Source organism: Macaca thibetana, chromosome 4 (assembly GCF_024542745.1).
Source record: "Macaca thibetana thibetana isolate TM-01 chromosome 4, ASM2454274v1, whole genome shotgun sequence".
NCBI classification, from domain to species: domain Eukaryota; kingdom Metazoa; phylum Chordata; class Mammalia; order Primates; family Cercopithecidae; genus Macaca; species Macaca thibetana.
The window spans coordinates 114,561,286-114,622,233 of NC_065581.1; the positions used below are offsets into that span (position 1 = coordinate 114,561,286).

At 43.8% G+C, this 60,948-nt stretch overlaps 1 protein-coding gene and 1 pseudogene across 1 annotated transcript; one reads left to right on the forward strand and one right to left on the reverse strand.

The window, feature by feature from the left end:
* Positions 1-1,421: 1,421 nt before the first annotated feature.
* On the reverse strand, positions 1,422-3,029 carry LOC126952493 (T-complex protein 1 subunit eta-like; annotated as a pseudogene).
* A 16,955-nt stretch (positions 3,030-19,984) lies between these two features.
* LRP11 (LDL receptor related protein 11) lies at positions 19,985-60,691 on the forward strand. The gene is made up of 7 exons (XM_050787156.1): positions 19,985-20,927; positions 25,646-25,803; positions 35,571-35,712; positions 41,254-41,379; positions 42,433-42,645; positions 53,107-53,202; positions 58,768-60,691. The coding sequence occupies exons 1-7, from the start codon at positions 20,315-20,317 to the stop codon at positions 58,920-58,922; spliced, it is 1,503 nt and encodes a 500-aa protein (XP_050643113.1). The 5' UTR covers positions 19,985-20,314; the 3' UTR covers positions 58,923-60,691.
* The last annotated feature ends 257 nt before the right edge of the window (positions 60,692-60,948 follow it).

A 60,948-nucleotide genomic window follows, 5' to 3' on the forward strand; every position in this document is an offset into this window, starting at 1 on the left:
GAGGTCAGGAGATCGAGACCATCCTGGCTAACACGGTGAAACCCTGTCTCTACTAAAAACACAAAAAAAACTAGCCGGGCGAGGTGGCGGGCGCCTGTAGTCCCAGCTACTCGGGAGGCTGAGGCAGGAGAATGGCGTAAACCCAGGAGGCAGAGCTTGCAGTGAGCCGAGATCGCGCCACTGCACTCCAGCCTGGGGGACAGAGCAAGACTCCGTCTCAAAAAAAAAAAAAAAAAAAAAAAAAAAAAAAATTCTAGTTATATTTAAAATAGGATTACAAGAGAAACATATGAATGCAATTGTGGTTTTCTCTTTTTTATAATTTTAACATTTTAGATTCCGGGAGTATATGTGCAGTTTGTTACATGGATATATTGTGTGACACTGAGGTTTGCGATGTGAATGATCCCAAGTAGCGAGCAGCAGCGCAGTACTCAATGGCAGTTTTTCAGTCCTCCCCTGTCTCCCCCTCTAATAGTCCCCAGTGTACCCAAAGCTCAGCTCCCACTTAAGAATGAGAACATGTGGTACTTGGTTTTCTGTTCCTATATTAATTCACTTAGGATAATGGCCTCCAGCTGCATCCATGTTGATACAAAGGACACAATTTTGTTCTTTTCTATGGCTGCATAGTATTCCATGGTGTATATGTGCCACATTTCCTTTACCCAATCCACAATTGATGGGCACCTAAGTTGATTCTACATCTGCTATTGTGAATAGTGCCGCAATGAACGCCTAAGCATGTGTCTTTTCGCTAGAACGATTTCTTTTCCTTTCGGTATATGCCCAGTAGTGAAATTGCTGGGTCAAATGGCAGTTCTGTTTTAAGCTCTTTGAGAAACCCCTGAACTGCTTTCTGCAGTGGCTAAACTATTTTACATTTTCACCAGCAGCGTAAAGCGTTCCCTTTTCTCTATAGCCTCATCACCCATATGCTATTTTTTGACTTTTCCCCCGCAAAGTCTCAAATTTTATTTAAATAGCCTCCAGTAAGAACAGAGTGGGCCAGTGACTACCCCTTCCTTGTAAAGTCAACTAACCAAACCATGGCCGGGCGCGGTGGCTCAAGCCTGTAATCCCAGCACTTTGGGAGGCCGAGACGGGCGGATCACGAGGTCAGGAGATCGAGACCATCCTGGCTAACACGGTGAAACCCCGTCTCTACTAAAAAAATACAAAAAACTAGCCGGGTGAGTTGGCGGGCGCCTGTAGACCCAGCTACTCGGGAGGCTGAGGCAGGAGAATGGCCTAAACCCGGGAGGCGGAGCTTGCAGTCAGCTGAGATCCGGCTACTGCACTCCAGCCCGGGCGACAGAGCGAGACTCCGTCTCAAAAAAAAAAAAAAAAACCAAACCAAGGAGAGTAAGTGCACCCTGCAGCCAGCCTGCCAGCCAGTCATGTGATAGGCGGGGTGCCTCTCAATGGGAGCAGCCGCGACCACGGCCCCAGCTAGCTGCTGGGGGAGCATCCACAGTCGATCGGGGTTCTTGATGGTTTCATCCACAGACACGATCAGGCACACAGCCTCAGAGGCCACTGCCAGGGCATTGATCCATACCAAAGCTGGCTCCCATGCGAAGGCCTCAAAGTTGTCAGCAATGTCCTCATTGTTGATGTCCACCTCATATCACATGCCCCTGGGTATAGCATGCTTGCAGCTTGTTGAGAATCTTTGTGGCCCCAAGGCCAGCATTGTTGTACAGCTGGAATGAGACAGTCTCCATGGCCTTGGCATATGCCCCAATCAACAGCTGTTGCTTTCGTGGAATAGTGCTTGAGGAATCCTGAAGGTACTTGGAGAGCGCCCTCTCAATAGCCCTGCCACCAGCCACCACTGACTCATTCCTGATGGCCCTCCTGATGATCATGATGACATCACGCAGGGACCACTCTGTCTCCTCCATAAACTGCTCACTACCGCCACGGAGGATGAAGGTGGATGTTGTGGCTTTGAGGCAGCCAGTAAAGAAGCTGTACCTCTCACCTTTAATCTGGGTCTCTTCAAACACCTGGCATCGATGCAGCACATCTGCTGAGAGAGCATTCGGACTGATCTGGATTGAGACTTCACAGGCCATCACCATCCTCTTCAGATTATCCTCAGGTACTTGGCCAGCACAGAACATGTCCCTGTCAGCAAAGTACTGGGTGGCCACGTCCCCAGTGGGGAGGTTGGACAAGACAACTTTGGCTCCAGAATGATGGATCCTTTCTAACTTGTCATAAAGAATGTTCTACTCAGCATCAACAATCACCTGATAATCCTCAACTGTGTGGACTTTTATCTCAGCATTATCTTTCTCAGCTTTCAACTCCAGCTCAACATTCAAAAGGGCAATCTAGGGATTTTGGTATTTTTTGGGGGGTTGCATTTCAAACCCAGCATAAGAGAAAGTCTTCTTAAATGCAACACCAGCTGGGCTCCACCCTGTACCTTCTTGATTCCAATCATTTTAATCTGCAGCAAATCATCACACATCATCACTGCATCCACCACCATCTTAGCAAAGAAAGCTTTCTGCTGCGAGATCAGTTGGAGCTCAGAGCGGTCCTGGCACACTACTCCAGCGGCCTCCTCTGCTCCACTTTATCTGCCTTCTTCACAGTTACAGCAATCTCTTTGATCATGTTAACTCCAACTGGGTGACTGTGCGGACAAGCTCGAATGTGAGCTGAGGGTGTAAACCTTCCTTCACCTACAGTTTCACCTGCTTCAGAAACTCTGCAGCCAGCAAGGTCACTGAGGTGGTGTCATCACCGACCTCAGTGTCTTGGGATTTGGCAATGTCCACTAAAGTCTTTGCTGCAGGATGGACAACATGAAGTTTCAGAATTCTGGCCACATCGTTAGAAATTGTTGCTTTGCCTCCGCCATCCACAATAAACTTGTCCATGCCACAGGCACCCAGGGTGGCTCTTACAGCCTTGGCAATCACCTGGCAGGGACTGATACTATTCGCAAGCTGGGAGATGCCTTGGGAGCTATCAGTTCCCTCTTTCAACAGGATAATTAGTGTGGGCATCATTTTGGAAGCTTATTCAGTGGTCCACTACTCTCCTCTCTTCTCTGTGACAGGTCCGCCCAGCAACCCACCAGATTTTTGATTTTTTAATAATCACCATTCTGGCTGCTGTGACATGGTATCTCACTACAGTTTTGATTTGCATTTCTCTGATGATTAGTGATGCTGAGAATTTTTTCACGTTTTTTGGCCACTTTGTATGTCTTCTTTTGAGAAGTGTCTGTTCCTGTTCTTTGCCCACTTTTTCTTTTTTTTCTTTTAATTTTTTTATTATTACACTTTAAGCTCTAGGGTACATGTGCACAATGTGCAGGTTTGTTACATATGTATACATGTGCTATGTTGGTGTGCTGCACCCATCAACTCGTCATTTACATTAGGTATATCTCCTAATGCTATCCCTCCCCTCTCCCCGCTCCCCACAATAGGCCCCGGTGTGCGATGTTCCCCCTGGTGGGTCCAAGTGAGCTCTTTGTTCAATTCCCACCTATGAGTGAGAACATGTGTTGTTTGTTTTTCTGTTCTTGCGATAGTTTGCTGAGAATGATGGTTTCCAGCTGCATCCATGTCCCTACAAAGGACACGAACTCATCGTTTTTTATGGCTACATAGTATTCCATGGTGTATATGTGCCACATTTTCTTAATCCAGTCTGTCACTGATGGACATTTGGGTTTGTTTCAAGTCTTTGCTATTGTGAATAGTGCTGCAATAAACATACATGTGCATGTGTCTTTATAGCAGCATGATTTATAATCCTTTGGGTATATACCCAGTAATGGGATAGCTGGGTCAAATGGTATTTCTAGTTCTAGATCCTTGAGGAATCACCACACTGTTTTCCACAATAGTTGAACTAGTTTATAGTCCCACCAACAGTGTAAAAGTGTTCCTATTTCTCCATATTCTCTCTAGCATCTGTTGTTTCCTGATTTTTTAATGATTGCCATTCTAACTGGTGTGAGATGGTATCTCATTGTGATTTTGGTTTGCATTTCTCTGATGCTTTGCCCACTTTTTCATGGGGGTTATTTGGTTTTTGCTTGTTGAATTGTTTAAGTTTCTTACAGATTCTGGATATTAGACCTTTGTTGACTGTATAGTTTGCAAATATGTTCTCCCATTCTGTAGGTTGTCTGTTTACTCTGTTGATAGTTTGTTTTTGTTTTTGTTTTTTTTTTTGCCCTGCAGAAGCTCTTTAGTTTAATTAGGTCTCACATTTCAACTTTTGGTTTTGTCGCAATTGCTTTTGAGGACTTGTTATAAATTATTTCCAAAGGTCAATGTCCAGAATGGTATTTCTGAAAATTTCTTCTAGGATTCTTATAGTTTGAGGTCATATATTTAAATCTTCAATCTAGCTGGGTGTGGTGACCCTCGCCTGTAATCCCAGCACTTTGGGAGGCTGAGGCACGTGGATAACCTGAGATCAGGTGTTTGAGATCAGCCTGGGCAACATAGTGAAACCCAGTTTCTACTAAAAATACAAAAATTAGTTGGGTGTGGTGGCAGGCACCTGCATCCCAGCTACTCGAGAGACTGAGGCAGGGGAACCACTTGAACCCAGGAGGCGGAGGTTGCAGTGAGCTGAGATCGTGCCACTGCACTCCAGCCTGGGTGACAAGAGCGAGACTCCTTCTCAAACAATAAAAAATAAGTAAATCTTCAATCCATCTTGAGTTGATTTTTGTATATGGTGAAAGTTAAGGGTCCAGTTTCATTTTCTGCATATAAATAGCCAACTATCCCAGCACCATTTATTGAATAGGGAGTACATTTAAATAGCCAACTATCCCAGCACCATTTATTGAATGGGGAGTACATTTTCCCATTGCTTATTTGTGTCAATTTTATCAAAGATCAGATGGTTGCAGATGCGCAGCTTTATTTCTGGGTTCTCTATTCTGTTCCAGCCATTATCCTAAGTGAATTATGCAGGAGGAGAAAACCAAATACTGCATATTCTCACTATGTACCAGTACCATGCTGTTTTGGTTACTGTAGCCTTATAGGATAGCTTGAAGTCAGGGGATGCTTCTCTTTTTTTTTTTTTTTTTTTTTTGGCTTAGGATTGCTTTGGCTAATGGGGCTGTTTTTCAGTTCCATATGAATTTTAGAATAGTTTTTTTCTAATTATGTGAAAAATAACATTGGAAGTTTGATAGGAATAGCATTGAATCTGTAGATTGCTTCGGGCAGTATGGCCGTTTTAACGGTACTGATTCTTCCAACCTATGAGCATGGAATGTTCTTCCATTTGCTTGTGTCACCTATGATTTCTTTCAGCAGGATTTTGTAGTTATCCCTGTAGAGATCTTTTATCTCCTTCGTTAGATGTACTTCTAGGGGTGTGTGTGTGTGTGTGTCTGTGTGTGTCTGTGTGTGTGTTGTAAATGGGATTGCATTCTTGATTTGGCTCTCAGCTTGAACATTATTGGTGTATGGAATAACTATTTTCATACATTGATTTTGTATCCTGAAGCTTTACTGAAATCATTTATCAGTTCTAGGAGCCTTGTGTCAGAGTCTTTAAGGTTTTCTAGTTATTATCATATCGACAGTGAAGAGAGACAGCTTGACTTCTTTTCCTATTTGGATGTCTTTTCTTTGTTTCTCTTGCCTGATTACTCTGGCTAGGACTGCCAGTGCTATGCTCAATAGAAGTGGTGAGAGTGGGCATCCTTGTCTTGTTGCTGTTCTTAAGAGGAATGTTCCAGCTCTTGCCCATTCAGTATGATGTTGGCTGTGGGCTTGTCATAGACAGCTCTTACTATTTTGAGGTATGCTCCTTCAGTGACTAGTTTGTTGAGAGTTTTTGCCATGAAGGTATTGTAAGCTTTTTGTTTTGGAAGCTTACAATACAAATTGTATTATTGTATTGGAAGCTTTTTCTGCATCTATTGAGATGATCATATGGTTTTTACTTTTAATTCTGCTTATGTGGTGAATCATATTTATTACTATGCATATGTTAAACCACCTCGCATCCCAGGAATAAAGAAAATAGGCAGCTGTTGTCAGGCAGTGGACAACAGAGAGTGCAAGACTGCTATCCTTGAGAGAAGGGAAATTCCCATGGTGAACCCTACAACTGTCTGCCTGGGGACAGTTCCCCATGGTGCAATGAGCTGAAGTCCAAGCAGAGCACAGGACTCTCACTAGGTGTAGAAGGGAGAGATCAGAGCTTGGGGCAGCTAAAGTGGCTGGAATTTGCAGGACAGGTCACCAAAGAGGGAATTGCCAAGTGGAGAGGAGGAGCAGAAGTCTGCGGGGAGAATCCTTGGCCAAGTAGTGCTTGCTCAGAGTGAGACCTCCTAAAGCCTGCCAGAGAACCACTGCTATGGGGTTGAAACAGAGACAGTAGAGGCAGAGCAGTGTTGCAGGACACTGGGGGAGGAGAGAGGAGAGATGTTGTTAATACTTTATTAACACCACGAACATCCTAAGGCCATAGCTTAGAAATAAGGGTCACGTCCCAGAGTGAGATCTACCCAACAAAGTTTAAAATCAATCCCTGTCAAGATGAGCAGGGGAGACAGAGTTTTGAGGTTGTATTTAGAAAGTCACAGGAACAGATCTAGCCACAGATCTACCTAATAGAGCATAAAACTAAGCCTTCTAAAGTTCAAGATGGTTAACAGATCATTGAATTGCCTACTGGAACAAAAATCAACACAGTTCAGAGGAAAATAACAGAATCCAGAGTTTCTACAATGTGTCATCAATAATAGCCAAGATAAAATAATGAAAAATCTCTGGATGGTATGGTGGTTTTGAAAAATGGCTGCCAATTCTTTGACACACTTCCCATCAAGAGGCAGAGTCTCTGTCTTTTCCCCTTGACTCTCGATGGGTGCTATAGTCTGGATGTGTCCCCCAAAATTCACATGTCAGAAACTTAATCCCCAGTGCAACAGTGTTGGGATGTGAGGCATTTTGGGAGATGTTTAGTCAGACCACTCAGGCCAATGGTGTGAGAAAGCCAAGCCACATGTTGGTAGTAAAGCCAGTGGGCCTAGATATCAAATCATCCTAACCCCGGCATCAGACATGCTAGTAAAGGAATGTCCATGTAATTCCACCAAGAATCGAGTCACCACTTTTGGGTCTTCCCAGCCACAGAACAGAGACAAATAATACTTATTGTGCCCTCTCCAAATTTCCTGACCCACAGAATCTATGAGAACCCACAAAACGGTTGTTGTTTTAAACCATTAAGCTTTGGAGTAGTTGTTTAGTTTTGTTTTCTTTTACAAAGCAAAAATAATCAGTGCAACCTGCAAAGTAGCAGGAAAATGTTACTCAAGAAAAAAGGCAGTCAATAAAAACAAACTGAATGAATCCAGATGTTGGATTTAGCAGACAAAGCTTTACTATGTACACAGTCATTCATGTCATCTGAAAAGAGAAACAGTTTTATGTCTTTGTCTCTAGTCCTCTCCAGTGTCTGGTCCCTACCCCTTTCCTATATTCAATCAGAAATACTGTCAGCTTCCAGTATTTTATAGGTGCCATGGAAACTTAGGTGCTTGGGCATTGAGTATTTCTTTTTTGGCAAAGGGAATGATCTTCAGACTAACCAGAGAGAACAAACACTAGTTAGGGGAGGAATGACCGTCAGGGAGTCCTAACTGCTCTCGGTGAGCCCAGGTTTCCTAATCTACATGAATGACAGCCCCAGATACCAATTTGCAAATGAGAGGACTGGACCATTGTTTGTGACCTTTGAGAGATGATGGACATTATCAAAGGTGTTTAGACTATAGAAATGGGCAAAAGTTATTCCAAACGTCAAGAGGGGAGTATAGTTTATTTTGCAAAGACTATACCAGTCCGCTATCAATCCTGTACAAAATTCTAGCAACAGTTTTTGAGGGCCTATTTGGAAAATTCTGACAAAAAAAAAAAAAAAAAAAAAAAAAAAAACTCTCATCAGAACCTTAAATTGCTTACTAAATTCCCCAGTATATTTTTATTTTTTAATTGCTGTTATAAATTGGCAAGTATGAGAACACAATAGCCTCAACTCCAAGATTTTTGACAATTTTGCACATGTTTATGGAGAAGATGGAAATATATGGGCTGGATAAGGGCAACTGGGTGGATAAATAAACTAATAATCGCCAGGCACGGTGGCTCATGCCTGTAATCCCAGCACTTTGGGAGGTCAAAACGGGTGGATCACCTGAGGTTGGGAGTTTGAGACTAGCCTGACCAACATGGAGTAGCCTGTCTCTACTAAAAATACAAAATTAGCCAGGCATGGTGGCACATGCCTGTAATCCCAGCTACTTGGGGGAGGCTAAGGCAGGAGAATTGCTTGAACCCGGGAGGCAGAGGTTGCTGTGAGATGAGATTACGCCATTGCACTCCAGCCTAGGTAACAAGAGCGAAACTCCATCTCAAAAAAAAAAAAAAAAAATTAAAAATAAAATAACCTAATAATCATAGTCAGAGGATTCAAATTAACGAATTGATATCAATGTTGGCATAAGTTTTTAATGAAGTGTCTCAAGGCTCTCCCCTTGGCCTTCTCATAGTCCATATTTTACATAGATTTCTTGGATGAAGACATAGAAGGCAGGATCATCAGTTTATAGAGGATACAAAGCCAGGTGAGCAAAAAGTATCTTGAGACAAACAAAATGGAACCACAACATGCGAACACTTATGTGATGCAGTAAAAGCAGTTCTAAGATGGATGTTGCTATTGTCTGGATGTGTTCCCTCTAAAATTCAGGTGTTACCAATGTGACAGTGTTAAGAGGTGGGCCTTTAAGAGTTGATTAGGTCATGAGGGTTCCTCCTTCCTTGATAGGATTACTACTCTTACAAAAGAGGTTTCACGTACCATTTGGCTAGCTTGCCCTTCTGCCTTCCACCATGTGGGCGTGCAGCAAGAAGGCCGTCACTAGACACCAAATGCCAGTGCCTTGATCTTAAACTTCTCAGTTTCCAGAACTGTGAGAAAATAAATTTATGGTATTTATAAATGACCCAATCTCAGGTATTTGTTATAGCAGCACAAAACAGACTAAGACAGGCGTTTATGGCAATAAATGCCTAGATTAAAAAAGATTCAGCAGAATATTAAGTCTAATAATTAAATACTAAAAAAAGAAAAAAGGAAGATCTCAAATAATGTAACTTTAAACCCCAAGGAACTAGGAAAAAAAAAGCAAACTAAGCCCAAAGTCAGCAAAAGGAAGGAAATAATAAAAATTAAAGCAGAAATCAATGAATTTGAGACTAGAAAAACAATAGAAGAGATAAACAAAACAAAGAGTTGGTTTTTTGAAAGATAAAATTGACAAACCTAGACTAGATTAATGAAAAAAAACAGAGAAGACTCAAATGATTAAAGTTATAAATGAAATAAAATTATGAATGAAAGACATTACAATTGATATCACAGAAGGACAAGATCATAAGAGACTACTATAAACAATTGTGTACCCACAAATTGGATAACCTAGAAGAAATGGATAAATTGCTAGAAACATAACCTATCAAGACTGCATCATAAAGATAGAAAATCAGAATAGAACATTAGTAAGTAAGGAGATTGCATCAACAATCAAAAATCTCCTCACGAAGAAAAGGCCATGCTCAGATAGCTTCATGAGTAAATTCTACACGACATTTAAAGAAGAAATAACATCTATTTTTCTCAAACTCTTCCAAAAAAATTGAAGGGCAGACAGCACTTCCAAACTCCTTTTACAAGGCCAGCATTACCCTCACACCAAAGCCAGATAAGAAGAATATAGGAAAAGAAAATTACAGGCAAATATCCCCAGTAATCACAGATGCAAACATTCTCAACAAAATACCAACAAACTGAATTCAACAGCACATTAAAAAGGTCATACACCATGATCAAGTGGGATTTATCCCTGGGATGCAAGGATGGTTCAACATGCAAAGCAATAAATGTGACATACCATATAAATATAATGAAGGATAAAAATTATACGATCATCTCAACAGACACAGAAAAAGCATTTGACAAAATTTAGCATCCTTTTATAATAAAAACTCTCAAAAAATTAGATATAGAAGGAATGTATCTCAACATAATAAAGACTGTATACAACAAGCCCACAGCTAACATCATACTCAAAAAGCTGAAAGCTTTCCCCCCAAAATCAGGAAAAAGACAAGAATGCCCACTCTTAGTACTTCTATTCAAGGAAGTATTACAAGTCCTAGCCAGAGCAATTAGGCAAGAGAAGAAAATATTCAGATGAGAAAGGAAGAAGTTAAATTGTCTCTGTTTGTATATGACATGATCTTATATATAGAAAACTCTAAAAACTACTCCCCCAAATCATTAGAACTAATAAATAAATTCAGTAGGCCAGGCATGGTGGCTCACAACTGTAATCCCAGTACTTTGGAGGGCTGAGGCAGGAGGATTGCTTCAGGCTAGAAGTTTGAGATCAGCCTGGGCAACAAGTGAGACCCTCATTCTCAGGAGGCTAAAAATGGGAGGATCACTTGAGCCCAGAAAGTCAAGGCTGCAGTGAGCCATGATTGTACCACCGCACTCCAGCCTGGGTGACAGAGTGACCCTGTCTCAAAAATAAATAAGTTAAGTTAATTAATACAGCAAAGTTGTAGAATACAAAATCAACATACAAAAATCAGTTGGATTTCAATACACTAACAATATATTATCTAAAAAATAAATTAAGACACATTTGTAATTGCATCAAAAAGCAAACAATACTTAGGAATAAATTTAACCAAGGAAGTAAAAGGTCTGTACACTGAAAAATACAGACATTGATGAAAGAAATTAAAGTAGACACAAATAAAAGGAAAGATATCCTGTGTTCATGGATTGGAAGAATTAATATTTTTACAATGTCCATACTACACAAAATGTTTTACAGGTTCAATACAATCCCTCTCAAAATTCCAATGATATTTTTCACAGAAATAGAAAATACAATCGTAAAATTCAAATGGAACCACAAGGCTGGGCACAGTAGCTCATCCCAGCACTTTGGGAGGCCGAGGTGGGCTGGTCACCTGAGGTCAGGAGTTCAAGACCAGCCTGGCCAACATGGTGAAACCCTGTCTTTACTAAAATACAAAAATTAGCCAGGTGTGGTGGTGCACGCCTGTAGTCCCAGATACTCAGGAGGCTGAGGGAGGAGGATCACTTGAACCCAGGAGGCAGAGGTTGCAATGACCTGAGATTACACCATGAACTCCAGCCTAGGTGATACAGTGCGAGTCCATCTCAAAAAAAAAAAAAAAAAAAAAAAAAAAAAATGGAACCACAGAAGAACTCAAATAGCCAAAGCAATTTGAGAAAGAAGAATAAAACTGGAGACATCACAATTCTTGATTTCAAATTATATTACAAAACTATAGTAATCAAAACAGTATGGTAGTGGCATCAAAGCAAACATATAGACCAATATGGGAACAGAACAGAGAGCCCAGAAATAACCCCACACATATATGGTCAACTAATCTTTGACAAGGGTGTCAGGAATATGCAATAGGGAAAGGATAGTCTCTTCGATCAATGGTATTGGGAATACTTGGTAACCATATTCAAAGAATGAAGTTGGACCTTTTTCTTACAACCTATACAAAAGTTAACCCAAAATGTATTAAGATTTAAATGTAAGACCTGAAACTGAAACTACTAGAAGAAAACATAGGGGAAAAGCTTCTTAACATTGGTCTTGGTAATAATTTTCTTGATATGACACCAAAAGCACACAAAAGCAAAAATAAGCAACTGGGACTGTAAAAACCTTCTGCACAACAAAGGAAACAATCAACAGAGTGAAAAGGCAACCCATAGAATGAGAGAAAATACTTGCAAACCATATATCTGATAAAGAATTAATATCCAATGTTGGTCTTTAACACAGAAAGAACTCATACAACTCAATACCAAAAACAAAAACAAAACCTGATTTTTAAAAACTGTCAAAGGACATGAATAGACATTTTATTCAAAGAAAACACGAGTGGGCAACAAATACATTAAACGGTACTCCACATTATTAATAATCAGGGAAATGCAAATCAAAATCACAATGAGACATCACCTTGCATCTGTTAAAGTGGTGTTATCATGTTAAAAAAAAAAAAACGCAAGAAATAACAAGTGTTGGTGAGTGTGTGGAGAAAAGAGAACCCTTGCACACTGTTAGTGGGAATGTAAATTGGTATAGCCATTATGGAAAACAGCACAAAAAAAAGTTCTATTAGAAACAGAGCTAACATATGACCCAGCAATCCCACGTCTAAGTATGTATCCAAAGGAAATGAAAGCAGTATCTCCAAGAGATATCTGTACACCCATGTTCATTGCAGCAATGTTCACAATAGCCAAGATATGGAAACAACCTAAGTGTTCATTGACAGGTCAATTAAGAAAATGTGATATAGATACATAGATAGATATAGATATAGATAGATATGCAATGGAGTATTATTCAGTCACCAAAAGGAGGAAATCCTGCCATTTGTCACAAGATGGGTGAATCAGGAGAACATTAGGACATTATGCTACTTAAGTAAGCTAGACATCAAAATAAAACATTATATGAGTTTTCTTGCATGTGGAATCTAAAAAGTCAAACTTAAAGAAGCAGAGAATAGGCCAGGCGCGGTGGCTCAAGCCTGTAATCCCAGCACTTTGGGAGGCCGAGACGGGCGGATCACGAGGTCAGGAGATCGAGACCATCCTGGTTAACACGGTGAAACCCCGTCTCTACCAAAAATACAAAAAATTAGCTGGGCGTGGTGGCGGGCACCTATAGTCCCAGCTGCTTGGGAGGCTGAGGCAGGAGAATGGCGTGAACCCGGGAGGCTGAGCTTGCAGTGAGCCGAGATCGTGCCACTGTACTCCAGCCTGGGTGACAGAGTGAAACTCCATCTCAAAAAAAAAAAAAAGCAGAGAATAGAACAGTCATTGTAAGGGGCTGGGGGAGACGTTGCTCAAAGGGTCAAACTTTCAATTATAAGATGTGTAAGTTGGATCTAATGTACAGAATGGTGACTATAGTTAATAGTACTGTATTGTTTACTTGAAATTTGCTAAAAGAGTAGACCTTAAGTACCCTCACCACACATACAACACACACAATGGTAACTGTGTATGGTGATGGATATGCTCATTAATGTGATCATGGTAATCATATACAATGTATATGTACGTAAAATGATCATGTCATATACATCGAATACATACCATTTTTTATTTTTTTTTGAGATGGAGTCTCACTCTGTTGCCCAGCTAGAGTGCAGTGGCACCATCTCGGCTCACTGCAACCTGGGCCTCCCAGGTTCAAGCGATTCTCCTGCCTCAGCCTCCCAAGTAGCTGGGATTACAGGTGCCAGCCATTATGCCCAGCTAATTTTTTTTTTTTTTTTTGTATTTTTAGTAGAGATGGGGTTTCACCACGTTGGCCAGGCTGGTCTTGAACTCCTGACCTTGTGATTTGCCCGCCTCAGCCTCCCAAAGTGCTGGAATTACAGGCGTGAGCCACTGCTCCAGCCTACAATTTTTATGTGTCAGTTATACCTCAGTAATGCTGAAAAATGCAAAAATAACAAAGCCAGGTGGGATAGAAAGCAGGTGAGATGACAGAACGGAGATCTGCAAGTCTCATGATGTGATGAATAGATGAGCTGAGAGAGGACGATCCCAGCCAACACTTACGAGCCTTTAGCGCACACTCGCCATTGTGCCAAGTGCTTTATGTGCTGTGTTTCACTTAATCCTCACCACACTTGTGGGAAGCAAGGTGAGGCAATTATTCCTATATTACAGAGGGGTGATCTGGTGCTTGAAGAGGGTAGGTGACTTGCCCAAAGTCACACAGCCAGCACGTGTTGGACACTGCTGTTATAAGCCACCCTCAACACTGGGCCGTACTAAGCAGGCTGAGTTGCCTGAGCTTCAATGGCATTTTAAAATTATTTAAAGGACCATCACTTGGGAGTAGGTATAGGTTGCTCTGAGTGGTCCCAAGAGAAGGAACTGGGACAGATACTTGGTAGCTACAAAACAGATTGTAACTGAATATAAGGAAAACATTCTAATGAATAGTAAGAGTTGCCCAAAGATGGAAGGAGTTTTGGTGTGTGAAGGCGAAACTAGCTCAATTTCCCCAGAGAACTGATGTTTGCCATTTTTTTCCTATTAAGCCTAGAAATGGACCCTGCTTTTCTTAATGCTTAAAACTTACATTTGTCTTATCTGAATTCCTTTTTCAGGAAAACTTTCGACTTCCAGATAATATGGAGGAAGTGAAACTCACATCACCATACCCAAATAATGAGACACCAGACTCTTCTCCTTACTCCTCCATAATTCCTGTTTTCCTAACCAACCATCTGCTTCCTGTTGACCAATTGTTCTTCCTTACCCCTCCTTATTTCCTGTTTTCCTGTGGGTAGCTACAGCCCTTCCCCACTATATACACACCCAATTTAAGTTGGTCGAAGATTTGAGACTTATCTCCACTTATCTTTATTTGGCAGCGCCAAAAAAAGCCTTCTTCCCCAAAAATACTTGATCCAGTGATTGGCTTTCTGTGTTGCAAGCGACGGGACCTAAACTGAACCCCTGGTGTTTCAGTAACAAAATATTGCATTCCCTACCTGTGAACTGGGGGTAATAGTAGCACGTGCTGCATAATTGTTGTTTTAAGTAAGTAAGTGACTTGCAGAACTCAGAACGGTTCCTGGTAGTCATAGCACAGTACTTTTTATAAGTGTTTCTTAAATTTAAAATGAAAATTAATGAACATGTCAAGCAGACATGGGGCACTGCCTTAGCCAATGCAGAAGACAACTTTTCAGGATTTTCCCCAGTTACTACCACGTCCTTCCTCTAAGAATGGCCTCTTGTTCCATCCTCAATGAGGAGAGGGAAGGCCGTGTTTGTAGCCCTGTTTGTGCCTCATGGTCTCTGTACACTAACCTCAGTTTAGGGTGGACACAGGACCAAGCTGGACTCATCAGAGTCTCTCTCTTGGTACGGATGGTCACTGTTCTGAGTTTCTGTTCATTGCTGCAGGTGAGGTGAGATAAACTTAGGCTCTGTACATGGAGGGCAAAAAACGTCAGACTCAGAGAAGCGTGAATCAGATGTGCAGAGAGAAGTGGAGACCTCAGACTACTTGGTCCCAGAAGAGAGAAGCAACAACTGGAAGACCAGCTGCCTGATTGCTGAGGGTTCTGCCGTGTCTGGTCCAGGCTCTCCTAAGGCGCAGCCTCATTTCCTCTCTGCCTGTGAGTGCATGTGTGTAGCTTTTATAAAAAGTACTGTGCTACGACTACCAGGAACCGTTCTGAGTTCTGCAAGTCACTTACTTACTTAAAACGACAATTATGCAGCACGTGCTACTCTTTACCCCCAGTTAACACGGTAGCTATTTTTTCTTTGAACCAATCTAAAATGAGTTTCTGTTGTTTGCAATCCACAGAGATTTAACTAGGACGAACCTAGAACACTGGGCTGCAAGGCAAGAACTCCATGAGAGGAATTCCAGGTAGAAGGACAAGTAGGTGCTCAGCGGAGAGATTTGAGATCAGAAAGTGTCAGGCAACTCCTGTCTTCACTCCCTCCCTTTCTCAGGGCTATGTTTGCACTGTTCTCTACTTCCTCTTTTCACTGTTCCATTTGTCCCCTTCTGCTGAACAGTTTCTCTCTGCTATGGTCCCCTTCCATGTCCCCTGGAGCTCACCTCGCTTCCCAGCTACACTTCCCTCCCTGACTCAGTTTGTTGAGTCAGTTTGTTGAGTCAATTTGCTGAGTCAGTTTGTTTCTCAATTCTGTTTTTACGTTCCTTAGGGAGAATATCTGATTGGCTCTGCTTGGGCCAGGTGTTCATTATAGATTCCATTCCTAGTGAACAGGGGGTGTGGTCACCTGGGGGTTGCGGCTGCCCCTTCCAGGGATGTGAGCAGAGCAGATCCCATGAAAGGGGTACTCCATGAAAGGGATATGGAGAAGGAAGAATCTTAGTGCAATGGCCACTCAGTTGGGATGCTGTAGAGGAGATTCAGGCTTCAAGTGGTTTCATGACTTCTAATCTTGGGAAAGGTCCTTCATTTCTGTTGCAATAACAACAACAACTAGCATTTATTGAGCTTCTACCATGTGTCAGATGCCCTTCTAAGCACTTCACATGCACTGATTTAACTTATTCGATGCCTGTAAAAGTATTTAAGATGGGCAGTAGTGGGGAGGGGAGGGCAACAAAAAACGATGGTCACTAGGGTGTTGCTATAGATTGGATGTTTGTAACTCCCCAAAATTCCTATGTTGAAATCTAATGTGATGACATTTGGAGGTGGAGACTTTGGGAGATGATTAGGATACGAAGGTGGAGCCCTCACGAATGGGATTAGTGTTCTTATAATAAAGATCCCAGGCCAGGTGTGGTGCCTCACGCCTGAAGTCCTAGCACTTTGGGAGGCTGAGGCAGCCAGATCATAAGGTCACAAGTTCAAGACCAGCCTGACCAACATGGTGAAACCCCATCTCTACTAAAAATACAAAAATTAGCTGGGCGTGGTGGCACACATGCCTGTAATCCCAGCCACTAAGGAGGGTGAGGCAGGAGAATCACTTGAACCCAGGAGGCGGAGGTTGCAGCAAGCAGAGATTGTGCCTCTGAACTCCAGCCAGGGTGACAGAGAAAGACTCTGTCTCAAAAAAAAAAAAAAAAAATCCCAGAGAGCTCCCTAACCCCTCCCACCAGGTGAGGACTCAGTGAGAAGATTGCTGTCTATGATCCAGGAAGTGGGCCCTCACCGTCTGGTGATGGTGTCTGCCAGTGTGGTCATCAGTGTCTGCCAGCACCATGATCTTGAACTTCTCAGCCTCTAGAATTGTGAGGAATAAATTTCTGTTGTTTATAAGCCTCCCAGTCTGTGGTATTCTGTTACAGCAGCCCAGCTAATATACCTGTCATCTCATTCCAACATTCAACAAACTGACCTACAAAGTCCAAATCTCAATTTGATCCACTCTTACTCTTAATGATCTGTCTTATAAAAGAGAAACATATCTTCCTGGCATTTTCATCCTCACATAAAAATTCTTCTATCCATTGATAAGGTTTTGATGTTTAGGCTTTTAAAACAAAGATAGTTTATTTCTGAAAAAAACAGAAAGGAGAACAAGAAGAAGAAGATAAATCATAATGCACAATGCAATGAAACTTGGTTTCTAAAAATAGCCTTATTAACATATAATTGACTATACCCACTTAAAATATACAATTTGATTAACTTTCATCTATGTATTCACCAGTGAAACTATCACCACAATCAAGATAATGAACACACCTATCACTGCAGAAGTTTTCATGTGCTTCTCTGTAATCCCTTCCCTTCCTACTCAAACTCATGCCTCTTCTATCACAAGCTCTCTCCACTCTGGCTGTTGAGAACATGAATATATTGCCTGGCCAGTGCAAGCTCAGAAGTTTTTCTGCCGGCTTTTTTCTAGCGGTTGCCTCTGTGTCTTGAGAAGTTTTCTCACATGCATGTACCTGGTCGAACTTCTGCTGAAGACTCAGAGGAACCCTGCGCAGATCTCCAGAACTCCCTCCTTCCGTTGCACTCTCTCCTCTCCAGTACTCTAGCCACCCTGGCCTCCCTGAATTCTCAGCTCTATTTTCCAACTCAGATGCTATTTCGGTTCCCCTGTCTGCATTGCAGCTTGGAAACCCTCGCCAGGCAGCAAGCTGGAGCAAGCAGCATGTTCACTTCCTTTGTCTCCCTTCTCTTGGGCCCTGCATTGCCTGTTGCTCAATGTCTGAAACCACTGTCTCATACATTTTTTCCCATATTTTTCATTTCAGGCTACAGAGTAAGTTCAGTCCCTGTTGCTCCCTCTTGGCTGAAGCAGATGTCAACACTTATTTTTAAAAAATAGAAAATAATTTACAACAAGCTCATTGTACAAAAAATTCAACAGCTATACAGTCTTATAAATTATAAAAGTCAATATTTCCCCTTCAGTACTCCCAACTTACAGCCCAGAAATAACCACTGCTCACAGTAAACACAACATTAAATAATGTTCACTTCTCCCAAAAAGGCCTACTGTGAAGTTGCAGATGCAGGAAAATCTTTGGTGGTGCTGGAGAGATTTAGAAATGAATGCACCTGAGAAATGCTGTCCTCTCCCCTGTCCACTTCCCTACCACGGAGTGTGTGAGCTAGGGCTCACTCTGTACTGACTTCTCTTTCACTGTCCCAGAGGCAGGAGTGAGGTGGTCAAAGTCTGTGAAGTCCACATAAAATCATGTATGTGAAAGTGTTTGGCCAACTTTGAAATCATATCCAATTCTTAGTTAATATTACATATTATCATATGTTATTTTTAATATTAATAATTTATATAACAACTAGTCCTTGGAGGGTCTGATGATACCCTCAGTCAGCATTTTCATCACTGGTGAAAGTTTCTCCTCATAACAATCCTGCTCAAGCTCTCCAGCTCAAGCTCTCCAAACGTTATGGCAAAAAATAAAAATAATAAATAAAAAGCATTATGTTGTTTCAAGGTCATCTTACAGTGACTGCAGTTGTATGGGACGAGTATCCCCTATGCGGAAGAATCTCCAGGTCAAAGTGGTACAGTCCAGACACAGCCTTTAGAGCTAACAGGCCATTTCTTTCAGCCTCAGAAATCACTCAAATATAGCCCTGCAAAAACTTTATAATTTCTCCCTTTCATGGAATGGCGAGTAACATTGAGCTTTTTTCTTTCTTTTCTATTTCTGCCTTTTAATTTCACCTCCCACTCTGGTCTGGACCTGCAAGCAATGGGTTCCTAAATGTCAGCTCTGGAGATAATAAAAACATAGCAGAGACTGATATTTTCCCATCCAATTATTTATTCTTTCCCTCCTACAATATAGACACTTAACAATGTTCTACTTACAAAGTGCGCATCCACGCAAAAATTTCCGGACAGGCTAAAAACCATAAAGATGTGATCCATAATCAGGAGAAAAATGAATCAACAGAAACTGATTCAGAAATAAACAAGAGGCAGACGCTGCTCACAGAAGTCTAGAACTCCAAGGTGAAGCCCCCACTGGGTTGGACATTTTCTTATTCCTTATGTCATTTAAAGCACAACTCCCGAGATTTTACGTGATCTAACAGCTAGACGCCTCTCCGTCACAGGTTGTAGAGATTACTCCCAGGTCCCCACGTTGGCTCTGTTCAGATTTTTAGTTATATTTGTGGAAATCTGAGTGCATGTTGTCACACACAACGACTGCTTTTTATGGGTTTTGTTTTTATTTTTAAAGACAGGGTCTTGTTCTGGCCCCCAGGCTGGAATGCAGTGGTGTGATCATAGTTCATGGCAGTCTCGAACTCCTGGGCCCAAGCGATCCTCCCAGCTCAGCCTCAGGACTTACAGGCGAGCACCAGCTCACCAGGCTTGATTTTTGTGTTTTTAAATAGACTGAATATCTTTCAGTACTTCCCACCCCCACCCCACCAGGCCCCGACTCCGCCACCCCTAACCCCGCCCCACTTTGTACTACCCAAGCACATCTTGGGAACCTGATGCGGAAAGTCAGGGACGCTTGAGGTGAAGGGCTCAGGAGGCTGTACGGTGGTCCTAGGTGCGCGTGCCCCCTCTCTGGAGTAGTCCCTGGGGTCACGAGGATTTGAAGAGACGCCCTCCCTTCCCACTGCCCCTGTTCTCCCGAGTGCCAGGCCCCTGTGGACAGGCGCCCTGGGCAGGTCTAGCTGGTTGCTAAAGCCTGCTGGGCCCAGACATGAACCCTGCCCTGGCTGGGAAGCGGCGCGGGAGTACAGCAGTTCAGAGGCTGCCCTCCCCCGAGCCTGCTCCCCCAGCCCTGGAGGAGCCGGCGCAAGACGCGCGGGGGCGGGGCCGCGCGGAGGGGCGGGGCTCACCAAGGCTCCACCTCGCCGCGGCCACTGTTCGCACACCTGGTGCTGATCAGCTCCGCAGCCGACTCGCCGCCACCCAGAGCGCCGCGGGCCGGGGCGGAGAGGCGCAGAGCGCCGCGCAGCCTCCGGCGAAGGCAAGGAGCGGTGCCCAGCTGGGCCGGCTATGCCTCCCGCTACTGCGGTTCACGCCGGCGCCCGCGCGCCCGCGGCCTCGGGGAAGCAGCCAGGTTCCGGGGGTGCCGCGCTGTGAGGCCGGGGCCTAGAGTCAGCCGCGGCCGCGCAGGAGGGGCACAGGGCCCGCGCTCGCGGGCGCCCGCGTCCCCGCCTCGGCTCGCTGCCCTCGGCTGCCGGCCGCCATGGCCTCCACCGCCCGGGAGAGCGCGGGCTCGCGGCGCCGGCGACCGCCGCGTCACGGGGCGCTGCGCGGGCTGCTGCTGCTCTGCCTGTGGCTGCCGAGCGGCCGCGCGGCCTTGCCGCCTGCGGCGCCGCTGTCCGAACTGCACGCGCAGCTGTCGGGCGTGGGGCAGCTGCTGGAGGAGTTCCGCCGGCAGCTGCAGCAGGAGCGGCCGCAGGAGGAGTTGGAGCTGGAGCTGCGCTCGGGCGGCGGCCCCCAAGAGGACTGCCCGGGTCCGGGCGGCGGCGGCTACAGCGCCATGCCGGACGCCATCATCCGCACCAAGGACTCCCTGGCGGCGGGTGCCAGCTTCCTGCGGGCGCCGGCGGCCGTGCGGGGCTGGCGGCAATGCGTGGCGGCCTGTTGCTCCGAGCCGCGCTGCTCCGTGGCCGTGGTGGAGCTCCCCCGGCGGCCCTCGCCCCCGGCCGCCGTGCTCGGCTGCTACCTCTTCAACTGCACGGCGCGCGGCCGCAACGTCTGCAAGTTCGCGCTGCACCGCGGCTACAGCAGCTACAGCCTCAGCCGCGCCCCGGACGGCGCCGCCCTGGCCACAGCGCGAGCCTCACCCCGGCTGGGTAAGCGCACGACTGAGGGGCTGGCCTTGGCCAGAGCGCTCGGGTCCCGCAGCGCCCTCGCCAAGTTGGAACGAAACACACTGGTGTCAAGTTATTTTAGCCGCGGGCACCCAGAGGAGTTTCCGGCATGGGTTTTTCTGTCTTAAGAGGAAGCCCAGTAGATTGGCAGAAGCGGGCGGGCGCGTTGAGGTGCTACTGGAATTTTTCTAGGCTTGAAGAGGAAGGCTGATCTGAGAGGATTCGTGGAAATATGGTTTAAAAGAGGAGAAAAACTCAGAGAAAAAAGTTTGTTTTAGTCTCATGGGTTGTATAAGGCATGGTTTCTGTTACGTAATTGCAAGAGCAAAATCTAATTAGATGCCGGGCTTCTTATAACACCCACTCCTGTTTCTTAACGTGGCTCTCCTGACTGCTTGCGGTGGCTTTCATCATACAAAAATGGGAGGAAAACTACTGCTCCCTTTTATAAAAAGTGAAAAGAAGGGACTTGATTTTCATTGAAAATAGGAAACTTTAAGGCCGGGCGTGGTGGCTCATGCCAATAATCCCAGCACTTTGGGAGGCCGAGGCGGGCGGATCACCTGAGGTCAGGAGTTTGAGACCAGCCTGACCAATGTGATGAAACCCCATCTCTACTAAAAATACAAAAATTAGCCAGACCTGGTGGCATGCGCCTGTAATCCCAGCTATTTGGGAGGCTGAGACGGGAGAATCGCATGAACCCAGGAGGCGGAGGTTGCAGTGAGCCAAGATCGGGCTATTGCACTCCAGCCTGGGCCACAAGAGCGAAACCTCGTCTTAAAAAAAAAAGAAAAAAGAAAAAGAAAATAGGAAACTTTAAAGCATGTTTCTTAAGGACTAAAAATGATGCTGACTCGACGGTTTGACTTTTTGTAGATGCTCTGAAGGAGAGAATCAGGACACATACAGAAGGCACAAAAATGGTTGTGGTTGGACATGAATGTCATGGAGGGAATAAGAGACCTTGATTGTGCCAACGTGTGGTCGTGCTCTGTGTGTTTAATCTTGCCCTGTTGCTGTTTGATTCGTAATAGCACGAATGATATCAGCAAGATGGGGGCAGAACTCAGCCCCTTTGGAAGTGTGCATTCTCCAAAACCTGTGGATCCATTAAAAGAGTCGGGAAATCTGTGTCCATCAAGTCTATCACATCCTGCCTCCCTCCCCACCTCTAGGTTAGATGAGGCTCAGAACCCTTGTCAGGGGAGCAGGTATTAAAGGGTCACCCTGTGACTGCTTGGCCTTGAGGCAAACACTGGGAAGGACTCCGTAGCTTTCCCGCTGAAGTGGGGGCAGGTGGCACTTTCACTTGGACCCCCACCAGCATCGCTGAGGCCCACGACGGCTGTTCCACACACATCCTCTCTGCCCAAACACAGACCAAAATATCCCGGCAGCAAAGAAACAAAGTCTCTTCTCTGTGTTCTCACTACTTACCTGGAAGAAACTGACACTGCCTACGTGAGCTTTCCTATAAACCCAGAGGAAACCTTTTAGAAGGAAAACAAACAAGGAAAGAATATGCCATAGAAAAAAAATTTAAAGTTTAGATTAAGAGGCTGGGCACGGTGGCTCATAACTAACCCCAGCACTTTGGGAGGCCAAGGCGGGTGAATCACTTGAGGCCAAGAGTTAGAGACCAGCCTGGGCAACATGCAAAACCCCGTGTCTCCTCAGAGGTGGAAAAAGGCAGAAGAACAAGTTTCTTCCTAGGTAGGGGGTTGTTTACTTGGCTTATTTAAATCACAGTTACTAGTCCTCACTCTTAAGTGACTGGAAAAATGGGACATGTCTTCTCCATAGTTAGCAATAGCATGTAAAAAGCAACTGTGCTTAATTCCTTGTAATATGCTTTAAAAAAAGAAAAAAAAAGGCATCTTCCCTTTGTGACTGGCAGCAGCATTCTCATTCAGAAAAGCCCCATCTCTAAGAGCCCCAGGCCCCTCACATAAATCTCCTTGTTCCTGGATGGACAAGATCTGGCTGCTTTTTCTCACAGTCTGATAATGAAATGCAGACAGACTGGGAAAGAAGGGAGTTTATTTCTGCAACTGGTGGCAGGAAGATGGTTGGAGTGACTCACCAGACCAACTCAAAGTTACAAGTTTTTCTTCAGTGTTTATTTACATTTGATTCCATCTCTGTGCCAGCGTGAGAGTGCGCACCTACAAGCAGGAGTGTTGCATTCACTCTAATCTTTAGGGTCTGGAGTCTGGAAAGTTTCCCTAGAGCCTTGGAAAGATTTCTTTAATTGTAGGTGGCCCTGATACAAGGTGTATGTGTAAGAATGCCTTCGATCAGACATTAGGGTCTGAGAAAGCCCAGGTGAGGTCTTAATGTATTTGTTTTCACATTCCAGGCCTTGTACTCAGGCACCAGTTTCTCCAGCTTGAGTGTTTAACTTATGCATTCATCAGAATTATGGGAAAGGATTAGTGGAAACTGGCTGCTCTGGCTGCTAATGGCGTTGGTGCTGGGCATTGAGGGAACCACTAGAAGAGAAGAGAATCCTGGAGGGTTAGGTCCTAAACATCTGAAAGGCAATGGTAACTTGCTGAAGGGTTTTTCCTGCTCACACAATGACCCAGTCAGATGAGCATTCCAGAAGAGTCATTTCAGTTGCACTGTATCAAGAGTCGTCACCCTTTGTTCTGTAATGAGAAACTGAGGTGGGATTCCAGTAAGCCCTGAAACTCAAGCACTGGGATGCCTGGCTTGGCCCTTTAGAAGTTTGTTTAGGTAGCAACATTGGCCCCTGTGGGGGAAAGTGATGGGCTCAAAAGCAGGAGGAGAGGCGGTGCTTTGCAGCACTGTGCAGGGTGAGCCAAAGAGGGGCAAGCCCAGCCAGCACTCGAACCAGAGCTTTGGCACTGAAGGAATGGGGAAGTGGATGCCAAAGAGGGTGTATTACACAAACCTGTAGAGTTTTTCCAGTTCTGTTGCTGCTGCTTTAAAATATGTGTGCATTTGGGTGAATTTACTAAGAAGCTTACATCAATTAAAATTTTGGTAACTATGCTCTTAGAAATGTTTTCTTTGTGTAACTTATCCTTTCAGTCATCTCTGTAGCAGCTGTCAGTCAAGCATTAATATTGAAATAAACGTAATTAACCTTATATTATTTAGTACCATTCTAGGTTAAAGGTAAATATAGGCTGGGTGCAGTGGCTCACACTTGTAATTCCAGCACTTTGGGAGGCTGAGGTGGGAGGATCACTTGAGGTCAGGAGTTCAAGACCAGCCTCGGCAACTCTCACTACAAAAGAGTGAAAATAGCTGGGTGTGGTGGCGCATACCTGTAGTCCTAAGTACTCCGGAGGCTGAGGCAGGAGGATCACTTGAGCCCAGGAGTTGGAGACTACAATGAGTAAGTTATGATTGTGCACCAGCCTGGGTGATAGAGACCCCATCTCAAAAGCAAAACAAAACAAAAACAAAGGTAAATACAGATTTGTTTTGCTGTTGTAGTCATCTGAGCATGCTGACTTCTGTTATAAAAATTAGTTATTAGAGGCCAGGCGTGGTGGCTCATGCCTGTAATCCCAGCACTTTGGGAGGCCGAGGCAGGTGGATCACGAGGTCAGGAGATCAAGACCATCCTGGCTAAAAAAAAAAAAAAAAAAAAAAAAATTAGCCGGGCATGGTGGCAGGTGCCTGTAATCCCAGCTACTTGGGAGGCTGAGGCAGGAGAATGGTGTGAACCCAGGAGGCAGAGCTTGCAATGAGCGGAGATAACGTCACTGCACTCCAACCTGGGCGACAGAGTGAGACTCTGTCTCAAAAAAAAATAAATAAATAAAAAATAAATTAGGTATTAGAAGCGGTGGACTTCTTCAATTTTCCTAGATGAAAAATTGGATTCCAGAGAATTTCGATGCAGGCTTTATTTTGTATGGCTCTAAGAATCTGGCTTAACTTTTCAAACTTAATATATTTTCCATTCATTGAATACTTTATATCACTCCTATTTTTAAAACTTAAGGATAAGAAAAAAAGAAAATCCATATTAGAGGTGAATTTGGTGTTTTTCAGGTTTGTTTTAATAAACTTTTCAAGGCCAGGCGCAGTAGCTCATGCCGGTAATCCCAGCACTTTGAGAGGCCGAGGCAGTTGGATCACCTGAGGCCAGGAGTTCGCGACCAGCCTGGTCAACATGGCAAAACCCTGTCTGTACTAAAAATACAAAAAATAATTAGCAGGATGTGGCGGCACACACTTGTAATCCCAGCTACTTGAGGCAGGAGAACCGCTTGGACCCGGGAGGCAGAGGCTGCAGTGAGCCGAGGTCGCGCCATTGTGCTCCAGCCTGGGGGATAAGAGCAAAACTCCATCTCAAAATAATAATCTTTTGAAATAAATTTTTTTAATAGTACTTTGAACTTAAGTGATTTTAAAATTAAGTGAAAAATCCACTCTAGAAAATAAAACTGCTTCTCCATATTTACACATTGGTGGGACCTAGTATGCTGCCTTGTCCCCAAAATTGCTACCAGCCAGCACTCCACACAGCCTCTCCTGCGCATATTATAGCGAAATTCCACAGTATTAAAATAAATAGAAAAACAATTTCCATTTAATATGCATTCTCTTAGCAGTTCTTTGCTGCATCATATCTATTCAGCAAACAAGATACCTCTCTTCATAAATTAGAAAAAATAAGAAATCATCTTTTATGAATTATTTATTTTCTTTCTTAGAAAAGGATGCGCCTCCACTTAGCAAGGCTGGGCAGGATGTGGTTCTGCATCTGCCCACAGACGGGGTGGTTCTAGACGGCCGCGAGAGCACAGATGACCACGCCATCGTCCAGTATGAGTGGGCGCTGCTGCAGGGGGACCCGTCAGTGGACATGAAGGTAACGCATGTTGTCACTGCTAACAAAAACGGGTATTTCAGTGAAGTGGTCTTTCGTAATGTCCTGCCACTTCATGCTCCCTAAATGTCTGTGTACGCTAGCAGAAGGCATAAAATGGAGAATGTGTAAAACGGATTGTGCCAAAATGGTTTATTATCTCAGTGTGCTTTTCTGCTGAGTGAGCAGCAGTCTCGATCATTTGTCTTGGAGCCTACCCTCCTTCTTGCTGCTGTTTGTGACTTGTCTAGAGGACAAAGACACTTCAAGGAAAAAGACTCATACTTTGTTTTAATGACTCAGATTACTTTTTTAAAGTTCTATTTCTTTTTCTTAGCTCAAGATCCAGGTAGAAAATTTGAAAACTACAAAAGAGTCTAAAGAGGACAATAACAATAGGATGAACTTATCCTTCACACGAGCCAGAAAGTAAACAGCTTACCTGGCAGCGAGGTCTGCTGGGGTGCACCAGGCCTGTGAGGGAGGGAGGCCAGCATGCGGTGCTCCTGCCCGGGGCTCCTGGGATCGCCTCCGATGGAAATCAGCCATGTGCCCGGTGGCTGCCTATGCTCAGGAAGTCTTGAGTGGTGAGACAAGCGGCTTTTTATTCACCCTGTCAGGGTGAATTCCTGGCTTAGGCAAATAAGCACTTCCTGACTTAGGCAGATAAGTGGCATCCAAACCACTTCAGTTAGGGAAAGTGGAAAAAGAGGGTGAGGTAAGGAGGCACTGATTTATATTCTACTGGAACCAAAACAAAAACAAATCAGGAAGTCCCTCACCACTGATGTAAGTAAGAGTGATTTTACTCCCCGATTATATTGTGTTAGAATTGGACTCACCCTTGTCCAGTATGGTTTGCCTTTGTCCCCACCCAAAAATCTCACCTTGCATTGTAATCCCCATAATCTCCATCTGTCAAGGGAGAGACCAGGTGGAGGTTATCGAATCATGGGGGTGGTCTCCCCCATGCTGTTCTCATGATAGTGAGTGAGTTCTCACGAGATCTGCTGGTTTTATAAGTGTTTGGTAATTTCTCCTGCCATCTTGTGAAGAAGGTGCCTTGCTTCCCCTTCGCCTTCTGCCACGATTGTTCTAGTAAGTTTCCTGAGGCCTCCCCAGCCATGCGGAACTGTGAGTCAATTAAACCTCTTTCCTTTGTAAATTACCCAGTCTTGGGCAGTTCTTTATAGCAGTATGAGAATGGACTAATACATCCAGCATCCTTCCCAGCCTCTCCTCCAAACAAGAGCGATTTCCACAACACCTCTTCCAAGGCTCATCTACCGTCTGCCTGACTTTTCCAAGGGCAGAAGCTCACTACTTCACATCATGTCCATGACATTGCTCATCACTGTATTGGGCAAGCAGGCTGCGCCTCCCCTTCCTTCTGTGCATTGGTGCTGGGTCTTCCCTTTGGAGAAACACTGAACTCATCTTTTTATCCTGCGTAAAAGTTTTGGAGGTCTTTGGAAAAAAAAAAAAAGAACATCACCACTTGGTATGCTGTTCTCAGAACTCAGCACCCCATGATTTGTCAGATGTTCCTCATATGAATTGATTTTCAGGCCCACCACTATCCTGCCTTGTCTGGATTTTCTCATATTAATCCATACCCTTCTTAACATCTAATACCCCTAATTGAACCCCATATTTAAACTTTGGTTTTCTGACTCATCCATTACCTCCTGTGATCCAGATATTGCCTCTGCTTCTATTAATGAGCTTCATTACATGAACCATGTTAGTAGCTACATCGCACAATAGGTTCGTGCTGCATTTTTCCAAGCATGTGTATAACAGCGACGCAGGTAGACCTCAAGTTATGAAGCCATCATCTAAATGACAGAGCCTACACTAGGGGAAGCATCTGTTACCAATTTGTGACTGTCTTAGAATGATATACATTCATGAATGTCCCCCAAAGGTAACACTCATCCTGCTGAGACTTCATCACAATCAAAACCCCCATGGGTTGAGCACCCACTGAGTGCCAGGAAGCTTAGAGAGCTCTGTAGTCCACTGGGACACCCTCACTTGTAGGCACATCCCCATTTGGTGGATGAAGACTGTCAGGAAACACTGTGGAAGACTTTGAGGTGGGCAAAAGATTACCAAGTACCTTTCAATGGAATGCTGGGGTTGGTTAGTGGATCCTTCAGGGTTAACATCTATAAGTTGCAGAAAACTGATAGTAACCAAATGATTCTTGTCCATAGAAATGCAAAAAAAAAAAAAAAAATTGGTATATAGGGGTAATTGGTATATAGGAGAAAATAAGATTTCAAACATGACATTTTAGTACATGTAGATACTAACCAATCTATTAATAGATTCATTTCAGTACTGATTAGCAAACCCATTTCAGTTTTGCATCTCCTAGCAACTTCTTTTTCGCATTCATGATTGACTGTATATATGTAGTCTTCAGATTCTTTAAATCAGTTGAACACCTTATTGATTCCCTCTTTAACTAATGTCTTTGAAAAATATTCATGCTATATTTGTGTGAGAGTCATAGCTTTACCATTTTGAGAATTTTCCTTTAACAGTAATTAACCTTCAGGAGCTATACCTCTGACCCCTTTAACTTGAGCAGCCTGATTTCACACCCCAACATTTCTGCCAGGAGAATTGGGCCTCTCAAATCAAATTCCTTTTTCTCTGAGAATGACTTCCTGCTGACTGGAACACTGATGCACTCTGCCCTCAAGCTGCAAAATGGGGCTAAGTTTGAAAGTTGTTGGGAATGGAGGGAGGGCAGTCACACAGCAGAACAGTTAAGTTGAAACCTGATGTTGGATGCCTTTGTTCCTAAGTCCCTTGACTGTCCCTAGCACCCAGGAGCATCCATTCATTGGGCTCTCCCCTGAGCGCCCACCTCCTCCTCTTCTTGAGCCATTCATCCCTCCTCTCATCTCCCCTGCTCTCCACCATCTGCATGGGCTCCTCATCCTTGTTCTCTCTTCTCAGGCAGAGTAGTGATCGCTCCCTTTGTCTCGCAATACTTTAAGATCAGGCTCTAGGGCCCATCTTTGCATGTCCAAGTGACCCAGACAGGTATTCAACCTGCAAGGAATTATGCTGTCAGATTAGTTATGAAACAATTAATAGCGAATTTTTAAGCATCTGGTATGTGTCCAGTACTGTACTAGACACTAAGCATACAGGAAAGCTCATGTTCCTGACTTATCTCATTCATTCGTTATTCATTCATTCATTCATTGACAGAGTCTCACTCTGTTGCCCAGGCTGGAGTGCAGTGGCACGATCAGAGCTCACTGTAGCCTCAAGCAGTCCTCTCACCTCGGCCTCCTGAATAGCTGGGACTATAGTCATGGCTAATTTTTTTTTTAAAACTTTTTGTAGAGATGAGGTCTCACTATGCTGCCCCGGCTGATCTCAAACTCCTGGGCTCAAGCAGTCCTCCCTCCTTGGCCTCCCCAAGTGCTGAAATTACAAGCATGAGCCACAGCACCTGATCTGTGCTTTTCATTTGTGAAGACAGACTAGGTGATTGGTCAGAACCAAGAGGCTATCCACTGGATTTAAAGTTATATATTTTCTGCCCTTACATCCACTTAACTGAATATTTACAAAACATCAAAATGCAAGATGACACATATTTTTCAGGCAGCCCATTAAATGACACTGACTTTCATGAGTATTATACATAATACATTTAAATCTGAAGTCAGAATGTAAAATATGACATTTGGGAACATGATACAAAGTAGGACATTCAAGGAGATTTGGAATTCATAAATCAGTACGTTGACTTACATTCATCAGTTGCTTAAAAGTTTCTAACTAAATGATTATCTTAGTCCATTTGGTCTGCTGTAATAAAACACTGTAACTCAGTGGCTTCTAAAGAGCAGAAATGAATTTCTTTCAGTTCTGGATGCTGGGAAGTCCAAAATCAAGATACAATCAGATTTGGTGTCTAGTGAGGACCCATTTCCTAGTTTATGACCAGCCATCTTCTCACTGTGTCCTCATAAGGCAGAAGAGGCAAGGCAGCCCTCTGGGGTCTCTTTTATTTTATATTTAAATGTATTTTAACTTTTATTTTAGGTTAAGGGGTACATATGCAGGTTTGTTATATAGATAAACTTATGACTTAACGGCTTGGTGTACAGATTATATCCTTACCTGGGTATTAAGCATATTACCTAGCGGTTTTCTTTTTCTCTAAACCTCTACCTCCTTCCATTCTCCACCCTCAAGTAGGTCCCAGCGTTCTGCTGTCCTGCTTTCTCTGTCTGTGTGTTCTCATTTAGCTCCCACTTATAAGTGAGAACATGTGGTATTTGGTTTTCTGTTCTTGCGTTAGTTTGCTGAGAATGAGGACCTCCAGTTCCATCCATGTTCCTGCAAAGGACATGATCTTGTTGTTTTTTATGGCTGCATAGTATTCCATGATGTATATGTACCACATATTCCTTATCCAGTCTACCATTGATGGGCATTTAGGTTGATTCCATATCTTTGCTATTGTGAATAGCACTGTAGTGAACATATGCGTGCATGTGTCTTTACAGTAGAACAGTTTGTATTTTTGGGGGTATATACCTAGTAATGGGATTGCTGGGTCAAATGATAGTTCTGTTTTAGTTCTTTGAGGAATTGTCACACCACTTTCCACAGTACACCACTTTCCACAATGGGTGAACTAATTTGCACTCCCACCAGCACTGTGTAAGCATTCCACCAGCATCTAGTGGTTTTTGTTTTGTTTTTTACTTTTTAATAATATGGGGCCTCTTTTATAAGGGCACTAACATGCCCTTCATTCATGAGCATGTATCTCCAAATGCCATCACACTGGGCATTAGGTTTGAACATGTGACCTTGGGAGGGCACTCAGCCATTCAGTCTACAGCAGTGACTTCAGAAAACCACACGTAAGGAAGCTTGCTAAAGGATGGACATTATTTAAACCAACAACTTCATTATTAAATTAAAACTTACTGCATCCTGGCCTACCTGCTGTACATAATTTTTTTAAATAGGTACTACTAAGTTTTTGTAACCAAGTATATACAATGTGTGTGTGTGTGTGCATGCGTGTGTGTGTAATTTAGTCTATACATATATGAGAAGCCCAAACGTGTATTCCTAGCCACTAAATTCCTAGCTAGGAAGATGGGGTTGAGTCAGAAAACAGGCCGAGTCATTCATTGATTTGGCCAGAAGCCAACCACCAAAGGCTGTTACTGTTGAACAGGGATCTTGAGCAGAGATTAGAAGCTCCTGGTTTTATGATCATGTCTGTTTCCAGGTTACAAATTGGATATGTTGTGTGTACATATGTAGATAGTTTTTTATCCTGAAACTTGGAACATATCTGTGAAACACTTTAAACCCTCTCTCCAATGTCATCTTAATGGAAGAAAATGTATAGAAGGGTCACCTGGGCCCTTAAAGGGAAAGCATCCATGTGACAGTTCTACATCTTCTAAATAACCAAATGCAAAGAGAGACAGCTCTCGTTAGCTAAAGGAATGAAAGGAGCCAGAGAAGGGACACTTAATCTGGATAGATCTAAATTGGAGTGTGCTCAGGAGGCTGAGGTGATTATCATAATCTGCATCTGGACCCAGTGTCGCTGCATCAGACAGGCAGTGCCTGGGCAGGCAGTGGGGAAGCATGCCAAGGCCAGGTGTGGGGATGGCCCCTGACCCAGGGATGCTCTGTCCTTTCAGCCCCAGTGTTGACAAGAGGTTTCCTAGTGAACTGCAGGCCTGCAGAGTTTTAGTCTGACATTGGCACTCTGAGTTTTGGTGCCCAGAAGCTCAGTGACTCACTGACTTTTGCAGGGAGCTCTGGCACAGGGTGATGCCAGCAGCCTCATGGATGGCACATCCAGCTCCCTGGCCTCAGTGCTTCCTTGGTTTATTTTATTTTATATTTTATTTTATTTTATTTTGAGATAGGGTCTCGCTCTGTTGCCCAGGCTGGAGTGCAGTGATGCAATCTCGGCTCACTGCAACCTCCGCCTCCTGGGTTCAAGAGTTTCTCATGCCTCAGCCTCCCAAGTAGCTGGGATTACAGGCACGCACCACTTGGCTAATTTTTGTATTGTTAGTAAAGATGGGGTTTCACTATGTTGGCCAGGCCGGTCTCGAACTCCTGGCCTCAACTGATCCACCTCAGCCTCCCAAAGTGGTGGGATTACAGACGTGAGCCACCGTACCCGGCCCCTTGGTGTTTTTTAAAATCTCTGTTAACTTTGTCTCCACTCCGATGGCCATGCTCAGAATCTGGTCGTGACTCGGCATCCCCCTGTCACACCCACCTTCTAAATTTCTGCTCTGAATCAATCCTGCAGCCCACTCCTCCACTCACATACCATGGCGGGGGGCCAGCACTTGCTGGTCCCTGGCAGTCTCAGGGCTTCCTGTCTGCTTTCAGGTTGAGCAGCTGGGACAGAGCAGCTTTCTTGTATCACCTTACTTGACTGAAGGCTGCAGGGCCTCACCTAAACATTCTCCAGCATGCCTGTCATTTGCAGCCATGCTCCCTTGTGTTCCTCAGTCCCAAGAGACAGTAAATGAGGGCGTAAGCTATTGTACTGCTGCCCGCCAGCAAGGTCTGCCTGGTTCTGAGCCAGGCTTAAAGAGAGCCAGAGCCTGCCACATACCCGCCCACCCCTCCACTTAGGCAGCTCTGAGCTTCACCACCTGCACCTTACCCTGTCTTTGTCTCACCTTGGTTCAGCCTGGTGCCCATAGGAAGAGGCCATAACTGACCCTCCTCTCACTGCAGTTGGAGGTGGGAGGGAAAGTTTCCAGAAAAAAGGAGACACCAGGTCCTGGTCCTACCAGAGCTCAGGCCTCCTGGCCACTGCAGTGACCCAGGCAAGAGACAGGGTGGGGTCAGAGCAAGGTGGTACCCGTGGACAGGGTGATACATGGTCAAATTCTGGATGTGTTTTTAAGGCAGACCCCGTGGGATTTCCCGAGGGACTGGAGGTGAGAGATGAAAGAGGGATCATTAAATGCAATCTTGAGGTCTCAAACCAGAGTTCTAGTCTTGTTTTCAGTCTTATTTATCTGATTCTCTGATCTTATCTGACCGGATAAGATCTGGTCTTATCCGACAGATAAGACCTGAGCCCCAAGTCTTATCCGATCAGAATAAGACCTTCTCCGGTCTTGTCCTGAGTCTCAGACTGACTTCCACTTTTATTTCAGTGGGTTCTGATTCCTAGCATCAGTGACCCACTCCAGGCTCTTTGAAAATTCTCTTATTGTCATTAGAGTGCTCTCTGCTGCCCTTAGTATTTTAGCACTCACATAAATGACCCGTTTGGCATTCTCTCAGTGTAGTTGGGTCTGAAGGTAATGTAACAGCATGGCAGTGAGCACTGCTTAACATCTCTTTGAAATAAACAACAAAGGGCAGGTGGCCATCGTTGCCAGCCCTCCAGAGTAAGGCTTTTGCAGGGAAAGTGATGGACAGCTTGTAGGCCGGTGTAGACTGTTTTACAACTCGAGGTCTCAATTCTGTCACTGTCTCAGTGAATGAAAATCACTTCATGGGAATCATTTCTTTATCTGTAAAGAGTCATTGTGTAATGTTGTTCAGTTAGAGATAAGAATCAACCAGTGGAAACAATGGATATATTTAAGCGTTTACTATGGGCCAGGCCCAGCTCTTTTACATGAGTTACCTTATTTGATCCTCATCAGGTAGGTACTGTTATTATTTCCATTTTACAAATGAAAAAAAAAACTGAGGTTTAGAGACATTAAGTGACTTGTACATCATCACCCAGCTGGTACAGGGTAGGGCTGGCGTTCAAACCCATGTCTATTGGACACCGGCTTCTGTGCTCTTAACCACGCACTAGTGTTTCTTTCAGTGTGGATCATGGGTCACCTGGGTGGGCTGGGTAAGTGTAGAATCCTGGGTCCCGCTCTCCTGACCAACCCACTGACTCTGACTCTCTGAGGCTGGGACCTGGAAATCCATACCTTAGCTAAAGTGGCATAAAATACGACAACCACGGTATCTCATTATATCACCTCTAAATGATTGTGAAGCATCCTGTGGGTGTGTATATGTAGTGTTGACAAATCCTCTAAGCCTAAGTCAGTCCAAATTCTAGGATTCCCTAATTAAAAACAAGCAGATGGTTCTTCTAATAGTGCAATCCTCTGTAATTTCAAAAGTCCATTATTAATGCATCCATGTAATAGAATGTTGAATGGTCAGCATTTGGCAGAGGACACTATCCAGACTAGTTCATTTAAGCAGAAATGAATTTTTTTAAGTAGAATATTAAATGGGTAATAGAATCATTAGGAAAGCTGAAGAAACAGTCTTTTGGCTGAATGTCCAGCAAAATCCTACCACAGAGCTGAGCCTTAGAAGCTGTTGCTCCAGCGTGCTCAGCAAGCTGCCTGTGAATGTTGGGAGAGCAGAGGGCAAGCATGGAGCCCTGGGTTAGGGAGTGATCAGAACTGAAGCCCAGGAGGGCCTCTGCAAGGAATGAGTGGGGGAGCTTGGATAGAAAAGGAGGCCAAGGAAGCAGGGGTTTTCAAATAGCCAAAGTGGCCAGCGTGGCCAGATACAGTAAAAGGTCTAGCTAAACATGAATTTTTTTTTTTTTTTGGGAGATGGAGTCTCACTCTGTCACCAGGCTGGAGTGCAGTGGGTGATCTTGGCGCACTACAACCTCCGTCTCCCAGGTTTTCAAGTGATTCTCCTGCCTCAGCCTCCCGAGTACCTGGGACTGCAGGCACACGCCACCATGCCCAGCTGATTTTTGTATTTTTAGTAGAGATGGGGTTTCACCATGTTGGCCAGGATTGTCTCCATCTCCTGACCTCATCGTCCGCCCGCCTCGGCCTCCCAAAGTGCTGGGATTACAGGCGTGAGCCACTGCGCCCAACCATACATGTATTTTTAAAAACTAGTATTGCTGATCTTGACACCTAGATGGCTTTTGCTAGGTCAGTGAGTGACTTTTGCCAGCACTGTTTCAGGGGGACGGTGAGGAAAGCAGCTCCACCAGGTGGGCGAAGACTAAATGGGAAGTGAACCAACAGAAACGGCAAGCGCGGCACAGCGAGGCCTTTCAGTGAGCCCTTTCAGTGAGCCAAGTGGAGATGGGAAGGAAGCGGGGCTGTGATTGGCGAGCCCTTGGAGCTCAGGGAATTTTTTTATTTGTTGTTTTGTTTGTTTGTTTCTTAAGATGAGAGACACTTGGGCATTGTAATAGCAGAGCCATTTGAAAGAGAAGTGAGTCTATGTGTCAGTGTTCTAAAAGTCCTAGCAAGAAAGAGGGCAAGGACTAGAAGGAGGGGTTGGCCTGGAACACAGGAGGGATAGCTACTCCCTGCCGGCTCTCAGAAGGAGATGACAGTGGGTACAGGTAGGGCCCCAGGAGGAGGTGGGTGGTGGAGCCCTAGTCATGGTCCTGATTTTCTCCCTGAAGCTGATGAGGCCCCCTGCTGAGATGGAAGGGCCTGGATCCTGAGCGTGAGGCTGGGGATGAGGTGCAGGTTTGGAGCAGCAACTGCTGCAGACAAGAGAAGGGATTGTGTCAGTCAAGGTCTTGGCCACCTAAATAAACTAGAACTGATGAGTTCAAGGTGGGCCAGCTGCCAGCAGCATGTGATGTAGTTCAGCAGCCTCAGGCTGGAGTGCAGAGGCAGGTCCCGGGGCTGCTCTGAGGACATGGACTTTCGGTCGAGGATGGTGTTGGACTCGGAGCTCAGGACTGCTGCTCAATGTCATGTGTCGCATCTGTGTGGCAGGTGCCTCAATCAGGAACCCTGAAGCTGTCCCACCTACAGGAGGGAACCTACACCTTCCAGCTGACAGTGATGGATACGGCCGGGCAGAGAAGCTCTGACAACGTGTCAGTGACGGTGCTTCGTGCGGCCTACTCCACAGGAGGTGAGAAGAAGGCCCTTCCCTCGCTTCCCACTGCTTATGGAAGGCGGCGTCATTGGCATCATTGGTGCTTTGTCTTCTGGCTCTGTGCTCCATGGGCTCTTCCACTTTATTTTTGGTTATTGCTGAATGAGAGAGTCTTTGCTAAAAATACAATAACAAAAGCAGGCTCTCTTCTGTTTTGGGCTTAGTTGATGCTACTGGGTTGGGGTGGAGGGAGCACTCCAGGGGATGAGAAGAGATGCTCCCGCTTTTCTTGACTTCATCAAAGACAATTGCCCGGCTATTCTGGGAGAGGACTTTGTTTACAGATGGATGCTCCATTTGATGCATCTGTTCCAAGAGGGAAGCTAAGGAGTTTAGTGAAACCAGCTGAACTCGTGGAAGCAGAGAGTGGAATGGTGGTTACTGGAGGCTGTGCGGGGGACCGACTGGGAAAGGAGAGACACTGGTCAAAGGGTACAAAGTGTCAGTGAGACCGGAGGAACAGGTTCTGGTGATCTGTTGCACACCATGGTGACTATAGTTAATGATAATGTATTATCTGTTTCAAAATTGCTAAAAGAGTAGGTTTTAAATGTTGTCATCACAAAAAGATTACAAGTAGGGGAGATGATAGATATGTCAGTTAGCTTGATTTAATCATTCCACAATGCAAACATATATAAAAACATCACACTGTGCCTCATAAATATATACTCTCCTTTTTTGTCAATTAAAAATACATATAAAAATACAAGGAAAAGGCATACCAGAGGATTGAAGAAAGACTTGGCTCTTGGGTGTAATCAATTGCTGATATAATCACTTCAAAAATATTAGAAAGACAAAGAGTGCAGCTAAGGAGTATGGTTAAAATTAATTGAAATATGCAAAGGACACGTCAATTTGAAAGTACTGCCTACACATTTTCATAGACTACACAGATGCATAGCTATATTAATAATATTACTTTAAATACATTTGATGGTTGTCACATTCTGTTGTACAATGTAACAATGTAAAATTTATTTCATTCATCTATGTTTCTTTTCTAAAGATCTACTTTTTTTTTTTTTGACATGGAGTTTTGCTCTTGTTGCCCAGGCTGGAGTGCGATGGTGTAATCTCAACTCACTGCAACCTCCGCCTCCTGGGTTCAAGCAATTCTTCCGCCTCAGCCTCCCAAGTATCTGGGACTACAGGCGTGTACCACCATGCCCTGCTAATTTTGTATTTTTAGTAGAGACAGGGTTTCACCATGTTGGCCAAACTGGCCTCAAATTCCTGACCTCAGGTGATCTGCCTGCCTCAGCCTCCCAAAGTGCTTAGACTACAGGCATGAGCCACCGCGCCCAGCCCAACATCTACATTTCTAAGAAAGATTAGGTCATCAAATTTTAAAAAATATCCATTGCATGGAACTTAGCGACACTAAAGATATTGTAGTATTGTAGAGGGAACCCCTCACCACATACACGATTCACTTCTGGAGAGGTGCTAGGATCTTGTACATTTAAATATCCTGTTGCTCGGTCATTATGTATTTTCTTAGTGTATGCAGCATGCAGGAACCTTGCCAGGCACTGGGGATAGAGTGGTGCACTGGTGGTCCCTGACTTCCTGTCACCAGCCATCACTCTGGTAAACTTGCAGTAAGTCTCTGACATTGTTGAATTCTCAGTATTCACTACTCAGGATCTAGATGGTAATTAAGCCAGCAGTGTGCAGAATGAGGATAAAAGAGTTGGAACAGGACTGTAATTTACTTGTACTATATTGGATCTAGACCTCTATCAAAAACAGAGGTTAGTATGCATACTGGAAATGAAATTTTCCGAGGAGTTAGAGATTTTAGAATCCTAAGGACTTGTCAACTTTGGTAATTTTCATAGATGACATTAAAAATTTGTTTGGCTGATCACTCCCTGCCCAGCCAGGGGTTAAGCTTACTGTAAGTTACAGAAGGAGGGTAACCATTCACAGACAGGACAGGCACCAAACTCCAGCCCATACCAGCACTGTGAGGTCACCAGTGATAGCAAGTAAACAGAGTCTGTCCAGCCCAGCCTGGATTCCATCAGCCCTGCCGATTCATTGCAGCTGGACAGCAGAGCCAGCCAGCTACTCAAAACATCGTTGATCCCTTGGCCACCAGGACCAGTGGAGACATGACACTGGCTCCAGCAGGGATGGCTCACTTCTGTAGAACTGGGCGCCCTCTAGAGGGCTTTCCCCCTGGGTACGAGGACTCACCTGGACAGGGTCTGAGTCAAGTGCTGACGCTGGGAGGAAAGGACTCTTGGGAAGAAGACACAGAAACCCTGTCATCCCCACAGAAATCAGAAAAGGATAGCTCTTGTACAACTGAGGTGCCTGGGAGGGAGGAAGGGCCTGCACTGATAGGAGCAGATGGCCAGCACCTCACCAGCCACTTGTTTGCCCTGGTTTATTTACTCAGGCAGCTTTCCGGGCTCCAGAGGTAAATTGCCAGCTGTAAATTTCTGGCCCTTCTCCAAGATAGTAATAAACTGTATTTGAAGTGGCAGAGAGTGATGCATGAGTCATTTTTGTTTACTCAATGGCTGCTTGAGTATATGTCCTGTGTGGGTAACTTTATATGGAAAATAAAAAGGAATTGGTATAGTACTAACTGCTGTCTAGAATCACTTACTGGTTATATTGGAATAACATGCTATGAATTAAAGTTAATAAAACACCACAGAGAGACATTGGAAAATAGAGGTGGAAGAGACAAGTGTTTCCCACCCGTCCACTGTATGTATTGGTCTTGCAATGAATGACCCAGATGTTATGGTAACCAAGGGTGACACCAGCTGAGGTAGACAGATGAGCAGGTACCCTGCTTATATGATCATAACTTAGTTCAATTTTTAGTAAGTTGACATTTTGAACATTTTTCATGTTTAGAAAAATGATCTATTCAAACAGCAAGCCAGCAAGCTCTTCCAACATGATCTAGCTCAGCAGTCTCCAAACAGGATGCCCCTGAGTTGTTCGAGACATTTTTAGGGTGAGAAAGAAGATAGCAGAGTTTATATTTTTGTTGATTTTTAATTTTTTTCCTTAAAATTTCAGTATATTTCATAAGATACACCCATGTTAGTACAGTAGTATGCACATATTATTTATAAATAAACTGGACTAGCCAGATGTTGTGAAACACGCCTGTAATCCCAGCTACTCGGTAGGCTGAGATGTGAGAATTGCTTGAGAATGGGAGGTGGAGGCTGCAGTGAGCTGAGATTGTGCCACCGTACTCCAGCCCGGGGCGACACGGCGAGACTCCGTCTCAAATAAATAGATAAATAAATAAACTGGAGATGCCTGTTCAACAATATATATATTGATCAGGATGCATGATCAAAAAAGTTTGGAGGCTGCTAATCCAAAAATAGAAAATTTACAAATATGGATCCATCTCTAAAACCACCAAGGAATAAATAAAACCTTGAGATATTTGGGATTTTCATGCCATGAATTTAAGAAACCTGACGAGGAACTGTATCCCGCTTGATATCCAGCGTGTCCCCCACCTCCGCTCCCTGCTTCTTCCCAGTGGCCAGAGCTGACTCTCCTTCCGGCCCATATTCTCAGTCATGACTGCAGGCTCTTTGCTTCCTCCTCTTCCACAGGAGCTTCTATCAGCATTTATTTTCTTTAACCTCTCTTCCTCCTGGATCAGTATATCTTCAAATTGCCTTACACCAAGATAGACTCCTTTCCCAACCTCTTGATTTAACCACTTTTCAATAAAAGATGTGTCCAAGGCTGGGCGTGGTGGTTTAGATCTGTAATCTCAGCACTTTGGGAGGCCGAGGCAGGAGGATTGCTTGAGTCCGGTAGTTCAAGACCAGCCTGGGTAACATAGTGACACCCCATATCTAAAAAAAAAACAAGTGTGTGTCCAAGATTTCACTTGGGTTTGTGAACTCTGCTCAGCCATTTGGTTTTGAAGGAATGTCATGTAATCTGCCACTCCCCCATGTTCCTGAGAGAATTGTCTAGTCCATTCTGTCCCTGTAAAACTGTGGAGCGCCTATGACCTGCTTCTAGCCTTATGCCTTAGTCCATGTTGCCAGTACCAGATAGTCACCTGGTTCTCATCTAGCTAAGTCATAAAGTTGGCTTAATCAAGGGAGAGGGAAAATGCATTTCAGGAAAATATTTGTAACTCCTATAAATTGCACTGCAAATTAAAAGCTCCTAAGAACTCCAGAAGGGAGAAAATGTCTTTTTTTCTTTTTTTTTTTTTTTTTTTTTTTTTGAGACAGAGTCTTCTGTCACCCGAGCTGAAGTGCAGTGGCGCAATCTTGGCTCACTGCAACCTCTGCCTCCTGGACTCAAGTGATCCTTCTGCCTCAGCCTCCCGAGTAGCTGGGACTACAGGTGCATGCCACCTCGCCTGGCTAATTTTTTGTATTTTTAGTAGAGATGGAGTTTCACTGTGTTAGCCAGGATGGTCTCGATCTCCTGACCTCATGATCCGCCCGCCTTAGCTTCCCAAAGTGCTGGGATTACAGGTGTGAGCCACCACGCCCAGCCAATGTCATTATTTCATGAAACTAAATTCATGCCAGCCCTTAACTAAATATTTTGTTTATTCTCTACAGTATCAGGGATGTTATGATAATCAACAAATAGGATTCAATAGTAAAAAGTTAATCTCAATGAAAAGTATTACTTAGGAAACAAGAATGTAAGACATAGCATATGTAAAATAGTACCTCTGGGCCAGGGACGGTGGCTCACACCTGTAGTCCCAGCACTTTGGGAGACCGAGGCAGGTGGATCAGTTGAGGTCAGGAGTTCGAGACCAGCCTGGCCAACAAGGTGAAACCCCATCTCTACCAAAAAATACAAAAATTAACCAGGTGTGGCGGTGCATGTCTGTAGTCCCAGCTACTCCAGAAGCTGAGGCAGGAGAATCTCTTGAACCCGGGAGGTGGAGGTTGCAGTGAGCCAAGATTGCGCCACTGCAACTTCAGCCTGGGCAACAGGGTGAGACCTCATCTTAAGTAAGTACGTAAGTAAATAAATAAATAAATAAAATGGTACCTCTGTTAAAACATAGCCAACTGCCATCCATTGAGTGGGACGGTGTTAGGTGGCCTCCTGCAGAACAATCAACAGCCAGAAGAAGAGGTTCCAACAATGGCGTGTAGGAATGAATGCAGAGGGAGACAGCTGAGGCGGGGAAGCAAAGGTGGAGTGAGACCTGGGCTGCTGCTTCTCTGTGCCACCTCCTGAGCAAGGCAAGCATGGAGAACAGCCCTCAGACCAAGAGCCCCTGAGGCGTCCAAAGAATTAAGTTGGGAGGCTCAAAAAGAGCCTTCCTGCCTCTTCAGAACCTGTTGCTCAAACTGTTAGGTTTGCCTGATTATTTGCGTCTCTTCCCCCAAATGCATTTTATCATCCCCACAGACTCCCGTTTGTCATCCCCATCTTGATTTTATCATCCCCACGGACTCCCCTTTGTCATCCACATCTTGAGAATCTGAACTTCTCCTGCCCTCCTGTGACTTGAGATTTGTTTACAAACAGGATGTTTGCACACTTGCTCGCGCTACCACTTCTTCTGTGACGATGGCTGCTGCATTGACATCACGCTCGCCTGCGATGGAGTGCAGCAGTGTCCTGACGGGTCTGATGAAGACTTCTGCCAGAATCGTGAGTTGGCTGTGTCACATTGCCAGGCAGTGGCTGGAAGGGATGGAGTTGGGAGGTCTGTGTTCTGAGAATAAAACGCAAATGCAGTGTCCTTCCCCTGCTTGATTTTGGTTATAACTTTACATGTAAAAGCTATGCCTTAAATGAGAATTCAGTATGTCTCCAGTCTAAGGCGCAAATGTCAAATTTTCAATATTGCTTATGTTTTTAATTTTTTTCAATTTTCCAGGATTTTTCTATCCTAAAAATGCTGCATATCATGTGCTTTCTTAAAAACTGACGTGATTTGATGTTTTGTTTTGATAATTTTTTTAAGAAAATTTACAATACACCAGGGTATGGCTAAGTCAGAGCCAGAGCTGTAAATCAGTCTTATAATGTCATACACATAGAAATGCCCTGTAAGAAAGAAGAAAAACTGACAAAAGTCTAATGAAGTATGGATTTGAGGAAGGACAAAGAGTGGCAAAACCTTAAGTTTACATTTAGTATTTGTCCATTTCTTTTTCTTTCTTTTTCTTTTTTTTTTTTTTTTTGACACCAGTTCTCACTGTCACCCAGGCTGGAGTGCAGTGGCACGATCATGGCTCACTGCAGCCTCGACCTCCCCAGGCTTAGGCGTTTCTCCCACCTCAGCCTCCCCAGTAGCCAGGACTGCAGGCATGTGCCACCATGCCCAGCTAATTTTTGTTAATTTATTGTAGAGATGGAGTTTTGCCTTGTTGCCCAGGCTGGTCACGAACTCCTGGGCTCAAGTGATCTCCTACCTCTGCCTCCCAAAGTGCTAGGATTATAGGCATGAGCCACCATGCTGGGCCCTGTCCATTTCTTTATGTGTAACATTTGGAAAGCTGACTATTGGAAGAAGAAAGAACAGATTACCCATTTGAAAACAAGAGAGAATAGATTTTTATGGTCCTCTGACATGTCTTAGATGAGTGGGCTGTTATATCCAAATATCCGTGATTCTAAATGAGCTGCAGATGTAGTGCTTTTAGTATTAAAGCTCAGAAAAGAAATCCAGCAACTAACAGTAGCTCTTCCACACTTCAGTGGGCCTGGACCGCAAGATGGTAACCCACGTGGTAGCTAGTCCTGCCCTGCCAGGAACCACAGGGCCGAGTGAAGATGCAGGGGTTGACTCCTTGGTGGAAAAGTCTCAGAAAGCCACTGCCCCAAACAAGCCACCTGCATTATCAAACACAGAGAAGAGGAATCATTCTGCCTTTTGGGGACCAGAGAGTCAAATCATTCCTGTGATGCCAGGTAAGGATTCAGGGCAGGTTCTCAACGAAGAACCTTGTTTTCTGTAGTCAAACTTGGCTCACAATTAAGTTTATGTTTGAAGAGTGTTAAGGAAGTATCTTGAAATAAGAGTTGAAATTAAGAAGTTAGCCAGAAAGGGGGGAAAAAACCTTGACATTTGCACTAATGTATAGTAAGGGACACTTAACTAAATACACTCATACATATATACCTACTCCAGAGATACCAATACATTTATTTGTAAATACATTAACATTTAGTTTACAGAAACCAATACCCTAAAGTGTTAAATTTTAGGTTGCTTTGAAATGAAACAGCATAATCATTATGTATTTGTGTAAATCCTCTTCACCCAAGCAAGGGAACATTTAAAAAAGTCATCTTGAAAGAGATGCATGTGCTAGTAATTCAATGTTATGCCTCCAATTTAACTAAATCTATCACTAAAAAAAGTAAGGCTAATAAGATTTATTTTATTTTATTTTATTTTTGAGACAGGGTCTCACTCTGTTGCCCAGGCTGGAGTACAGTGACGCGATCACAGCTCACTGCAGCCTCAACTTCCCAAACTCACATGATCCTCCCACCTCAGCCTCCTGAGTAGCTGGGACTATAGGTGTAGTAGCTGGGACCATCATGCCTGGCTAATTTTTGTATTTTTTATAGAGACAAGGTTTTGTCATGTCGCGCAGGCTGGTCTTGAACTCCTGGGCTCAAGCGATCTGCCCACCTCGGCTGGCCTCCCAAAGTGCTAGGATTATAGGTGTGAGTCACTGCACCTGGCCTAAAATACATTCGCATGACTAAAGCATTACAGAATTTAGCCAGATGAAGTGACTCACCTATAATCCCAGCTACTCTGGAGGCTGAGGCAGAAGAATTGCTTGAGGTCAAGAGTTTGAGACCAGCCTGGGCAACATAGTGAGACCTTGTCTCAATCAATCAATCAGTAAGTATTACAGGATTCCATCATTTTTTTCACACTTATTATTTGCATGATTATGTGACATGAGACAGAAATAGAGATTATCACATTTCCAAAAGCTTTTGTAATGTCTTTTCAGACTCCGCATAAATTGTATTGAAATAACCTGACATGATTTTAGTAGGTTTATTAAGAAAAATTTTTGTTCATTGTACAAGATATGGAAGATGCAAAATAATTTAAGGACAGTGAACTTAAAATGCCACCTCTTTTGAAAACTGCTTTTAATATTTGTTATATTTCCTTCTACTCCTTTGTTTACGTGCCTTGTAGATTTTAAGTGCCTCCATAAAAATTTGTCTGCAAAACATTGCATTCTAAGGGGCTTTTCTTTCTGAGTTTTGGTTAAGTATATTGCAAGTGTCTGCTTTTTTGGTCCATTCCTTGTTGGTACTGCCACCTACTGGTAAAATCAGTAAAATCGGCAAGCCTTTGGATGTGGTTTTAGTGGGTTTTCTCTGCTTAAGACAGTTTGTATGGAGAAGAGCGTCACAACCTAAGAAACAGAGTCAGGGGAGACCAGGCGTCTTTGGCGGGACTGCCAAAGGGGTGAAGAGTTTATGGAGAGATCTGTGTTATCAGAGGCCAGGATGGATGAATTCCTACCATCTCACTGTGGTGGAGAGAACCGCGTGCGCATGAACAAATTAGCTGAAAGTAGAGTCGAGACCAAAGCCCGTCTTGGCTCTACCTTTAGAACCTTGAATAAGTCCCTTCATATCTCTAGACCTCAGTTGCCTCATCTGTTAATAAGGGACTTCAACCAGATGTCCTCCAAGGTGCTGTCCAGCACTGAGGAATGATAAATAGGCTGACATTCATACTTTACCCCATCAGCCCTTACCCATGCTAGGTGTTGCTTATTTATCCCAGCACTGTCCCATGGGGAATGTGGACTTAGCTCAGAATCCTTTTGAAAATAGTGCTGCAGGCTAGAAGCCATTATTCTCAGCAAACTAACGCAGGAACAGAAAACCAAATACTGCATGTCCTCACTTAGAAGTGGAAGCCGAATGATGAGAACACATGAACATATGGAGGGAAACAACACACACTGGGGCCTGTCAGAGGGTGGGAGGTGGGGTGAGGGCAGCATCAGGACGAGTAACTAGTGGATGCCGGGCTTCATACCTAGGGATGGGATGATCTGTGCAGCAAACCACCAAGACACATGTTTACCTGTTTAACAAACCTGCACATCCTGGGGCCGGGCGCGGTGGCTCAAGCCTGTAATCCCAGCACTTTGGGAGGCCGAGACGGGCGGATCATGAGGTCAGGAGATCGAGACCATCCTGGCTAACACAGTGAAACCCCGTCTCTACTAAAAAAATACAAAAAAATAGCCGGGCGAGGTGGTGGGCGCCTGTAGTCCCAGCTACTCAGGAGGCTGAGGCAGGAGAATGGCGCAAACCCGGGAGGCGGAGCTTGCAGTGAGCTGAGATCCGGCCACTGCACTCCAGCCTGGGCGACAGAGTGAGACTCCGTCTCAAAAAAAAAAAAAAAAAAAAAACAAACCTGCACATCCTGCACATGTACCCCAGAACTTAAAAGCTGAAGGAAAAAAAAGAAAATAATGCTCCAGGCTGCCACCTGCGGCTGATGGGAGTCAGCACCCAATTTCCAATCTATTTATGATCTCCCCTTTTGCTTTTTGATAACCAACCTTTGGATTTGGTTATGAAGATGTGAAGAACGGCCTTTCACAGATGCAGAGAGATTAGATGTCCAGTTATTATAACATATTAGGGTTTTTTCAAATTATTAAAATAATACAGATTTACTGTAGAAAATACAGAAAAATACAAAGAAAGTTAAAAGCATCTAGCAAAACTCACCATTAAAATTTTGTTACATTTTCTTCTGGTTACTTTTATTCATACACATATACATATTTATTCCATTTTTAACAAAAGCAGGATAATGCTTTTATAAAACTTTTTTCTTACTCATGAGCGTTTTCATGTATTATTTCATCAAAAACACACTTGTTGAAAGTCCTGCGGTGAAGAAAGTGGGAAGAAAATAGCAAAACTTTGAAAATGTTAGAGAGAGCCCTCACATCCTGTAGTTTCTGTTCAGACAGCAGCTGTCCCTGCCCTCCCCCTCTGCTATCCCTAAGACCACCAGACTAGAGTCCCCAGCCTCTGATTTCATGTAAGTTAAAGACCCATAAGTAGATTTAAAAGTGCATTATTGGCCAGGTGCGGTGGCTTACACCTGTAATCCCAGCACTTTGGGAGGCCAAGGCGGGCGGATCATGAGGTCAGGAGATGGAGACCATCCTGGCTAACACAGTGAAACCCCATCTCTACTAAAAATACAAAAACTTAGCCGGGCGTGGTGGTGGACACCTGTAGTCCCAGCTACTCCGGAGGCTAAGGCAGGAGAATAGTGTGAACCCAGGAGGTGGAGCTTGCAGTGAGCCGAGATTGCGCCATTGTACTCCAGCCTGGGCGACAGAGCGCGACTCCGTCTAAAAAAAAAAGTGCATTATTGTTCATGGCACATGCCTGGAGGACCATCAGCTAGTATAATAAATATGGATGAGTTAAATTCACTGCTGCCTCCTTCCTGCACAGACATGTGGTGAGGACAAATAAGACTTAGCTCGGCTGGGCGCCGTGGCTCACGCCTATAATCCCAGCACTTTGGGAGGCCGAGGCAGGCGAATCATGCGGTCAGGAGTTCGAGACCAGCCTGGCCAACATGGTGAAACCCCATCTCTACTAAAAATACGAAAAATTACCTGGGCATAGTGGCAGGCACCTGTAATCCCAGCTACTCGGGAGGCTAAGGCAGGAGAATTGCTTGAACCCAGGAGGCGGAGGTTGCAGTGATCCAAGATTGTACCACCGCACTCCAGCCCAGGTGACAGAGTGAGACTCTGTCTCAAAAAAAAAAAAAAAAAAAATACTTAGCTCATGGAAGACTTATTAACAAGATGCTAAAATTAATACTAACAGTGTAGCATGCAAAGTAGTGAGATGTAGTTTTTCACCTATGACATTGACAATGATGAAGAATTATAATAATTAATGTTTCTAAGAGTAGAGAGAAACAACTCTCACACTGCTGGTAGCAAGGCAGTTAGTATGTCCTTCCAGAGGCCAGTTTCTGAAGTCTTAAAACTATGTATATGGTCAGGCGCAGCGGCTCACACGTATAATCCCAGCACTTTGGAAGGCCAAGGCAGGTGGATCACTTGAGGCCAGGAGTTCTAGACCAGCCTGGCAACATGGCAAAACCCCGTCTCTACAAAAACTAGAAATTAGCTGGTCGTGTTTACCTGTAATCCCAGCTACTTGGAAGGCTGAGGTGGGAGAATCACTTGAGCCTGGGAGGTCGAGGCTGCAGTGAGCTGTAATCGCACCACTGCACTCCAGCCTAGGTGACAGAGTAAGACCTCATCTCTAAAACAAAACTATGTGTGCTTTGACCCAATTATCCCACTTTGGGGGATTTATTCCACACAGGTTACTGAGGATAAAATGAAGGTTTGTGCAGACATTCGGTTACACCAGAGAATGCATGCTCAGTACACTCTGAGCCCCCGGGCAGGAGGAGCACAGAGCTCCAGTGTGGCCTGTGTTTGCTCAGCATGTAAAGGCACAATGGCTGGATTGTTAGCCATGGTCACAGCCTTAGGGCCTGTTCTCTGTGTAGTCCAAGTCATTCATTAACAATTCCATCCTCTTGTATGCAAGCTACCCCAAGGAAACACATCTGGTTTCCAGCCCTACAAAGGGCTAGAAAAGTGGTGCTATATCCGCATTCACGTGGAATCTGATTTTTTGAAACTTGAGAGTTCGTGGGCATGTTAAAGTATTTCTTCTGGATCATCCTGCATGCTCTGTGGCAGCTGGAAATCAAATGGAAACAGCTTCCATCCAGCTGCCAACTCTCTCTGTAAATGTGTTGCCATGCATAGTAAACATAATACATTCAGAAGAGAGGAAAAATCGTTTCCTAAGACATTAACTCTTCCAGAAGGATCATTACCAAAAGTAACTATTTCCAGAAGCAAGTGATGTCATTGTTTTGTTTTGTTCTGATTCGCCACACTGGCTAGAGCCTGTGATTGGATGTGTGAAAGTGAAGCATTTCTCTATGGCGTTCCTTATGCTGAAATTTAGGAAAAATGAATCAGGCAGTCTGGGAAATCATAGTGAATTCCTTCATGGAATGTAAAGCGCAGAAATTCACATTTCAAATACCCAGAAGGCAGGGCAAGGTCCGTGGGTAATCCCAGAGTCCATGGCAACTGCGCCTTCTGAAGTCTCCGGTGCACACTGCCTGCTGACTGATACCTGATCCTCCCACTACCTACACCACCATCTTCCTCTCCCCAGGGAATAAGGGCATTTAAGAAAATGTTCTTTTAAAAAAAAAAAAGAAAGAAAAAAAAATTTAAAAATAAAGAGCTCTTGGCCGGGCGCAGTGGCTCAAGCCTGTAATCCCAGCACTTTGAGAGGCCAAGACGGGCGGATCACGAGGTCAGGAGATCGAGACCATCCTGGCTAACATGGTGAAACCCCGTCTCTACTAAAAAAAATACAAAAAACTAGCTGGGCGAGGTGGTGGGCGCCTGTAGTCCCAGCTACACGGGAGGCTGAGGCAGGAGAATAGCGTAAACCTGGGAGGCGGAGCTTGCAGTGAGCTGAGATCCGGCCACTGCCCTCCAGCCCAGGCGACAGAGCAAGATTCCGTCTCAAAAAAATAAATAAATAAAATAAAGAGCTCTTTAATTTTGACAACTGAAGATTCAGAAAGAACTTGCATAGTTTTTTAAATGAACCCACCTCGAGGTTAGGTCCCTTTTGCAAGTACAGTTAGCCAGTTTCTCTACTGCATCCTTAATAAAGCTTTGTCCAAGACTTTCCTAAAAATAATTGAAAAGTGTGTGATTTTGCCTGAGTATGAGTAAATAAATATAGTATCAACTTGGTTCTTGGAGTAAAAAACTCATATTTGCTAGCTGTGACCTTGAGAGCAGTATGGTTCAATGGAAAACTCCTGCTTTGGGTCAGTCCTGGGTTCTAATTCGCACCACCAATTACTAGCTAGTAGGTAATCAGTTTCTCTAAACTTCATTTCCTTACCTGTAAGAGAATAATAATCTCAGCTGGGCGTGGTGGCTCACGCCTGTAATTCCAGCACTTTGGGAGGCCAAGGCAGGTGGATCACCTGAGGTAGGGAGTTTGAGACCAGCCTGACCAACATGGAGAAACCCCATCTCTACTAATAATACAAAAATTAGCCAGGTGTGGTGGTGCATGCCTGTAATCCCAGCTTCTCAGGAGGCTGGGGCAGGAGAATCGCTTGAACCCAGGGGGCGGAGATTTCAGTGAGCCCAGATCGCGCCATTGCACTCCAGCCTGGGCAACAAGAGCAAAATTCCATCTCAAAAAAAAAAAAAAAAAGGATAATAATCTCTCATAATATGACTACAAAGAATGCATGAGATATTATATGTAAATATAATTTATGTCTCTCAGTAAATGTTAATGCGATATGAATTTTTGCTAGAACATTCAAGTCCAGTGGTATTCACTAGGAAACCAGGGTAAGAGAGCACCAAGTGTATAAGGCAGTTAATTCAAATAAATATTAGAAATAGTGAGTTGGGCACGGTGTCTCACGCCTATAATCCCAGCACTTTGGGAGGCCAAGACGGGCGGATCACGAGGTCAGGAGATCAAGACCATCGTGGCTAACACGGTGAAACCCTGTCTCTACTAAAAAATAGAAAAAAATTAGCCGAGTGTGGTGGCAGATGCCTGTAGTCCCAGCTACTCCAGAGGCTGAGGCAGGAGAATGGTGTGAACCCAAGAGGCGGAGTTTGCAGTGAGCCAAGATTGTGCCACTGTACTCCAGCCTGGGTGACAGAGTGAGACTCCGTCTCAAAAAAAAAAAAAAAAAAAATAGAAATAGTGCAGTGGTGTTTCCAGTACCGAGTTCCTTTAAGAATTAAGATGAGCAAGCTCTCATCTTCATTGAGAAGAAACAGAGTGGGGTGAACACTGTAAATGCAGTTATTTTATGTTTTTTTGTTGGGTGAAAGACAAGCCAGTTAATCCTCTGAAAAAAATCGAGAGTTAGTGAATTTTGGCGCTTTGTTTTTATTCCTGACTCATTTTTATTTTTATTTTTATTTATTTATTTATTTATTTTTTTGAGATGGAGTCTCATTCTGTCACCCAGGCTGGAGTGCAATGGTACTGTCTAGGCTAACTGCAACCTCCACCTCCCAAGTTCAAGCGATTCACTTGCCTCAGCCTCCCAAGTAGCTGAGATCACAAGCGTGTGCCACCATGCCCAGCTAATTTTTGTATTTTTAGTAGAGATGGGGTTTCACCGTGTTGGTCAGGTTGGTCTCGAACTCCTGACCTCAAGTGATCCACCCGCCTGGCCTCCTAAAGCACTGGGATTACAGGCATGAGCCACCATGCCCAGACCCTGGCTCATTATTTTTAAAAAGTAGGACTTGAGTTTCCAACCATGTGATCTTACCACTTCCAAGTTTATTATTGGAGAGAGAGATAAAGCAGAATGCATAGAAGTCACTTTGCAAGCTAACCCGGCATTATGGCATGGGGAGGAAGGAAAGGATGAAGGGAGAAGTGCCACAAGTGGTTTTTAGGTAATTTAGCAGTTTCATTTCCAAGCTGTTTCAGGGCTGCTAGTTTTGTGTGTGCGGCTGCTGGATGGACTGTTTTGCATATCAGTGATTTATATTTCTACAGAACAAATCTTGTGTTTCTTTTGGAGATCCACGAACAACTGGCATTTGAAAAAATCAGGCATTATTAACTTTAAAACAGTAATGTTTTCTATATCTCTACCAAGCAAAAACTCAGAAACATTCACTGAAGTTGAGTGTCTGCAGTAATCTAAACAAGGCTTACATTGAACCTTCAAAATATTATTGAAAATATTCATATTTTTAGGTCAGGTGCTCACACCTGTAATTCCAGCACTTTGGGAGGCCAAGGCGAGAGGATCGCTTGAGCTCAGCAGTTCAAGACCAGCCTGGGCAACATGGCAAAACCCCGTCTCTACAAAAAAATAGAAAAATTACTCAGGTGTGGTGATGCTTACCTGTAGTCCCAGTTACTTGGGAGGCTGAAGTAGGAGGATCACTTGAGCCTGGGAAGTCGAGGCTGCAGTGAGCTGAGATTACACCACTTCACTCCAGCCTGGGCAACAAAGGGAGACCCTGTCTGAAAAGGAAAAAAAAATACTCGTATTTTCAATATGGATATCAACACCATGAGATTTGCACCATAAAAGCAGTGGTTAAATATGTACCTTTTAACTACCTCACCTTGAGAAAAAGTGTAAAAAATTACTGGCCAAAAAAATTGCACTCTGTCTACTAGCAGTAAAAGTATAATAAAATAAATAAGCTTCATGGTCTTATTTTTCTGTATTAAATAGTGTTTTCCAGTGTCAGCAGCTGTTTGCAATACTCGTAGTATAACTTCCTAGGCCAGAATCATATATAATAAAATCTTTTTGCTTTTCTTTTTTTTGAAAAGGAGTCTCACTCTGTTGCCCAGATGGGAGTGCGGTGGCACGATCTTGGCTCACTGCAACTTCTGCCTCTCAAGTTCAAGTGATTCTCCTGCCTCAGCTTCCCAAGTAGCTGGGATTACAGGCATGCACCCCGATGCCTGGCTAATTGTTTTGTATTTTTAGTAGAGATGGGGTTTTGCCATGTTGGCTAGGCATGGGACACTGCATGCGGCCCTTATATAATAATGTCTTATAGAACTACCTGACCTGGGATCAGGTATGGTATGAGAGAATCCAGGTAGCTGGAGAGGCCCTTGGTGACCACTGTCCTGGCTATTGCAGTGAGTTGGACAGTAACAGAACTCTTATTTGCAGGGAAATCTGATCCTGCAGCCTATGAGCAATGGCTGTGTTTTCCTCATCTCTCTCCTGTCTGAGCTCAGAGTTTATGGAGAAAGCCCAAATTATTGGCTGTATGTAGGACCAACATACATGGATCTTTCTAGAGTAACAAGACACAGTAGACTGTCCCCAAAGTGCCAGGATTATAGGCGTGAGCCACTGCACCTGGTGCCACTGCACACTACAACTTTGTGACTTAGTAAATTTGCAAAATGCAAGTTACCAAAGAATTTTATATATGAACTTTAAATAGTCTTATTTCAGTTGCAGGAATTGGGAACATTTATGTTGATGCCATAAGAGTAAAGAAGCTTTAAAAATTTTTTTGTTTCTCAATAAAATTTGTCATTAGATTATTTCTAATTCATTGCCATTAAGCATTGTAATATTCAAAAATCCCACTTGAGGCTGGGCGTGGTGGCTCACACCTGTCATCGCAGCACTTTGGCAGGCTGAGGTGAGCAGATCACTTGAGCCCACCTAGAGAACATGGCAAAACCCCATCTCTACTAAGAATACAAAAATTAGCCAGGCATGGTGGCATGTATCTGTGGTCCCAGCTACTTGGGAGAATCGCTTGAGCCCAGGAGGTCAAGGCTGCAGTGAGCCATGATCGTGCCATTGCATGTAGGCCTGGACAACAGAGACCTTGTCTCAAAAGTAAATAGGCCGGGTGTGGTGGCTCACGCCTGTAATCCTAGCACTTTGGGAGGCGAAGGCAGGTGGATCACTTGAGGTCAGGAGCTCAAGACCAGCCTGGCCAACATGGTGAAACCCCATCTCTACTAAAAATACAGAAATTAACCAGGCGTGGTGCGCACCTGTAATCCCAGCTACTCAGGAGGCTGAGGCAGGAGAATTGCATGAACCCAGGAGGTGGACGTTGCAGTCAGCCAAGATCATGCCACTGCACTCCAACCTGGGCAACAGAGAGAGACTCTGTCTGAAAAAAAAAAATAAGTAAAATAATAATAATTTCCCCCTCAGTATTATAACGCAGTAGTTAAGTAATACATCATTAAATTAGAAGTACTAGTTTCTACCAAGAAACCAGTTTGCATCCCAGCCCTGTGTGAACCTGGGTAGGAACCTGATCCTGAGCATAACCAGAAAAAAATTGAGCTATTTATACCTGCTATCCAGAGTTGTGGTGAGAAAGAGAAAGAGCATGTCTAAATGCCTTATATATACCATTGTTTGTTCTTCAAAGAAAAACCTTTCTGGTTTCTGCTTTTCACGGCATGATATCCAGAGACTCCTTGTGACTCTTCTAGCCTGAGATCTCCCTTCTCCAAGAAGCGTGGTGGTAGTTCTGGTGCAGGGTGTGTCTTCCGCTCTCTCTGTCAGTGGTTTCGTATTAGCTGCATACTCTGCTTTATTCAGTGGGTCACCTTAGTTATTTGCTGCTTAACTATCAACATAGGCCTTTGTTTAGTAGAGAAATAAACAAATCTTCTCTAAGGCCACCTTAAAAAAAAAAAAAAAGGCTGTGTTTTCACATGTGTTTCCTGAAGTTTCTGATGCGTACACCTTCAATATATATTCTTTCTTTTCTGCAGATAGTAGTTCCTCAAGGAAGGACAGAAAAGAGGAAAATTACATTTTTGAGTCAAAGGGCGATGGAGGAGGCGGGGAACACCCAGCCCCAGAAACAGGTAAATGTCCACCTTGGAAACCCTTTGCAGACTGTAGTCTTCTCAGAACTGCATGCCCTCTGGCTGAGGATATTCCCTGAAGCCATGAGAGCTCCTGACAGGAGCAGTCCATCAGTGGACCGGAAGAACTGGCTCCTTGTTGCTTGTATTGCACTGCATCTTTGGGCTCCTGATAGTAACCTACCATCTTTGGACTTCAGCTGCCTTTTCTATACACCCTTCCAGGTGTGACACCTGTGGAAAATGTCATACTTGTGGCATGGTGGGAGATCACAAGCTTTAGAGTCAGATGCCACAATTCAAATCCTTGCTCAAAGCTAGGCACAGTCGCTCATGCCTGTAATCCCAGCACTTTGGGAGGCCAAGGCAGGAGGATCGTTTGAGCTCAGGAGTTCAAGACCAGCCTGGGCAATATGGCAAAATCCCGTCTCTACAAAAAAGTACAAAAATTAGCCAAGTGTGGTGACACTCGCCTGTAGTCCCAGGGAGGCTGAGGTGGGAGGATCACTTGAGCCTGGGAGGTCGAGGCTGCAGTGAGATAAGATTATGCCACTGCACTCCAGCCTGGGTGACAGAGTAAGGCCGTCTCAGAAAAAAAAAAAAAAAAAAATCTCGCTTACCCACTAAACTGTGTGACCTTGAGCAGGCTGTCTTATCTCCCTGGATCTCAAGTTTTCTCATTCTTAAGGTGAGGATAGTGACAATACCTGCCTCACAGGGTTGCTAAGAAGAATATATGGGATAATTAATCTAAAGCATTTAATGCACTGTGTGGCTCATATGATGAGCCAAATATAGAAATGATGGCAGTTATTACAGAGTTATTTACGATGAAAGAAGAGTAAAGGTCTTAGAGTACCTAGTTCTCTTTCCAAGTGCCCTAGTGACAAAGACAGAAGACAATAGGAATGAGGGAAGGTATAGGAAGTAGAATATTTACTAAGTGGAAGGAGAATACAATAATGTCATTAATTTTGGTTGATTTTAACTAGCAAGAAAAGACTTTGGACACCATCCTGTAGAAAGGCAGGCTTTAGTCTTAAATCCCACAGACTGGTAAAAGAAGCTTTAGGAGAATAAAATACAAACTTAAGTTATAAACATTGAGAAAACTTTATTTTTACCCTATTTATAATATCAGGACAATATTAAAATATAATGTTTAAACAAAAGATAGCTAAGAATAATCCAGATGTCAAGTATGTGGGTGACCCCCTTGGTCTGCTGGCCTCCTAGACTTAGCCTGTCCCAAGATATTTGAATAAAAGTGGCCCTGTGCCCTATCAAGGGAAAAGGAAAACCAGCCCCCCTCTTGCCTCCCCACCCATATGTATCCAGAGAGTCTCAGCTGTAGTTGGCTGTTGCCTATTCTGGTTGTTACATATATATATTTTTTAATTTTGTTGTTAAAAATATATACAACCTGGAGCGCAGTGGCACGATCTCAGCTCACTGCAGCCTCTGCTTCCCAGGTTCAAACGATTCCCCTGCCTCAGCCTCCATAGTAGCTGGGATTACAGGCGCATGCTACCACACCCAGCTAATTTTTGTATTTTTAGTAGAGATGGGGTTTCGCCATGTTGGCTAGGCGGGTCTCAAAACTCCTGACCTCAAGTGATCCACCTGCCTCAGCCTCCCACAGTGCTGGGATTACAGGTGTGAACCACCATGCCCGGCCTGTTACATATTTTAAATGTCACCCCCATTCATATGAACGGAATACATAATTCATCACCCTAGCTGGTTACTGAGAATACCGTCATGGTGTGTTTTAGAAGGAGCTAGAAAGTTGTAAATCTCAAATTATCCAAACTAAGCCAACTAAATATTACAAGTCAAGAATAGTTTTCAATATTCTGGCAAGTACTTTTGGGAGATTCCATTTTCCTTGTCATAAAAGCATTAAACAGGAATCAGATCAGACAGTTCAGCAGCCTCATATCTGACTTAGCAAATAGAACATTTTCCCAGATCTTGTCTGTTTCATTGTTACCATAGCTAAACCTGAGCCCCCCGGCATTGGGATTGGCCTCTTCAACCACAGCTTCCTAACCCTTTAGCCTAAATACTTGTGCTCATCTTTAAGCAAGTCCCCTGGACTGGGGCTGGGTGTTGCAGTCCAATTGGTGAGAAATGATTTGGGGTTCCTGGGGTTTTTGTGGGTATTGACCAAAGTCTTTTTTTGTCCCGTTCCTTTGTAACATATGCACCTTATAGGAAGGTGGAGGGAGAATGACACCTTGGGGCCACTTAGCCTTGTCAGAACTTCTTTCATCAGGTGGAGACTAGGAGGCAGTAGTAGCTACTGAGGCCCCAAACTGCTGACATGGAGAGACCAGGCAGCCATCTTGACACCTCCAGGGCTGCTGTGTGTGGAATGAGACAGCTGTAGAATCCAATGCCAGTCCATAGGTTTATCGCCGATTTGTGTCTCACAATTCTCTGGAGGAATGCTGGCCTCTTCCAGAACTTCGTTTGATTCCTAACAGTCTCTAAAGCAGCTTTCCCATCCCCTCCTCCGGCACCCAGACACTTTCAAACTGTTCTTAAGAATCTTGTTCAGGAGTTTTACCTGGGATTCTAAAAATACACCAGAGTTGAAGTGCCGTGAGTGTGTCATCAGCTCCAGGTCCTTTTGTCTTCAAGAGGCTGCCACCTATACCTGGGACCAGATTTAAGCCCAGTAAATCAAGACTGTCTGGAGTGAACTTCCTCAGCTACCTGCCCCCCAAATGTAAAAACTCATTTGGTTGCATTTGCCCCTCTTCCTCTCCTCCAGTACTAAAGGAAGAGGGGTCCCCTCTTTCCAAGGTCTCTCTCCCTGATCTGGATATAGCCCCTGATTTCCTCAGGTGCATTGCTCATCATCTCCTAGCTCTCCCACGTTTTTCATCTGTTTCTCTACTGGCTCATTCCCCTGACTGGGATCACCTTCAGATTTCTTAATATGTAAAGAAACAAAGTAACATCCTCCCTCTTCTGTCCTCCCATAAATGAATTACTAATTGCCAAATCCAGTGGGCTCTCCAGGCTTTCCCTCACTTGACCTCTCCTTTGCATTTGATTCAGCTGAGGACTTTCTTCTTGGACTAGTCTCTTTCCTCAGCTTCCAAAAGCCCACTCCCCACTACAGTGGTCGTCGTCCTGTTTCTCTGACTGGTCTTTTTCTGTTCTTTTTGGTCCTCTTCTTTTGTCTGCCCTCTAAATGCTGGTGTTTCCCAGGACCTTGTTCCTGGCTCACCTTTCTTCCTTTCTCTCTGGCTGTCCCACCCACTGTCGTGACTGCAGCTACCAGCTTTATGCAGAAAGGCTCCCACATATTTAGGCCCAGATAATCCAAAAGCCTAAGAGAAAATTCCACCTGATCGCCTGTAGGCATCTCAATCTGAAAATGTCAAAAAATAAACTTATCTCCTTCAACCACCCAACAGTCTCTATCATACATCAAAATCACTCAAGCAAAAATCCTACAGACCAGATAGATGAACCACCGATTTTTATTAATACATCTATGCTTCATACATAATTTTATCATAGTAACTATAACATTTTGTTGCATTTTTTCCCATTTAAATGTCTGTCTACCCAGACTTAGTCGTTCAAAAACTGTCTCATTTACATTTTGCAGAAGTAGAGTACCATAGTGGTTAGAACCACAGGCTCTGGGGCTGTCCTGTCTGGGGTTATTTATTAGCTCTACCACTTAACAATCTTAGACCTAAGTCACTTCAGTCTTTCTCTTTTTTTTTTTTTTTTAAAGACAGGATCTTACTCTGTCACCCAGGCTGGAGTGTAATTTAAGAGCTCACTGAAGCCTCTACCTCCCAGACTCAAGTGATCCTCCTGCTTTAGCCTCCCAAAGCATTGGGATTATAGACGTGAGCCACTGTGCCCAGCTTCACTTCTCTTTTTTTTTTTTTTTTTTTGAGATAGGCTCTCACTCTGTCACCCAGGCTGGAGTGCAGTAGCCTGATCATGACTCATAACAGCCTCAACTTTCTGGGCTCAGGTGATTGTCCTCCTTCAGCCTCTCGAGTAGCTGGGACTGCAGGTGCATGCCACAACTGGCTAATAATTTTTTGTAGAGACGAGGTCTCGCCACGTTTCCCAGGCTGATCTCGAACTCCTGGGATCAAGCAATTTGCCCACCTTTGCCTTCCAAAGTGCTGGTATCACAGGCCTGAGCCACCGTGCCTGACCCTCACTTCATTCTTGATACCTTACCTCCCTCATTTGTAAAATGGGGATGATAATGGCACCAATTTATGTGGTGGTTGTGAGAAATCAATGATTTAAGCTATAAAGCTGGTATTCTTGGCATTAGCTTATCTTGTGGGGGGTGGTATTTATTTACAAATAAAAGGATTACCAGCATTTAGCTCAGTGTCTGGCACATGGAAGAAGGCTTTTAATGAATGCAGAATGAATGAATAAATGAGAGCAAATGTTATAGAATGAGCTACACAAGGGAGATGTTTCTCCTCTAGTTCCGCCAGTCGGCAAGATCCCTACAGCTAAAAACAGTTCCACCATGTCATCTCCAGACCTGGCCTGGCCACAGAGTAGATCAGGTTAAAAATAGAGCCTGCTAAGCTAGATAAAAAAGACTGATCTTGGCACACCCTGTCCTTCCAGACTCCTGGAAGCCTTGCTACTTCTAGTCTGGTGTCAAGGATCTGCCTCACAGGAAAAACTAAACAGATGTTTTCCTTTAACGTCCAAAATCACACCAGCATATTTGGAAGTTAGTTTTCAACAAAGGTTCTACTGACTCAGTCGGTTCCCTGGATTTAGAAAGGAAATAAATTTCTTAAGCCCTAACCAGAACAAGAAATCAGGAGTTAGTTCATATTTAGTTGAAGAATGATCATGTATGAATCCATAAATATAGTCGATGACTACACAAAAAAAAAGTCGTGATGAGAATGCCTATTTCAGTTGGATGTAAGAGTGATGGTAATATGTGTACCCATTGATGCCATACAAATTTTGTAGGAAGCTGGTACAGAATTTGGTTTTAAAGAGCTCTGTGTTGGCCAGGCGCGGTGCTCACACCTGTACTCCTAGCACTTTGGGAGGCCAAGGCTGGTGGATCATGAGGTGAGGAGTTCGAGACCAGCCTGGCCAAGATGGTGAAACCCCATCTCTACTAAAAATACAAAAATTAGCTGGGTAGAGTGGCAGATACCTGTAATCCCAGCTACTTGGGAGGCTGAGGCAGGAGAATCACTTGAACCTAGGAGGCGGAGGTTGCAGTGAGCTGAGATTGAGCCACTTCACTCCAGCCTGAGCAGCAGAGCAAGACTTCGTCTCAAAAAAAAAAAAAAAAAAAAAAAAAAAGTCTAGGTTTGGGACCTGAACCTGTAACTTACAGCCTCCTAGGCAAATAAGCAAATTATGGAACCTCGGTACACTTTAGTTAACCTGCAAAACAGTGGTAATGCTAATACCAATTTGTTTGGATGAAAATAAAATAGTGCATGAAAAGTGCTTATAATATAGTGACCAGTAGCTGTCACTGTGACTAATCACTGGCTTGCCCTCTTCATGTCTAACCTCCTCAAGGTGCGGTGCTACCTCTGGCGCTGGGTTTGGCTATCACTGCCCTGCTGCTTCTCATGGTTGCGTGCCGACTACGACTGGTGAAACAGAAACTGAAAAAAGCTCGTCCCATTACATCTGAGGAATCGGACTACCTCATAAATGGGATGTATCTATAAGAATGTAATTTAAATAGCTTGGGGCAAGGACATGTTTTGTTTATAATTTATACATCTATTAAGTTCTGGATATTTACAGCTTCTTTCGTTTTTAATTGGGCCAAAAGATTCTGCAAATCCCAAATCTTTGTCTTTATTGTAAAAAAAAGTTCCTTAGGAAGTTGTAACATATTTTGCAATTTAGAGAGGAATTCATGATTAAAGATTTCTAAAAATATAATTCTGATTTATGTAAGCTGTCCCTGAAAATAGAAATTTGTACTTAGCTGAGAGAAAATTCAGTATTTCAGGAGGTGGTATTAGGATGACTGTGTTAACCCCTTACTTTTTAGAAGCCAACTGTTGGCCCCTTACCATGCTGGACTGCTATAGGCCCAGCTTCCTCTTGTTCTGTGGCCCTTTTCTTCCTCTTTGAAGCTCTCAATGTTCTTTTTCTTTTCCCCTCTAAACCTGTTTCTGAGAGTGGATCTCAAGTGAGTTCATGCCTTCAATCAGATGTTACTTATGGTGGGTATACCTAAATTATAAACCTTATGTACAGGTCAGTGAGCCTCAGGAAGATGAGTGTGGGTCCTTCCCAGTCCTCTGACATCATGTCATATAGGTGGCTGCCTCCTTAGACTGACCTTTGGGAGAAAAAAACCCAGACTTTGAATTAGAAAAGCTCTAAGATGGTCATGCAGTGAGATAGGAAATCAAGATGAAAGCAGAGAATCTGGCATGCCAAAAATGAACAGAAACTTAGTTGAGGGCAAAGAGAGCAAGGAGAACGTTTAATACTTCGCTACATCAAGTCAACACTGCTCCATGGTGAGATCACAGCAACTCATTTATATACATATAGCCTTTGTTGATGAAAGAGAAAAATGCCAATTGAAGAGAGGACATTGAGTGGATTCCTGGGTACAGCTTTTGTAAAAATATCATCATGGCTTTCATCCAGTGGAGTGAGTCGATTTTTTTTAATGTTATAAAACGTTAGAATGTGCCATCAGCTGATGCCAGGCTTATGTATTTCTAGGGCATAAAACAGTTTTTCAGAAATTCATCTTTATAGAAAACCAGCATCTAGCTTAGCATCTTTCCCCTTTTAATTTGTAGGCTTTTAAAGGCAAATTATTCCCACCATCACTTAACGCCGGGATTATACACATTCTAGAAATGATTCTGAGAGGAATGTATAGTATGGTATACTATACATATAGTATACTATCTACACTCACATGATATTCTTATTTACATATTTTTTAACCATAAGTGGCAAATATTTAAAAATATTTGAAAAACACTCCAGAATCTAGTACACTTTATTTTTAGACTGACCCTGAAGTACGTTGTTCTTTTAACAAAGGGTTTAATTTGGGTGGGGAATATAACATATCAAAATACATGAACAAATGGAAAGTTAATTCTAGAAAAGCAAAGAAATTGGGTATCATTTTTGTTTCTTGGGAAGCTAGTTTTGTTGAATGTTTAGAATTGAGCAAAGATTTAAATTTTGCAAGGGCAGTTTAGAAAAATTAACTTTGTGAATGAACTTAAGATGTCTGTACTCTATATGTGATGCTGTGCAGTTTGTTTTTGTATGGAAAGATGTCACCTATAGCCATAACCAATAAAATAAAAACTGATGAGGCATGCAGCTTTCAGCACATCTTTTATACCTGAAGAAATTAATTTTGTGTTGCTATGGTGTTGAAACATCTGAGAAAAGATGTTCTGTATCTATGTAAACATGATTCCTTTAATAAATTGTATTTTATTATTAAGTCTTTTTTTCCTTTTAATATAATCATAAGTTGCTATTACTGACTGAGCTGTTACTGCATTATTTGGATTCAATCATACCAATCCTATTTTACAACAGGGGAAATTGAGTATTACAGAAAGTGACTTGCCCACAGCCACATAAAGCATACTCGAGGGAAGGAGAATCAAGGTCTACAAAATATTTATATTACCAGGTAGACTGAATGTGACTTTTAAAAGTGATCTTACCTGTAGATTATCTGATTGAAGGAGTTCT

Excerpts from the sequence above, each read along its gene's own strand:
- LRP11 (XM_050787156.1), top strand. The coding sequence starts at position 20,315 with ATGGCCTCCACCGCCCGGGAGAGCGCGGGCTCGCGGCGCCGGCGACCG. Across the intron at positions 20,928-25,645 it reads GCGAGCCTCACCCCGGCTGG|AAAAGGATGCGCCTCCACTT; the intron begins GTAAGCGCACGA and ends TTTCTTTCTTAG. Across the intron at positions 35,713-41,253 it reads TGCGGCCTACTCCACAGGAG|GATGTTTGCACACTTGCTCG; the intron begins GTGAGAAGAAGG and ends GTTTACAAACAG.